Here is a 72089-nt window from a genome sequence, read left to right as displayed (position 1 = left end):
CCACCAATCAGGCCTTCATGGTAGAGTAGCCAGACTGAAGCCTCTCCTCAGTTAAAGGCACATGACAGTCCACTTGGAGTTTGCCAAAAGGCACCCAAAGGACTCTCAGACCAAGAGAAACAAGATTATCTAGTCTGATGAAAATAAGAATGAACTCTTTGGCCTGAATGCTAAGCATCACGTTTGGAGGAAACCTGGCACCATCCCTACCGTGAAGCATGATGGTGTCAGCATCATGCTGTGGGGATGTTTTTCAGTGGGAGGGACTGGGAGACTAGTCAGGATCGAGGCAAGGATGAACAGAGCAAAGTACAGAGAGATCTTTGATGAAAACCTGCTCCAGAGTGCTCAGGACCTCAGACTGGGGCGAATGTTCACCTTCCAACAGGACAACGTCCCTAAGCACACAGCCAAGACAACGCAGGAGTGGTTTTGGGACAAGTCTCTGAATGTCCTTGAGTGGTCCAGCCAGAGCCCAGACTTGAACCCGATCGAACATCTCTGAAGCGACCTGAAAATAGCTGTGCAGTGACGCTCCCCATCCAACCTGACAGAGCATGAGAGGAACTGCAGAGAAGAATGGGACAAACTCCCCAAATACAGGTGTGCCAAGCTTGTAGAGTCATACCCAAGAAGACTCAAGGCTGTAATCGTTGCCTATGGTTCTTCAACAAAGTTCTGAGTAAAGGGTCTGAATACTTATGTAAATGTGATATTAAAGTTTTTTAATTTTAACAAATTAGCAAACATTTCTGAAAACCTTTTTTTTTCTTTGTCATTATGGGGTATTGTGTGTAGATTGACGAGGGTGAAAAAAAACTATTTAATCTATTTTGGATCAAGACTAACGAAACAAAATGAGGAAAAATTCTAACGGTCTGAAAACTTTATGAGCACACTGTATTTCAAGTTGCAATACCTACTCCTCCTTATATGTGTATCATTGACCATTATAATTACTAGTATCAGTAGTAATATTACCAGTAGCAGTGTCTGTTGTAGCACCATTAAGTCATGTTAGGACACACACAGGGCAGCGGTGGTAGCCTAATGGCTGAGTTATCATTTCCTTCCCTTTCCTCTCCTCTTATCTCCTTCTTTATCTGCCAGGATCAGTTCTTATCCCTGCCAGTTTCTCCTCCTGCCTGCCTGTCTCTCCTTGGCTGCCTGTGTCCTCTGGAGAGAGGTGGCTCTCAGCTGGGGAGAGGCGCCAGGGGCTAAGCACTCTCTTCCATTGTGTGGAGAGACACACGGAAGACATGAGAGACTAGATCTTTGCAGGTGCAGAGAGAGAGAGAGAGAGAGAGAGAGAGAGAGAAAGCGAGAGTGAGGGCTAAGAGCTATTCTTTCTCTCAAAAGTCAAGGTTGTTTTTTGAGGGGGCTTTTTTGTCGGTCGGACATTTGCTTCACATGATTACAGATCTGATCTCATTTGATAGGTGAAAGCATCATAGTGAAAATCTTATTTGAACCCTATCCATATCTGTCAGATCACTAAAATCAAGTGGATCTGCAGTGCATTCGGAAAGTATTCAGACCCCTTGACTTTTTTCACATTTTGTTACGTTACAGCCTTATTCTAAAATGTATTAAATGTTTTTATTTTTTTCATCAATCTACACGCAATACCCCATATTGACAAAGCGAAAACAGGTTTTTATAAATGTTTGCAAATGTATAAACTTTAGGTGCTCAGGTGCATCCTGTTCCCATTGATCATCCAAGAGATGTTTCTACAACTTGGAGTCCACTTGTGGTAAATTCAATTGATTGGACATGATTTGGAAAGGCACACACCTGTCTATATAAGGTCCCTTAGTTGACAGTGCATGTCAGAGCAAAACCAAGCCATGAGGTCGAAAGAATTGTCCGTAGAGCTCCGAGACAGGATTGTGTCAAGGCACAGATCTAGGGAAGGGTACCTAAAACATTTCTGCAGCATTGAAGGTCCCCAAGACAGTGGCCACCATCATTCTTAAATTCTGGAAGGTTCTCTCATCTCCACAGATGACCTCTAGAGCTCTGTCAGAGTGACCATCAGTTTCTTGGTCACCTCCCTGACCAAGGCCCTTCTCCCCAGATTGCTCACTTTGGCTGGGCGGCAAGCTGTAGGTAAGAGTCTTGGTGGTTCCAAACTTCTTCCAATTAAGAATAATGGAGGCCACTGTGTTCTTGGGGACCTTCAATGCTGCAGACATTTGTTGGTACCCTTCTCCAGATCCGTGCCTCGACACAATTCTGTCTCGGAGCTCTATGGACAATTCATTCAACCTCATGGCTTCTTTTTTGCTCTGACATGCACTGTCAACTAAGGGACCTTATATAAACAGGTTGGTGCCTTTCCAAATCATGTCCAATCAATTGAATTGACCACAGGGGGACTCCAATCAAGTTGTAGAAACATCAAGGATAATCAATGGAAACAGGATGCACCTAAGCTCAATTTCGACTCTCATAGCAAAGGGTCTGAATACTTATGTAAATAACGCTTTTTTTTAAAATCCATTTTAGATTAAGGCTGTAACGTAACAAAATGTGGAAAGGTCAAGGGGTCTGAATACTTTTCGAAGGCAAGTATGTGAGTGGACATAAATAAGCAAGGCTTTTGGGGGCCTAAAGCGAGATTTGTTCTGGGGTCCCACCCACCTTGCGGGCAAAACATTTTACAGTTTACTATAGTATACAAACTGTAGTATATACTGTCATGACTGTCCTGTGAGTATCGAATGGGTCAGATCAGCTTTGCAATGGAAAACTTCAACCAGACCCCCTCTCACCTGCAGAGAGGGGGAGAAGGGAACTGGTGGGGGTTGACCACTCACATCCTTTTGTAAAGCAAGGACAAGAACATTCAGCTATCTCCCTCTCCAAATTCAGGAATGTACCTTCGTTTCAACAGACATTTTCCCACCGAAACTAACTCGTTCTTTTTTTATTTGTTTATTTTATTTCCCCTTTATTTAACCAGGTAGGTTAGTTGAGAACAAGTTCTCATTTACAACTACGACCTGGCCAAGATAAAGCAAAGCAGTGCGACACAAACAACAACACAGAGTTACACATGGAATAAACAAACATACAGTCAATAATACAATAGAAAGAGTCTATATACAGTGTGTGCAAATGAGGTAGGATAAGGGAGGTAAGGCAATAAATATGCCATAGTGGCGAAGTAATTACAATATAGCAATTAAACACTGGAGTGATAGATGTGCAGAAGATGAATGTGCAAGTAGAGATACTGGGGTGCAAAGGAGCAAAATAAATACATTAAATAAATAACAGTATGGGGATGAGGTAGTTGGATGGGCTATTTACAGATGGGCTATGTACAGGTGGAGTGATCTGAGAGCTCCTCTGACAACTGGTGCTTAAAGTTAGTGAGGGAGATATGAGTCTCCAGCTTCAGTGATTTTTGCAGTTTGTTCCAGTCATTGGTAGCAGAGAACTGGAAGGAAAGGCGGCCAAAGGAGGAATTGGCTTTGGGTGTGACCAGTGAAATATACCTGCTGGAGCGCGTGCTACGGGTGGGTGCTGCTATGGTGACCAGTGAACTGAGATAAGGCGGGGCTTTACCTAGCAAAGACTTATAGATGACCTGGAGCCAGTGGGTTTGACAACGAATATGAAGCGAGGGCCAGCCAACGAGACCATACAGGTCGCAGTGGTGGGTAGTATATGGGGCTTCGGTGACAAAACGGATGGCACTGTGATAGACTGCATCCAATTTGCTGAGTAGAGTGTTGGAGGCTATTTTGTACATGACATCGCCGAAGTCAAGGATCGGTAGGATGGTCAGTTTTACGAGGGTATGTTTGGCAGCATGAGTGAAGGATGCTTTGTTGCGAAATAGGAAGCTGATTCTAGATTTAATTTTGGATTGGAGATGCTTAATGTGAGTCTGGAAGGAGAGTTTACAGTCTAACCAGACACCTAGGTATTTGTAGTTGCCCACATATTCTAAGTCAGAACCGTCCAGAGTAGTGATGCTGGACGGGCGGGCAGGTGTGGGCAGCGATGGTTGAATAGCATGCATTTAGTTTTACTTGCATTTAAGAGCAGTTGGAGGCCACGGAAGGAGAGTTGTATGGCATTGAAGCTCATCTGGGGCTAGTTAACACAGTGTCCAAGGAAGGGCCAGAGGTATACAGAATGGTGTCGCCTGCGTAGACGTGGATCAGCGAATCACCAGCAGCAAGAGCAACATCATTGATGTAGACAGAGAAGAGAGTCGGCCGGAGAATTGAACCCTGTGGCACCCCCATAGAGACTGCCAGAGGTCTACTGTAGTGTTTTTGCGGACATTACTGTAGTATTTACTGTAGTGTTTGTGTCTGTAGTATACTGTAGTATTTACTATAGTATTCTACAACATTTTATAGTAAGTACTATACATGATTGAGGGTTACTACAGTGTGTAGTACAGTATTCTATAGTTTATGACATAATTCTATAGTAAGTACTGTAGTATTCAATAGTAAACTGTAGTGTTTTTTATGTGGGTGGCTAGACTACCTTACATAGTAATCCAAAATTGTTTTGCTGACATGGGCTAATTGAGTGACTGTCAATGACTGACATAACAAGTGGAAAACTGCTGATGCACTACCAAATTACGAAATTGCACCTTGTGAATTCTACCTTTCCAACACTCAACAGTAAGTTGAGACCCCAACTGAGTTCCTAACCCTACACACAGCACATAGTCTGTGAATAGGCAGAGGCCTAAGTAAGTAGACATTGTAAATAAGTAGACAGTGTAGTTCAAAAGGTCTTATGAACTCTGAATGAACACAATCATACAATCAGCTATTTTTGTTGGTGATAATTACTGCCAATGAAAGGCACTCTCACTAGACCTGTGATAACATTGCTGAGGACAGGAGTGAGATATGCTCATTCTGCTTGTGAGGTAACATTTGCACCATACGGCTTCAGTGGTAGAATAAATCTTCCCACATAGACAGGTATGAGTGGAGGGGTAGTGACTGAGAGGCTGGCTAATGATCTCACCACAGACTCACACTGAGGCCTCTCCTGTGAAAGTGATCCTTTCAGTGACTGTTTGTTTAAAAGCTGACAGGCTACAAGAGTCTCAGTGACAGCGCCTATTCATCTCACTGAGTGTCAGAGAGAAAAAGAGAAAGAGAGAGACAGAGAGAGAGGTAGGAAGGGAGGGATGAGTATGGCGTTAGCAAGCAATTGCATTAAAAAAAAGACACCATAGGTTAGATTGTTCATCGAAATGCATTCCAGCGGTACTGCCACAATCTATTCAATAGTTCAAAGTTTATACCTTTGGCTTTGAAACGTCTATATAAGGTCCCAGTTGTAATTGGAGAATTCACCCAATCAGACAGTGAATGAATGAATGCTGATGTTTTCATCACATCCCAGCCATATAACCCTGATATTAATTATACATCTCATTTCCTTCTATTCTGCTAATTTAGATAGGGGAAAGCCTGGAAGGATCTCAATCTTTAATTTACCTCCCTCCTTCCATCTCCTCTCTGCCTCCCATCAGCCCGCTCTCTTTGTGAGAAAAAAAAACGGAAAAAAACTACGTCTGTGACTTTCTTGCCCTCCAGCACATGAAGCCCTCTTTTATTTTGATCATCGCAGCACAATGGATTCATGCCATTCTGGCAACTTTATTCAGTATCAGACCAAATTTACATACTGCTTAACAAGTTAGTGCGCGACTGTTGATGCCTCTGATCAAAGTGCTTTTGGAAATCTTTTGCTCGTCACATGTTTTTTTATTCTTGAAATCTTTTCTTTTTTGCGATAGCATGCTGAAGACAGGCATCTTTAACTTCGGGGCAAATAAAGGTAACCTCAGTGCTGCACAAGCCCAAATGTCATCCAGCAAGGAGGGTCCATGTCCAGAGGACAAAGATAATGTAACCTAAGCAGTATACATTGTGTGTGTGTGTGTGTGTGTGTGTGTGTGTGTGTGTGTGTGTGTGTGTGTGTGTGTGTGTGTGTGTGTGTGTGTGTGTGTGTGTGTGTGTGTGTGTGTGTGTGTGTGTGTGTGTGTGTGTGCGCGTGTGTTTGCCTCAGTGTTTGTTCGAGGCTTTCTGTAGGTTGTAGTAGGGCTGGGGGCAGGGAGGAGATGACAAAAGTCAAAGCAGTCATGTGTCATTTTTGGTGCTGAAGGGCTGAGACCTGCCTTCAGGCCTGTCCTCCCTGTCAGAGGCACTCAGATATCTGCACGTACACACGCACACACACACACGCACGCACGCACGCACGCACGCGCGCACACACACACACACACACACAAGCGTGCACACACACTGACCAACATAATATTAAGCATTTTCATATGATACCTTAATGACAGAGCTCCAAAAACAACATGACAGTCAAAACGACAGACTGAAGCTATGTATTTCAACTCTCCTATTCCATTTATTAATTAAAGGCCTCAAGTATGACAAACTCTCATGACTGGGAAGGAAATAATACGTCCCACAAGTAATAGAAGGACACAGAATCTGTGGTGGTGATAATATGAGAGTGAGACAAAGGGAGAGCATTCAGAGAAGGTAGCAGGCCCTGAATCAAGCCATCTAACAGTCAGGTCAGAGGACCCTTTAAACCAATAGCCCTGAACATTTCCATTGGGAATGCCCATAGAAAAAATACTACAGTTTACTATAGAATACTACAGTACTTACTATAGAATTCTGTAGTATACTATACTACACACTGTAGTATCCCTCGATCATGTGTAGTACTTAGTATAGAATGCTGTAATATACTGTGGAATACTATAGTAAATACTACAGTATTAAGGAAAAAACACTAGTAAATACTACAGAAATGTCTGCATAAACACTCGTTTGCAAAAAAAATACACTATAGTAAATACTAGTATTTAATTTGCATATACCCTGCCCATTCCCTTCCACCATATCCCAATTTGTGCCACCCGTAAATGAGAAACCTACATGCCAAGTATAGACCAAATATTGTGTTCCCTATGTTTATAGAAAAGAGCAGAAGCTCTGAGCTCTCCGTTCAGAACCTAGTCCTACCTACCTACAGGTTATAGAACATTTGCTCTTTTATGTAATATCCCCAAAAACCCTACAGTTAATAGTACAGTATATTACAGTCCACAAAAACACAACAGTAATTACTATAGTATATACTATAATTTTTTTACTGCAGTATTTCAACTATAGTAAACTGTCAATACTACAGTAAAGTCTGCAAAAACACTACAGTGAATACTATAGTATTCCTACCATAGTATACACTATAGTATTTTTTCATGTGGGTGAGGACAGGTGGTAGAGGATACTACATACATTCGTCACTGAAATACACTAACGACACATTTACCATGTTACAATCATGAGTATGCTTGGCAACTAGAGTGCATAGTACAATTGAAACATTAAATAATGAAAAAGAGAGAGAAAAAATTGATTCAAAAATACAATAAAAAAGGGTGTGGGTGGAAAGAGAGGAATCGTGGGAATGCGAGATTGCACCCCCCTTAAGGCCATCAAATTATCATATGGGCCGATGGTTCCTTCTTATGCGTCGGCTGACATTTTGCTGTAACCCCATCCAGTGTAATGCTATGTGATGTGTGTGACTGGCTTCTGCCATGGCCCTGAGAGGCCAAGACCCCCGGGCTACTGCTTCCTGCCCTGTGGCATCATGAGAATTGTTTACTTAGCCCTGTCTGCTCCTTCTTGCCTCTATCTCCTTCCTCTCCCTTTATTTCTTACCACCTCTAGTTTTTCTTGTCGCTCCCTCTGTCCCTCCCTCTCTCTTTCTGTGTATGTGATAGTATCCTCTTTCAATTAGAAGAGGATGGACTGATATTTTATCCAGTGAGACAAAAAACTTGTCAGGTGACACGAGGTAAGAGGAAAACAGCCCTTTAGTCTGTAAACACTGAACTGTTAGTGTTCCGACACACATTCAACACTCACAAAGGCCAAGGCTATCAATGAAGTTTGTTGTATCCATTACCACCAATGTGTATGTTAGCAACTGTGGTAACAAAGATGGAGGGTGTGTTCACAAAGCAAAGATAGATACTCTGTAGGCCTATGAATTAGTGATGTGAGATAAATATGTGAATATGATTCTTTAGTCAATGCATCCCCAGAGATATAATAGGGGATCACACATGTGATTACACATATGTCTAAGGCCTACATATATACTGCCAATTTGTCCATCCTTTACTTCGTGGTATGACCATAACCCTGCAGGGAATGAGTAAAGGCCAGCGGATCAGACAGGCTATGCATGGATAATGGTGTATATATCTGTCGAAAAGTGACAAACAGAAAAGGGACAGTGTTGAGAGTGTAGCCTTTCATGACCCAACACACTTTGACAGCTTGGCCATGCCTGCAGGACATAACCCTTGTTTTTTTTCATCTGACAGTTTTCAGCAAATACAACTCTCTCTCTCTCTCTCTCTCTCTCTCTCTATCCCTTTCTCTCGATGAATTCAGTTGTTCTTCGAGCCTTTGAGGCTGTATGTTAAAGCGCAGAGAGACAAAAACATGTCAGAAGCCAGTAGATTCGGCTAGGTGACTAGACTCATTCATACTGTCAGTCTTTAGGACAAAAGTGAGATGAAAGTGTAACTGATATTATGAATGTACTGCTTCTATGCAACACTGCACCCTTCTGGTGACAAGTGGTACTGGCTCCAATGAACAGAAGCACTCCCGACAAGAGGACTGATATAACCTTAGCTCCCAAGGGTTGTGTGTCTCTGGGTGTGTGTTTTGCCCTTGAAGCAGTTATCTTATCTAGACCCGGGGACATTCCACACTGATAAATTTAAACATCCCAAGAGGGGATGAAATACAGCCACAGGGTAACACATTAGAATGACAAAATGCAGATCCCCAGCCCGCACTGCTTGCAATGTGCACTGTATGTGAATTGAAATCAACACGACAGGAAGCTACATGGATTTTGTTATTATACAAAGTACAGCAGACTCATACTAGAGGTTGTTTCTAACATGTTTTCTGTATTCAGGTAACATAAGTCTATTGACTAATGCATAAATACTCTGGGTTGAGAGTGTGTTCAGTTGAAAATGTTTACTATGCGTAATAAATGTGTGTATGCAATTGGTTTGCGATGCTTGTGCGTACACGTACATGTTATATTGTTTACTGTGTGTATGCAATTGGTTTGTGAGGTACATTAATAGTGTGTGTGAACACACTCTGTAATGCACTCTGTCTACAGCCTTGGGCACTGTGCATTCCTGCTTGGAGAGCACATGCCCCCGGGCCTCGTTCCTCCGTATATGACCTCTAGTGGAGCCATTACTTTCTGCATTAATGACGAACAGCCAGCGATGAGAGAGATGGGCTTTGTCCCAAGGCAAAGTAGCTCGCTCTGATTATGGGCAACGACAACGAGCGAAAAACAAAGGGTGTGTTCCTCTGCCCAGGCGTTGCTGAAGCATGCCACATCTTACAACGCCTAGATAGGTATTTTAAGTATCAGCTGAACACATCGTACGGTTATAGCAATCTGGTGCCCGAGAGCAAAGTCAATGACATGTCACGCAACCATTGGTTGATGCATGCAATGTCTGAGCTGGGGAACACGACCGAAGTCTTCCCATAAGCAGTTCAAAAAGAACTTTCAGCAGCAGTCACCTCTGGCATTAGAATCATAAGCTGCTGCTCTCGGTCTATTGACGAGTTGGATCTATACTGAACAAAAATAAACGTAACATGTAAAGTGTTGGTCCCATGTTTCATGAGCTGAAATAAAAGATCCCAGACATTTTTCATACACAAAGAAAATCTTATTTCTCTCAAATGTTATGCACAAATTTGTGTACATCCCTGATTAAACAGCATGATCATTTCACAGGTGCACCTTGTGCTGGGGACAATAAAAGTCCAAAACACAATGCCACAGATGTCTCAAGTTGAGGGAGATTGCAATTGGCATGCTGACTAGAGGAATGTCCACCAGAGAATTGAATGTTAATTTCTCTACCATAAGCCGCCTTGTGTAATTTTAGAGAATTTGGCAGTAGGTCTAAACCGGCCACACAAACACAGACCACGTGTAACCACACCAGCCCTGGATCTCCACATCTGGCTTCTTCACCTGCAGCATCGTCTGAGCTGTAGGTTTGCACAACCGAAGAATTTCTGCACAAACTGTCAGAAAGCGCCTCAGGGAAGCTCATCTACGTGCTCGTCGTCCTCACTAATGTCTTGACCTGAATGCAGTTTGGCATTGTAATCGACTTTAGTGGGCAAATGCTCACCTTCGATGGCCACTGGCACGCTGGAGAAGTGTGCTCTTTACAGATGAATCCCGGTATAATCTGTAACGGGCAGATGGCAAAAAGTGTGTATGGTGTCGTGTGGGCGACCAGTTTGCTGATGTCAATGTTGTCAACAGTGTCCCATGGTGGTGGTGGGGTTAAGGGCAAGCATAAGCTACAGACAATGAACACAATTGCATTTTATCGATGGCAATTTGAATGCACAGAGATACCTTGACGAGATCCTGTCTTGCCATTCATCCACCGCCATCACCTCATGTTTCAGTGTGATAATGCACGGCCCCAAGGATCTGTACATAATTCCTGGAAACTGAAAAATGTCCCAGTTCTTTCATGGCCTGCATACTCACCAAACATTTCACCCATTGAGCATGTTTGGGATGCTCTGGATCGATGAGTTTGACAGAGTGTTCAAGTTCCCACCAATATCCAGCAACTTCGCAAAGCCATTAAAGAGGAGTGGGACAACATTCCACAGGTCACAATCAACAGCTATGGGAAGGAGATGTCACACTGCATGAGGCAAATGTTGGTCACACCAGATACGGACTGGTTTTATGATCCACGCCCCTACCTATTTTTTAAGGTATCTGTGACCAACAGATGCATATCTGTATTCCCAGTCATGTGAAATCCATAGACTACGCATTAGGGCCTAATGTATGTATTTCAATTGACTGATTTCCTTATATTATCTGTAACTCAGTAAAATCTTGGTGTACAGTTGAAGTCGGAAATGTACATACACCTTAGCAAAATACATTTGAACTCAGTTTCTCACAATTCCTGACATTTAATCCTAGTAAAAATTCCCTGTCTTAGGTCAGTCAGGATCACCACTTTATTGTAAGAATGTGAAATGTCAGAATAATAGTAGAGAAAATGATTTATTTCAGCTTTTATTTATTTTATTACATTCCCAGTGGATCAGAAGTTTACATACACTCAATTAGTATCTGATAGGATTACCTTTAAATTGTAATTTGTGGAGTGGTTGAAAACAAGTTTTAATGACTCCAACCTAAGTGTATGTAAACTTCCGACTTCAACTGTATGTTGGGTTTATATTTTTGTTCAGTGCAGATAACCTCTGTCTGAGAAGATTAACCTGAGCGAACTTGGAGAAAGTTAAAGTAGTAGCTTATTTTGATGCTCCCATATAATTTGGCTTCACTTTAAAATCACTACCCCAAGTATAATTTTTTTTTTTTTTAATTTTAAACTTCTGGTCGTCTTGTCTCCATCAGCATAATCATTTTAAAAGAGCTTCTGACATACAGAGCTTCAATGTACAACTCATTGAAATACAAAATAAACGTTTAAGAACTGAGTTTGATAAATAATGTGACATTTAAAACCTATACATATATATTATGGCTATAAGAGGATACTCCTGAAATTAACTTAATTCCCACCGATTTATAACCCCCACAAACAAGAAAATTTGTAGACAAATTGTGGTTGCTCTTACCAGGGCACTCTTACCAGGGCACTCAGGAAATCCTGGCTGGGGGAGTTGACTAAATTAAGGACTTTACCATTCACTATTATGTCTTTGGTGAGAGTCACAAGGACCCCCCCGGGGCTTTTCAGCAGAACTCGGCAGCACTTTTCAAAGGCTTCAGATTAAAGTCAGTGAAGTTTCCCACTGGGGTCTGAGGCCAGAATTCCATTAAGCAGGCCTACCACACCACCGGCCATAATTGTGTCTTTAAAAATTCAGAGCAGCGGTTGCTTGATAAGCAAATTTAGGGTGAAATAAAAGGGAAGGAAGAGGCATCTCTTGGACCACCAAAATAACCTTTGCTTGGTCCAACGCAAAAATGTTAAATAACTGTCCAGTGTTTCCAGATTTCTATGAAATATTACCTATAATTACAATATGAATGAAATGTTGGTTAAAAAAAAATGGGAGTAGACTGCTGATTGGCCAGCTCAGTCGTCATGTTCTATGAGGAAATAGTCTGTTTGAGGTGGGGGGGGGGTTCTCCAATTTATGATTTGGACAATATGAGTATAACAACTCAACATTATTTGGGTATGAGTTAACAGAATATTAACTTTATTAATATTAACTAACTCACACCCAAATAATTTTTTATATTAACTAACTCATACCCAAATAATATTATTTGGGTATGAGTTAACAGAATATTAAAGTGAGATTTTCACTGGACAGTTACTTTAAATGACTGAGGGAGAGGAGAGCACTTGCTGCGGGCGATTCCCTGATCCACCTCTACGCAGACGACACCATTCTGTATACATCTGGCCCTTCTTTGGACACTGTGTTAACAAACGAGCTTCAATGCCGTAGAACACTCCTTCCGTGGCCTCCAACTGCTCTTAAACGCTAGTAAAACTAAATGCATGCTTTTCAACCGATCGCTGCCCGCACCCGCCCTCCCGACTAGCATCACTACTCTGGGCGGTTCCGACTTAGGTATTTGTAGTTGTCCACATATTCTAGGTGTCTGGCTAGACTGTGAACTCTCCTTCCAGACTCATATTAAGCATCTCCAATCCAAAATTAAAACTCTGCCTAGAAAGCCAGCATCCCAGAGTCGCCTCTTCACTGTTGACGTTGAGACTGGTGTTTTGCGGATACTATTTAATAAAGCTGCCAGTTGAGGACTTGAGGCGTCTTTCTCAAACTAGACACCCTAATGTACTTGTCCTCTTGCTCAGTTGTGCACCGGGGCCTCCAACTCCTCTTTCTATTCTGGTTCGGGCCAGTTTGCATTGTTCTGTGAAGGGAGTTGTACACAGCGTTGTATGAGATCTTCAGTTTCTTGGCAATTTCTTGCATGGAATAGCCTTCATTTCTCAGAACAAGAATAGACGAGTTTCAAGTTTCAGAAGAAAGTTATTTGTTTCTGGCCATTTTGAGCCTGTAATAGAACCCACAAATGCTGATGCTCCAGATACTCAACTAGTCTAAAGGCCAGTTTTATTGCTTCGTTAACATAATTGCAAAAGGGTTTTCTAATGAGCAATTAGCCTTTTAAAATGATCAACTTGGATTAGCTAACATAACGTGCCATTGGAACACAGGAGTGATGTTTGCTGATAATGGGCCTCTGTACACCTATGTAGATATTCCATATAAAAATTATCTGCCGTTTCCAGCTATAATAGTCATTTACAACATTAACAATGTCTACACTGTATTTCTGATCAATGATGTTCTTTTAAATGGACAAAAAAAATAAGATTTTCTTTCAAAGACAAGGACATTTCTAAGTGACCAAAACTTGTATGTTTGTGTTATATATATATATATATATTTATTTTATTTTTATTCTGTGATAAGGTGCTCGGTTTCTGCCTGCAGAAAATGATTATTTTAGCACCAGCACGGCACAAAGATAACAATGAATCTAAAGAAAATAACACTAACACCATAATGCAATAGAAGTCAGAAGATAATAGGGCATCTTGTGAATAAAAACAAAGATGGTACATAAACAAGTTGACTTTATTAAGTATTTTGATCCAATAACATTCACTTCAAAGAAGTTAAACAACATACTGTTACCTTAAGTGGGCAGACCTCATTGTAGGTCTGAATCCTAACTTGAGATCCATACATTTGACTTAGATTTCAACATAAACAATGCAATGATGGCAATGTGAGATGTGTGACTAATTCAACATACATCAAGTTAAGATTCAGCCCTTAGCGTGTGACATGAAAGCTGTTTTTGGGCTTGTAAACCTTTGGGATTGTAAACACGTGTTGATGTTTGCAGACCAAATATGCTGCCTTTAAGCAAGTGCTAAATGAAAGCCAGAGTTTCATTATGACTTCAAGTAGACTTCTTCTGTTTTTTCTTCTCTGCCTCGTCTTCCTTTTCTTTCTCCATCTCAGTCACCAGGGTCTCAATTTCTTTGGACTCCAATAACTACATGGAGTAAAAAAAATACAGCAATTAGCCCATAGACAAATACATGTGCAAAGCAGTAAATTACTAGGACATGAGACCAAGACCCTTACCTTCAGTGGCTGGTTTCTTCTAATCACAGCAAGTTCAATGTTCTTCCCACCAGACTGAACCACCTGTAGACATAGTTCAAAGGTGTACGCATAAAAATATGCATGATGGATCTCAGGTGCAAACCTATGCTGAATTGCAAATTGTCCCCCTTCCCCCTAAATGTTTGTAACATCCAGAATTCTTGTAGGTATAAATTATATGCTAATTGTGTAGCTCTATCTTGTTTTCTAATTGGCTAGGTGGCATTTTTGCCATAGTGGATACACCAATTCAATTGCCTCAGATCAAGAAGTGCCTAAGAAGTAGGGGTTAGGGGTCAGTTTGGAATTTACCAAAATAAATGAGAGCATTTGACCTCACCTCAAGCAAGGCTTTGATGGCCAGCTTTATCGACTCATTGTCAGTGGCGATGGCTTCGTCTGTGTAGTTCTTCTCCAGGAACTCCCTCACGGTCTTAGCACTACGGCCAATCGCATTTGCCTGAACAAAGGGATGGGAAACAAATCAGTACCTCAGTATTTTTAAACAAAAGTAAAACATTTTAAATTCACATCAACAGAAAAATGTTCTCTTACTAATGTTGACTTAAAAAAAAAAAAAAAAAAAAGACCTGAACATTTAGGATACGAAATTATCACATTTTTGCAACGATACACTTCATGAATACTATAGCTGTGAAGAAAGTTTAACATATTTGGCTGTGGAGAAAGGTAAGGAATCTTTGTGGATTGGCTGACCTTCCATGCGTGGTAAGTTCCAGAGGGGTCAGTCTGATAGAGCCTGGGGGTCCCATCACAGTCAAAACCCACGATCAAGGCAGAGATGCCAAACGGTCTGCGTCCATTGCTCTGAGTGTAGCGCTAGAGAATTAAAATATCAAAAACCGGTTATGAACACAACTGACCTTCAAAAGACCATTCAGTCAAGCATCATATGAACTCGCTCTTAGATAGGATTGTTGCGTATTAACTCATCACCGAAAACCTAAAGTTGAGTCACAATTGTTTTTATGATGTTATTAATTGGAAAAAATATCCAAAGGTGTTTTTCACTTCCTCCACCACATCAAAATACAAGTCCCACAAGCTACTGTTTTCTGGCACACATGGATGGCTTTCTTTGGGTTGGGGGGGTGCCATCTTGAGACTTACAGAGGGCTGTGACTTCCTGTTTAAGTGAAGTCTGTCCAATTGTTGAGTGATGTCTGTGTCTCATGGGTGGCAATAGAGCCCCACAGTGGAGGTGTTATAATACCCATAAAACCTAGCAGTCAAAAAGGGAAACGGTTTCAATCGTTTGTCCACCTTAAATGCTTCCCCAGAGAATTTTAGAAACACTTATTCAAATAAGGGCTGTGTTTCATGTAGGCTTACCCTGACGTGAGTTTTGATAAGCATGTAAATCTCGCTCAGACAAGATGACTTATCAATATATTCAGCTCTATTTACTCTCAGATTTGAAAGTGCTATTTAGCATCAAAGTAGAAGTCATGTAAGACTACACATCCCTGCAAGCTCATGTACGTCATCACTAGATGACACCTTTGCTAAACAGGTTGTGTCAATTTAAAACTTGCAGAAGACAGTTGACAGAATAGTCAATTTAAAGAAATTAGGCCAATTTATATATTAAACTACATTTTTTATTTAACTAGGTAAGTCAGTTAAGAACAAATTCAATGACGGCCTAGGAACAGTGGGTTAACTGCCTTGTTCAGGGGCAGAACAACAGATTTTTACCTTGTCAGCTCGGGGATTCATTCTTGCAACCTTTCGGTTACTAGTCCAACACTCTAACCACTAGGCTACCTGCCTAATTAGTTAATCCTGAGATTATTACCTTTGTCTCGAGTCGGCGGCGGGGGGGGAATACAGGCAAATATTGATAAAAGTCACTGTCGTAAATACATTTACACGGTTATCAAAATGTCACGCCAGGATAAGCCTACATGAAACACAGCCCTAATTCAAAGTGTTTCTAAAATTCTCTATGGAGAATGTTTTATGGTGAAAAAGCGATTGGAACCATTTCCTTGTTTGACCTCTAGATGTTGTGTGTATTATGACTCATGATGTGGTACTCTATGCCAAGCCGTTAGGGGCTGTTTGTTCTTAGTTCGAGGAACAGAGCCTACCGGTTTAAGTATGGCGATGTAGGCTATCCTACCTGTTTCAGGGTGGCGATGTGTCGTGTGATGTACTCCACGGTCACTGGGTCCTCCACAGTGAGCCGGTGACTCTGGCACTCCACACGAGCTCTGTTGATCACGATGCGGGCATCTGCTGTCAAGCCTGACAGACAGCTGGTTAAATAAGACCTAAGCTTCCAGCAGGTTTCAATTTCAAGCAAATTAATGAAGTTTATAGGTACCTGCAAATGCCATGCAGACATGGTCATCTAGGGTGCATATTTTGCAGACTGTTCTTTCCTCCTGCAGCTTGGCCACTGACTTCTTCTCAACTCCAAGAACAACAATGTCTTTGCCCCTGATGCCCACCTAATGTTAGAGGAATGAATGGGGAAAGTTATTTAAACAAACAGGACATGCACTCTGTAACAGTTTACTAAGCTATCACACTAAAATTATGCAAGCAAACATATTCCAGATAACAGCATTAAATAATATAAAATGATAATTTACTAGCAACTACTAGCTAGTTAACTGAGTTAGCAAGCTACAGCTATCAATTTGGGACCTCACTAGTTACCACAGCCAGAGTCATAAACCCCACCCATTTTGACCATCTCTTTTTTAAGGTTAGGAAGCATGAGTTTTTACTCAAAGTAACAGTGTGTCAAAGTTGTAGTCACGATCTCACTACCTATAACTACAAAACATAGTTATGTTTTAGCGTTTTTACATATTTACATAGGTAACTACCCACAATGCACTATTTCTCATCATATGGAGACCCAGTGCTAGTTCCAGCTGGCTAACGTTAGCTACTAGCCATGCTAGCATGTAATTTAATTCCAAACCAAGTGTTGGCGCTGATGAGCTACTATGTACATCCATGAAGAAATAAACTAATTCCTGTGAAAAACTGCAAGGCCTCTTCTCCTGTGCGTTTGGTAGCGGTAGTCAAGTGAGCGGTGTAGTTGTTTTTCATAATTTGTAGCCAGGGCAATAATGCCCACAGGTAAGGGATAACGACTAATTTGTTGCCAAAAAAATGACATGCAAAGTGGGCACTTTGAAGTGGGCACGGTTTGTCCGGCTGAAGCGAGTGAATTGGAGTATGAAGTATTTTGAGCACCGCATCTACTGTATGCGGTGCTCATTTCACCCCGGAGGACTGATAAGCTGAGCACTCATTGGCTGCTTTTCCATCTCAAATTGGGTTGAGGTCAGATGATTGTGGAGGCCAGTGTAACAGTGTAGGTTCTGTCCCTCTCTTCGCCCCCAACCTGGGCTCGAACCAGGGACCCTTGCACACATCAACAACTGACACCCACAAAGCATCGTTACCCATCAAAAGCCGCGGCTCTTGCAACGCAAGGGGAACAACCACTTCAGGTCTCAGAGCGAGTGACGTCACTGATTGAAACGCTATTAGCGCGCACCACCGCTAACTAACTAGCCATTTCACATCGGTTACACCAGGTCATCTGATGCAGCACACCATCGCTCTCCTTCTTAGTCAAATAGCCCTTACACAGCCTGGAGGTGTGTTGGGTCATTGTCCTGCTGAAAACTGAATGATCGTCCCACTAAGCCCAAACCAGATGGGATGGCATATCGCCGTAGAATGTTGTGGTAGCCATGCTGCTTAAGTGTGCCTTGAATTCTAAATAAAATCACTGACAGTGTCAACAGCAAAGCATCCCCACACCATCACACCACCTCCTCCATGCTTCACCGTGGGAAACACACATGCGGAGATCATCCGTTTACCTACTCTGCGTCTCACAAAGACACAGCGATTGGAACCAAAATTTTACATCTGGACTCATCAGACCAAAGGACAGATTACCACCTGGCCTAATGTCCATTGCTTGTGTATCTTGGCCCAAGCAAGTCTCATCTTATTGGTGTCCTTTAGTAGTGGTTTCTTAGTAGCGGTTTCTTTGCAGCAATTCGAAAATGAAGGCCTGACTCACGCAGTCTCCTCTGAACAGTTGATGTTGAGATGTGTTTGTTACTTGAACTCTGTGAAGCATTTATTTGGGCTGCAATCTGAGGTGCAGTTAACTCTAATGAACTTGTCCTCTGCAGCAGAGGTAACTCTGGGTCTTCCTTTCCTGTGGAAGTCCTCATGAGAGCCAGTTTCATCATAGCGCTTGAAGTTCAAATTCTTAAATTTTCCGGATTGACTGACATATCTTAAAATAATGATAAAAGGGCAACGACAGTCTCTTATTTGAGCTTTTCTTGCAATAATATGGACTCGGTATTTTACCAAATAAGGCCATCTTCTGTATACCACCCTTAACTTGTCAAAACACAACTGATTATCATTTGTAGCCACAACTGATTAGCGCAAACGCATTAAGGAAAATAAATCCACAAATGAACAAGGCACACCTGTTAATTGAAATGCATTCCAGGTGACTACCTCATGAAGCTGGTTGAGAGAATGAAAAGAGTGTCAAGGCAAAGGGAGGCTACTTCAAAGAATCTCAAATATATTTTTTGGTTACGACATGATTCCATGTGTTATTTCATAGTTTTGATATCTTCACTATTATTCTACAATGTAGAAAATAGTCAAAATAAAGAAACCTACTCATTCAAGGGGTTATGTATGCATGCATGCATGCATGCATGCACGCATGCGCACACACGCGCGCACACACACATATTTTAGTTGTATTACACAGACATTGCTCGTCCTAATATTTCTAAAATTCCATTATTTTACTTTTAGATGTTTGTATTGCTGTGTATTGTTAGCAGTGGCAACCCGTCATTCAGGGCATGTGGGGCAGAGCCTGTTATTTTAGCATTAATACACGTCACATAGTTTGCATATATATGCCGCATACAAACAGTATTTTTTTTGTTGGGTAAGGCAGCTCCAAAACGCAGGTGTTTTAGCCTAGCTCGGTGCTTTCTTCGGTGGTGGGCCAAGCCAGCAGAAAATACGGAACGTTGTGCCGTGATTGGCTCAGAGTTCTGTCACTCAAGGGGAAAATTCTAGCCCCTTGGGTGCTGCCATAGAGTTACATTAGAAGTGCCCACCCCGGATCACGTGACTCTTGAACGAGATGGCCGCATGAACTAAGAGCTCCGCACAAGTAGTTTCCAATTCCTAGTCTTACCTCCACTTCAAGTTTAAACTCCTTTAGCTTTAGTCAAAAAGTCATGGTGGCTACAGAAGGCAACATTACAGGTGACATTTGTACCCAGACTCGAGCACTTGTGGCGGAAAAAGCCTCCAAGAAGCAGCTAGCTTCAGAAAAAGCTAGCACCATAAGCCAGGAGCAAGCGGACCCGTCCCCCTCCGAGACCCAACAAATGCCAACCTCTCACTCCGTCGAAGACATCCTTTCTGAGCTGAGATCCCAACGAACAGAACTCAACATTAAATTAGTTGCCATTAACTCTCAGCTCAGTGCGATAGGGGGCAAGGTGACAATCCTTAAATGCTTTGCCTGACAACGCGGGGCGCCTGGACGAGGCAGAGGGGCGAATCCTATCCATGGAATACTTATTGACAGACGCCATGGAAACAATAGCATATGTTAAAAAGAAAATAGAGCATCTGGAAGAGAAAACAGAGGACCTGGAAAACAGGGGCAAAGGAATAATTGTGTTCTATTAAATCTGTGCGAAAAAGAAGAGGGAAACATGCCACTGATCCGCTACCTGCAAGACAAACTTCCCGAGTGGCTCCACCTGTCCACCGACAGGCCCATAGAACTCGAGAGAGCCCACCGAGCACTGAGGCCCCCACCAGCAGCCAGACAACCACCACGCCCAATCACCATACGTTTCCTGAGATTCACCGACAAGGAACGAGTCCTACAGGTGGCGAAAATCAACACCATTACAGTGAGAAATGCCAAACTCACTTTACACCAGGACCTGTCAGCTGGAATACGCTGAAAGTTTGACGAGGTGAAGAAATACTCCATTGACCGAGGCATCTTTAGGGGATTCAAATACCCAAACGAGCTCAGGATTCTTCACCAAGGAGCCCTGCGACACTTTAAAACTCCCGAAGATGCAAAACGTTTTTTGAAAGAGAATCCTGGTCAATGAGAAATGGACCAATGACTAAATGCAATTACTGTTATTACTAAAGGAGGTAAGACAACATATAGCCAACCTCCAAAGACCCACCCGCCCCGCTAAATGTCATTATAGCCGGCTAATCTATATTTATTTTCCTTTAGCTGAGAGGGATAGGCTCTATAGCCTAACCTAGGCCTACTAACGTTTCAGCCTACTTTATTTCCCTCTTTTTTGTGCTATTATTACTTGTGGTTCCCTATGTCCCTTGGGGCAGGTATATGTAGGCTGGGCTATTGATTTTATTTTCTCCCTCTTTTAATGTGGTCTGGCCGGGGGCTACGTTGTAATTTACTCAATGCAGGGCGGAGAGGATGAGGCATTTATTTGGTGGGGGGGGGAGACGTGCGTTGCTAACTGTTCCCGTTTTTTTTCGGAACGCAGAATTGAGACTCAGTCGGGGGGGGGGGGGTAATAGATCCAACGGCATATGTCGAGTTGTTTGGGAACTCGGCTGGGATGTTCAGAGATTGTTATTTTATGTACACCATTTATTTTCCTTTTATGTGAACGCAGCTGTAACTACTTCCCACCTTTAGCCAGAGATGACTTGCACTAAAGTTCGATTATTGTTCGATGATGACTAGTACCTTGAATCTATTGACATGGAACTGCCATGGTCTAGGTCATGCAATAAAACGGAAAAAGATACTATATGCTCTAAAAAAGCAGACATTGCATTATTACACTCCTCACACTTCACTGGCTTCCAGTTGAAGCTCGCATCTGCTACAAGACCATGGTGCTTGCCTACGGAGCTGTGAGGGGAATGGCACCTCCGTACCTTCAGGCTCTGAGCAGGCCCTACACCCAAACAAGGGCACTGCGTTCATCCACCTCTGGCCTGCTGGACCCTCTACCTCTGCGGAAGCACAGTTCCCGCTCAGCCCAGCCAAAACTGTTCGCTGCTCTGGCACCCCAATGGTGGAACAAGCTCCCTCACGACACCAGGACAGCGGAGTCAATCACCACCTTCCGTAGACACCTGAAACCCCACCTCTTTAAGTAATTCCTGGGATAGGATATAGTAATCCTTCTAACCCCCCCCAAAAAAAAAAAAAAAGATATAGATGTACTATTGTAAAGTGGTTGTTCCACTGGATATCTTAAGGTGAATGCACCAATTTGTAAGTCGCTCTGGATAAGAGCGTCTGCTAAATCACGTAAATGTAAATTACAAGAGACACACCTATGTGATGCTTAACATGCCAAACTCCACAGAGCTTGGGTGGGACAGGTGTATTTCTCATCTTTCAAATCAAACAGTAGAGGCACAGCCATACTTATCCATAAGCATGTTCCATTCATAATTGACAAAAACATATCTGATCCGGAGGGGAGATTTATTCTGATAACTGATCACTGTGTGGGCAACCAATTACTATCTTAAACATATACGCCCCAAACACAGATACTCCTGCTGTCATGTCAAAAATGATAACCCTGTTCAATGAGCATTGTGATTCCTTTGGAGTGCTGGCTTGAGATTTTAAATTGTACCCTCAACCCAACCCTAGACAAATCATCACAAGTCCCCACCACAAATCCTAGATATGCAAAGATGTTGAACTCTTACTAAAGAGATGGGACTGATAGATATCTGGAGAGAGACTAATAGCTCAACTATGGACTATACATACTACTCTAATGTCCATAACACCTACTCCCGTATAGATTACATTTTTATCCCAAAGAGTTTCATAAATTCAGCCACGTGTACAATCGGACCCATAGCACTTTCAGATCGCGCCTTTGTCCACCTCCGCAAAAACATTCCGAGGTCAAAGAGCTGGAAATTCAACCCCTTCATGTTATCAAACGAAGCGTTCCATACATTGGTAACTACATGGATAGACAACTACACACAAGACAACAAAGATTCTCCTGTTTCTCCGGCCACAATGTGGGACTCTGCCAAAGCCACACTAAGAGGTAATCTAATTCCATATGCTTCCTCTAAGAAAAAAGCAATGGAAGCACACAGGCTAGATCTTGAGAGGGAGCTGGAACGCTGTGAAAAAGTACATAAACAATCCCCAGACAGCACCTCCTGGAGTCAACTTAAAGCAGCCAAAGCCAAACTGAATTTGGACTATACTCGGGAGATCAACAAAAAAAATAAAAGTTATTTTTACTAAAACAGAATTACCATGAGTATAGCAATAGGCTGAGTAGATTGCTTGCTTACCAATTTTTTTTAAAAAGAGCAGTCAGAGCGTACAATGATGGCTATCCGAACGGCAGAGGAAAAGGTCACATATGACCCAAATTTTTACTGCAAACTATATACACCTCTGAGAGAAAACATACAGAGGCATAACTCCACTCCATCCTAGAGAGGGATTCTCGCTACCTAAACTATCAGAGACCGACCAAGAAGATCTCACCTCCCCCTTCACTCCTGAGGAGATCCTGGAGGCAATTACCTCCATGCCACCTAATAAGTTCCCAGGCCCAGATGGATTCCCCAGAGAGTTCTACAAAGACCCTCTATCCTGCTCGTCCTTCCGGCCCATAAACTTGTTGGATTTCAACTACAAAATAATAACCAAATTGCTCGCCAAAAGACTAAACACTCTTCTTCCCAAAATAATAAAAGCGGACCAAACTGGATTTATTGGAGACAGATACTCTTCTGATAACATTCACCGTCTTTTTGATATTATTGAACAAGTAAACGCACAGAAGACCCCTGTCCTGCTGGCTTCACTGGATGCTGAGAAGGCGTTCGACAGGATGGAGGGGAGCTTTGTTCGCATTCTTATAAAAGTTCAATATGGGCCCAAACTTTATTAAATGGATTAAGTCCCTATACTCTCATCCAAATGCCATGGTGACTACTAACGGACTGAACTCTGACAGATTCCCTTTGGGATGTGGCACAAGACAAGGGTGCTCGCTGTCCCCCCTGCTCTACTTGTTGGGGGCGGAGCCTCTGGCAGAGTTGATAAGGAGCAATCCAAGTATTATGGGTCTCTCTGCAGAATAAGATTTCACTTTAAGCGGATGTCTTGCTCTACATATCCAACCCTGAGAAATCCCTTCCTCCCATTTTAGACACAATTGCTCAGTATGGCAAGTTTTCTGGATATAAGATATATTTTAACACTGACTGTCCTCTCAATCTTACACTCACCAGCTCTATGGAGACACTATGTCCATTTCAATGGAAGACAGGGGTTTCAATACTTTGGGGATCTTCATAACACCAGATCTGAAGCGCCTTTTCAAGGAAAATTATCTTCCACTCCTGGATCGAATCAAGAATGATCTCCAAACCTGGATCTCCCTCCCAATTAGCCTAGTCAGAAGAATTAATGTCATCCGTATGAACATCCTCCCTAGACTGAACTATTTATTTCAGATGCTCCCATGCTATCTCCCAGTTTCCTTTTTCAAAACAACTAACCAAAGCGTCACCAAATTTATATGGGGCAATAAAAAAAAACCTAGGATCAAGTTCTCCACTCTATCGAAACCTGAATCTAAAGGTGGTCTTGCCCTTCCCTCCCTTCAATTGTATTACTGGTCTGCCCAAATCCGCAACATGCTAACATGGATCACAAACAGACAAGAGTCAACGTGGATTCAGATAGAAGCCCAATCCTGTGGTTCATTGCCCCTAAGCAAAATTATATTCATTAATAACTTTAGTGAAGTGAGTAACATAGCCAAAACCATTGTGATTTACAGCACCCTACTAGCGTAGAGCGACTGTAAGAAATACCTGGGCATTTCCTCCCAAATATGTTCGCACTCGCCTATAGTAGGCAACCCAGACTTGCCAAAAGCCCTGAATGATGCCAACTTTAATCTTCGGCATACTCTAGGAATCAGGACCTTTTCAGACCTATTTCATCAGAAAACCACTACACTGAAATCCTTTCAAGAGCTCTGCAGTGAATTCAATGTGCCAAGATCCCATTTGTTTAAATATCTTAAAATTAAACATGTCATACACTCATTTACTTCCAAGAGGAGGTTTAGAGCTCAGCTGAATGAGGTTGAATCCCTTCTTGCTACAGCACAATCCATTAAAGGCAAAATCTCCTATATTTATAGACTCTTTCTGAGAAAGGAGGCTCCTCCTTTACTCCTTTGAAAATAATCTGGGAAAAGGACCTTGGTCTGACTATAAGTGATGAGTTTTGGGCGAAGGTTTGCGACAGGGTATACTGCTTGCCTACTAATGTAAAAACAAAAGAAACCTAATTAAATTTTATTCCACTCCAATGAGACTCCACAGACATTTCTCCTAACTGTAAAAGATGTACCTCTGAAAGTGGAACCTATATGCATGTATTTTGGAGCTGTTTAGAGATTGCCAGATTTCAGCAATTTATACATACTGCTGCACAGAAAATACTAGATGTACAGTTTGATATGACCCCGTGTATCTTTCTTAATGACCAGCAGGACTTTGTTCTTGATCCTGACAGAGAAAATTTGCTTATGACCATTACATACTTTGCTAAGAAATATAATTATTCTAGAAGTGCCCGCCCAAGAAGGCTCAAAGACAGATAAAATGACATCAAATCCCGTTATATGTACAGCAGATTTGATTGGACTGATCATACTTTCAGAATTTTAGCTAGCAGTCATCACCATGAATCAAGTCGACAATCTACCGGCAAATCCTTTTAAATCCTTGTCATATAAAGATAAATAATGAAGAGAAATTATAGATAAGATGTATTGGTGTGCATCGGCCATTAAACGTAAACATTACAACAAGTTGGAAATCGCAAATTCAACAATGAGTGGTTTGGAAAGAATCAGTGACAGTGGCTAACTGCAAGCATTGCAAAGCAATCACTAGCCTTCTATTCAGTGGAGTGGCTGTGTAGTCCCAAATCTGGGATTAAGGGGCTCTTTTCCAAATTTAAAATGATAAAGATTCAACTTTGGCCATGCGGTCAATGAAGCATGATTTGTGCAGCGCTCAAAACAACTTAACTCGGAACTGCAAAAACTTGACTTCAGTGAGTTCAAGACAACTGGGAAGTCGGGAATAAACAAGCTCTGACAGGGAAAATACATAAATCCAACTCGGAATTGTAAATCCGGCCTCTTTCTAGAGCTACGACCTGAAGATCAATGACATCATGATTCGACCTTGTTTTTTTTCCCCCTCCCCAGAGCTCCCAGTTGTTTTGAAAGCACCATAAATCCAGAGAATGCCAGACTTTTCCCACAAAGGACCGCCACGCCACCTTCCTGTTCAAGTGAGCACAGCAAGGGGCATCCAAAAATGTGTTGTATGTTGCTGCATAAATGATGGAATACACATACTGTAGCTAAGACAGTAATACTAAGTGTATGTTGTGTAATAAAATGTTAGTAGCCCATGTGCCTCACCCTAATAATTTGGTCTATTTACCCCTCTTAATTTCACCTACTGTTCTGACTTGGTGGTGCACATGTAGCCTATAACCTGTTTTAGAGTAATGATCAAATATTGTAAGAGCTTTCATTGTCTGCTTATATATTTATTTTAGTCTTATTTCATAATTTATTTTACCTTTATTTAACTAGGCAAGTACAAATTCTTATATTAGTGATGCAGCGATATTACATTTTTGGCCGATACCAAATATTTTCCTTGCCAAAAAACCCGCTAGAAATACAGATAACCGATATAAAAAACATTTATGGCCTTTTAAGCATTCTAGTACAGTTAAATTTAAATAGTTAACACGGACGCAGCGGTCTAAGGCACTGCACGTCAGCACAAGATGAGTCACTATAGTCCCTGGTTCGAATCTAGGATGCATCACATCCGGCCGTGATTGGGAGGCCCATAGGGCGGTGCACAATTGACCCTGCGTCATCCGGGTTTGGCAATCATTGTAAATAATTTGTTCTTAACTGACATGCCTAGTTAAATAAAAGGTTACACACAATAAAATGTTTGTTGACATTTACATATGTCCCCATTAGCAGTAAAACATCAAAACCTATTTCTTTCACTTACTGTGCTGTTTCGTTGTTCATTCAGTCGTTTCATTCTCAATAAGATGGCGCCGGAGAAGAAGGCTGACGTTTTACATGTTCCTATCCAATTGTTTTTTTTGTTTATTTCTTTGCGTCGTTTGTAAATTATTTTGTACATAATGTTGCTGCTACCGTCTTATGATCGAAAATAACTCCTGGACATCAGAATTGCGATTACTCACCCCCGACGTGAATAACATATTGCTTTCCCAGGAACAGGCCCAAATCCCCGTCATTTGCGTGAAGAGAAGGCGGAGAAAAGGGGCAGGCTGCCTTCCGAGAAATTGTAGGTGATCAAATGAACCCCCACTGCCTTCCATTTCTGCTAGCAAACGTTCAATCGATGACCTACGTGGAAGATTAAACTACCAACGGGACATTCAAAATTGGAATATCTTATGCTTCACGGAGTCATGGCTGAACAATGACATTATCAAATACATTTTATTTGTCACAGATTTTAATGCGAGTGCAGCGAAATGCTTGCGCTTCTAGTTCAGACAGTGCAGTAATATCTAACAATTCCCCAACACCTACCTAATACACAAATCTAAAGGGGTGAATGAGAATATGTACATGTAAGTACATGGATGAGTGATAGCTGAACGGCATAGGCAAGGTGCAATAGATGTTATAAAATACAGTATATACATGTGATATGAGTAATGTAAGATATGTAAACATTATTAAAGTGGCATTATTTAGAGTGCTTTGTATAAAGTGACTAGTGATTCATTTATTCAAGTGGCCAGTGATTGGTCTCAATGCAGGCAGCAGCCTCTCGGAGTTAGTGATTGCTGTTTAGCAGTCTGATGGCCTTGACATACAGCTGGCTGTTTATACGCTGTATCGGCAGGATAGAACAGCGGCGTCTGGTAAGACAAAGGGTGACAGAGTATGTATTTTTGTAAATAACAGCTGGTGCACGATATCTAAGGAAGTCTCAGGGTTTTGCTCACCTAAGGTAGAGTATCTCATGATAAACTGTAGACCACACTCTGTATTTTTTCGTAGCTGTCTACATACCACCACAGACTGAGGCTGGCACTAAGACCGCACTCAATGAACAGTATTCCACCATAAGCAAACAGGAAAACGCTCACCCAGAAGCGGCACTCCTAGTGGCCGGGGACTTTAATGCAGGGAAACTTAAATCCAAATTTCTATCAGCTTGTTAAATGAGCAACCAGGGGGGGGGGAAGAACCTCTGGACCACCATTACTCCACACACACAGAGACGCATACGAAGCTCGCCCTCCATTTGGCAAATCTGACCATATTTCCATTCCCCTTATTCCTGCATACAAGCGAAAATTAAAGCAGGACGCACCAGTGACTCGATCAATAAAAAGTGGTCAGATGAAGCAGATGCTAAGCAACAAAAATAAATGGAGGAACTTATTCAAGATAGATCCAGTGTAATATATTATAAAAAATAAAGCGAACTGGATGGAATATGGGGAAAAATGCACCAAATTATTTTTCAATCTTCAATATAGAAATGCTACCAAAAATGTTTTATTAAAAAGTTGTTACAAATGGAGTCACGCATGAGTCACCAAATGATATTTTGAAAGAGGAAGTAAAGTACTTTAAGAATATGTTTTCGTTTCAGGTTCCTCCATCTCCACTAACTGAAACTAATTGCATGGATTTTTTCCCCCTAATAATAATGTAAAATTAACATCTGTACAGAAAGACTCATGTGAAGGCCAAATTATTATTACTGAAACAGGACCCAAATGGTATATATAAACATCCAGTCCATTTAAAAAATTGGAGACCTCTTACACTTCAGTGTTGTGATGCAAAATGCTTGGCGCATAGAATTAAAAAAAGTATTGTCAGATATTATTCATCCTAATCAGACAGGTTTTTTACATGGACGATACATTGGAGATAATATAAGACAAGAACTGGAAACAATAGAATACTATGAAATAGTCGGGGACACCAGGCCTGGTTTTCATAGCCAATTTTGAAAAGGCTTTTGATAAAGTACGACTGGAGTTTACATATAAATGCCTAGAATATTTCAATTTTGGGGAATCTCTTATAAAATGGGTTAAAGTTATGTATAGTAACCCTAGGTGTAAAATAGTAAATAATGGCTACATCTCAGAAAGTTTTAAACTATCTAGAGGAGTAAAACAAGGTTGTCCACTATCGGCATATTTATTTATTATTGTCATTGAAATGTTAGCTGTTAAGATTAGATCAAACAGTAACATTAAGGGATTAGAAATCCGTGGCTTAAAAACCAAGGTGTCATTGTACGCCGACGATTCATGTTTTCTTTTAAAACCACAATTAGAGTCTCTCCACGGCCTCATAGAGGATCTAGATACTTTTGCTATGCTCTCTGGATTAAAACCAAATTATGGTAAGTGTACTATATTAGGTATTGGATCACACAAAAATGCTAATTTCACATTACCATGTAGTTTACCAATTAAATGTCTGACGGAGATGTGGACATACTCTGTATACAAATCCCAAAAGAAAGAAATGATCTCACTCCAATACATTTTTATAGAAAGTTAGCAAAAATAGATAAGATCTTGCTACCATGGAAAGGAAAATACCTGTCTATTTGTGGAAAAAAATAAAAATATATATATATATATATTTTTAATCGCCCTGATTAACTCTTTAATCATATCACAGTTTACCTATTTGCTTATGGTTTTGCCTACACCTAGTGACCTGCTTTTTAAATATTATGAACAGAAAATATTCCATTTTATTTGGAACGGCAAGCCAGATAAAATTAAAAGGGCCCATTTATATAATGAATATGAATTCAGAGGGCAGAAATTACTAAATATTAAGGCATTAGACCTCTCACTAAAGGCATCAGTCATACCAAAATTATATTTAAATCCAAACTGGTTTTCTAGTAAATTGGTACAAATGTCTCATCCTATGTTCAAGAAGGGCCTTTTTCCCTTTATTCAGATTACACCTGCCCACTTTCGGTTGTTTGAAAAGGAAATAATCTCCAAAATATCTTTATTTTTTAAACAAGCCTTAGAAAGTTGGTTGCAATTTCAGTTTAATCCACCTGAAAAGACAGAACAAATAACAAATATTGTGGTTAAATTCAAATATAGTAATTTTAGTGAATGATATTATAAATAGGACTGGTGGAGTGATGTCACACATGCAGCTAACACAGACATATGGAAATGTCTGCTCTACCCAAAATTACAACCAATTAATTGCAGCATTACCACAAAAATGGAAGAAGCAAGTAGAAGGGGAAAAAAGTAAGGAACTTGTATGTCGGCCATGTATTAAAGAACATAAATGGTTAAAGAAAAGTGTGATAAATAAAAACATATGCCAATTTCATTTAAGGACCAAAAAACTGATAGCTGTGCCATATAAATTGCAAAATAGTTGGGAAGAGATTTTTCGATGTGCCCATTCCATGGCACATGGTTTATGAATTGATACGCAAAACAACGCCGGATTCAAAACTTAGAATTTTTTATTTAAATTACTATACAAAATTCTTGCAACTAATAGAATGTTATATACAGTGGGGAGAACAAGTATTTGATAACCTGCAAAATCGACAGTGTTTCCTACTTTCAAAGCATGTAGAGGTCTGTCATTTTTATCTTAGGTACACTTCAACTGTGAGAAATCTTGAAAATCACATTGTATGATTTTTAAGTCATTAATTTGCATTTTATTGCATGACATAAGTATTTGATCAACTACCAACCAGTAAGAATTCCGGCTCTCACTTACCTGTTAGTTTTTCTTTAAGAAGCCCTCCTGTTCTCCACTCATTACCTGTATTAACTGCACCTGTTTGAACTCGTTACCTGTATAAAAGACACCTGTCCACACACAATCAACCAGAGAGCTGTGTAAGGACATCAGGGATAAAATTGTAGACCTGCACAAGGCTGGGATGGGCTACAGGACAATAGGCAAGCAGCTTGGTGAGAAGGCAACATCTGTTGGCGCAATTATTCGAAACTGGAAGAAGTTCAAGATGACGGTCAATCACCCTCGGTCTGGGGCTCCATGCAAGATCTCACCTCCTGGGGCATCAATGATCATGAGGAAGGTGAGGGATCAGCCCAGAACTACATGGCAGAACCCGGTCAATGACCTGAAGAGAGCTGGGACCACAGTCTCAAAGAAAACCATTAGTAACACACTACGCCGTCATGGATTAAAATCCTGCAGCGCACGCAAGGTCCCCCTGCTCAAGCCAGCGCATGTCCAGGCCCGTCTGAAGTTTGCCAATGACCATCTGGATGATCCAGAGGAGGAATGCGAGAAGGTCATGTGGTCTGATGAGACAAAAATAGAGCTTTTTGGTCTAAACTCCACTCGCCGTGTTTGGAGGAAGAAGAAGGATGAGTACAACCCCAAGAACACCATCCCAACCGTGAAGCATGGAGATGGGAACATAATTCTTTGGGGATGCTTTTCTGCAAAGGGGACAGTACGACTGCACCGTATTGAGGGGAGGATGGATGGGGCCATGTATCGTGAGATCTTGGCCAACAACCTCCTTCCCTCAGTAAGAACATTGAAGATGGGTCGTGGCTGGGTCTTCCAGCATGACAACGACCCGAAACACACAGCCAGGGCAACTAAGGAGTGACTCCGTAAGAAGCATCTAAAGGTCCTGGAGTGGCCTAGCCAGTCTCCAGACCTGAACCCAGTAGAAAATCTTTGGAGGGAGCTGAAAGTCTGTATTGCCCAGCGACAGCCCGAAACCTGAAGGATCTGGAGAAGGTCTGTATGGAGGAGTGGGCCAAAATCCCTGCTGCAGTGTGTGCAAACCTGGTTAAGAACTACAGGAAACGTATGATCTCTGTAATTGCAAACAAAGGTTTCTGTACCAAATATAAAGTTCTGCTTTTCTGATGTATCAAATACTTATGTCATGCAATAAAATGCAAATTAATTACTTAAATCATACAATGTGATTTTCTGGATTTTTGTTTTAGATTCCGTCTCCCACAGTTGACGTGTACCTATGATAAAAATTACAGACCTCTACATGCTTTGAAAGTAGGAAAACCTATAAAGAAAATCGGCAGTGTATCAAACACTTGTTCTCCCCACTGTATATATGGGGGATACAATGTTCCCAGCTCTGCAGATTCTGCTGTGAGGAGGCAGAGTCATTAGATCATTTATTTTGGTATTGTCCATATGTAGCTCGTTTTTGGTCACAGGTCCAGGAATGGCTGAAGAATTTTAACATTTGCCTAGAACTAACGCTGCAGATAGCAATACTGGGTGATTTGAAAAGCCATAAATCAATAAATAATTATTTTAGCAAAAAAATATTTTACATTTATCTGTAGAAGCTATGAGAATAGAAAGGTTCAATTGTTTTGTGAAGCATCACAGCACAGTTAAAGTATGAAAAGAAATGAAATGTATACACTCACTACTCTCATTTAGCAGACGCTCTGGATAAGAGCGTCTGCTAAATGACTAAAATGTAAATAGAAATCCAAAATGGATGATGTTGATGGATAGATGGGAAGGGTTGAATGGAGCTGAAGGGTGGGACTAATAACAAGATAAACAATGTAAAACGTATATAGGTTCAGAATATTTGAGATATAGCACAGTTACAAAATAGAAATCAAACTGGATGGACATCAGAAATAGAGGAAGGACTAAAAACAAACAAAAAATAACTATTGTAAAATAGACTGTCTGTAAAATGTGTATAAGATGAATAAATTGAAGGTAAAAGCCGAAGTGCTTATTAGTTTACTCCAATTGGGCGATCGATGGTAGGGTTTGCGGGGAATAATAAAAGGTATATTCTTTAAAAATGTATGCATGTCTATATAAGTATGTACATATTTATGCATGCATGTATGTATGGATATATATTTACCCCAAAAATAAATGGGGGATTGGAAATGATGCAGACAATTACATTGACGGAAGCAATATTCTTTCCGCAATATTAAGCTGATCCACCCCTAAATGCATTTATTTTTTTAAATAAAAAGCTACAGGACTGTTTTGCTAGCACAGACTGGAATATGTTCAGGGTTTCCAATAGCATTGAGGAGTACACCACATCAGTCATTAGCTTCGATGCTCATCAAAAAGCTAAGGAACCTGGGACTAAACACCTCCCTCTGCAACTGGATCCTGGACTTCCTGACAGGCCGCCCCCAGGTGGTAAGGGTAAGTAAACAACACATCCGCAACGCTGATCCTCAACACAGGGACCCCTCAGGGGAGTGTGCTCAGTCCCCTCCTGTACTCCCTGTTCACTCATGACTGCACGGCCAGGGAAGACTCCAACACCATCATTGAGTTTGCCAATGACAACAGTGATGGGCCTGATCAACAACGATGACAGTCTATAGGGAGGAGGTCAGAGACCTGGCTGTGTGGTGCCAGGACAACAACCTCTCCCTCAACATGATCAAGACAAAGGAGAGGATTGTGGACAACAGGAAAAAGAGAACCGAACACCCCCCCATTCTCATCGACAGGGCTGTAGTATAGCAGGTTGAGAGCTTCAAGTTCCTTAGGGTCCACATAACCAACAAACTAACATGGTCCAAGCACACCAAGACAGTCATGAAAAGGGCATGGCAAAACCTATTCCCCCTCAGGAGACTGAAAAGATTTGGCATGGGTCCTCAAATGGTTTTACAGCTGCACCATCGAGAGCATCCTGACTGGTTGCATCACTGCCTGGTATGGCCCCTGCTTGGCCTCCAACCGCAAGGCACTAGAGGGTAGTGCGTACGGCCCAGTACATCACTGGAGCCAAGCTTCCTGCCATCTATGACCTCTATACCAGGCGGTGTCAGAGGAAGGCCCTAAAAATTGTCAAAGACTCCAGCCACCCTAGTCATAGACTGTTCTCTCAGCGACCGCGCTGCAAGCGGTGCCAAGTCGCTTCTGAAAAGCTTCTACCCCCAAGCCATAAGACTCCTGAACATCTAATCAAATGGCTTCCCTGTGGCTCAGTTGGTAGAGCATGGTGTTTGCAACGCCAGGGTTGTGGTTTCGATTCCCATGGGGGCATGAAATGAAATGTATGCATTCACTACTGTAAGTCGCTCTGGATAAGAGCGTCTGCTAAATGACTAAAATGTAAATGGCTACCCTGAGTATTTGCATTGCCTCCCCTCTTTTACACCGCTGCTACGCTCTGTTATCTATGCATACTCACCTTATTAACTTTACCCTCCATGTACATATTACCTCAAATAATCAGTGCCCCCGCACATTGACTCTGTACCGGTACCCCCCTGTTTATAGTCTCGTTATTGTACTGCTGCTCTTTAATTACTTACCTTTATTTCTTATTCATATTTGATATTTTTTAACTGCATTGTTGGTTAGGGGCTCGTAAGTAAGCATTTCAATTAAGGTCTTCACCTGTTGCATGTGACTAACAAAATTTGATTTCATCATACATGTCAAGCAGTAACGTTTCAGCTCTGTCTGTCCGTGGACGCTCTTCTTCGGGGCGCACTGTCACTGTGTTCATTCATCCAAGTTTCAAACATGTTCTCAAATGCCATTGAAATGGCAGCAGCGGTATGACATTCATGAGCATGCAATACGGCTTTCCTCAGTACAAAATCCTCGACAACCCACTGTGCTTGCTCATGGGGCTGATATTTCTAGTCCAATGTCAGTCGTGAAGCTAATAGCAGTGACACTATTCATGTGTAACTCCAGTAGGGAAACATCTGAAAAATAGTGCATACTTAGTGTACCAGTGGTTGACCAGTCGGCGAAAGCCAACATCACCCACGACAGAGAACGGTTGATTGTCAAGGGCGATGAATTCCATTATCTTGGCGTAAACGGATTTCGCCTTTGAGTGGTCTTGCTGAAATGTTCTTCCTCTTTCAAATGACTGCTCGATCCACACAGCAGACATTGTAGGCTAGGAATGCTGTGTTGCACATCTCACACTACATTTTACGTGGCGTCATTACATCATGTACCTACGTTATATAGGTATGCTAATATCGTCCGATACCGATATATCGTGCATCCCTAGTTTACAAGCCCCCTTTATTTATCCTACACTGACTTCATGTACAGGGAGAACACTAACAGCACATGTTCTGAACTCTGTTGCTGTACATTTCAAAAGTGCTAAACAAATAGATTATGTCCGTCCTAGCTCGCTTATTAATGTCTCAACCAAAATTACGGATTGCCTCTTGTCCGCTTGTCGTCCCCTTATGCCATAGCTTGTACATCTCAATTGTCATTAGAAAGCGCATTTGTTTAAGAAAGTCAGCCATATCAGCTATGATTTTTTAAAGGCAGTAAATGAGGCTGAATTAACTGTTCCACTGCCAGACAAGGCTACGCTGATAGCCAGGTGTAGCAGTGGGAAGAAGTTGGGACTGCTGTTGGGACAGGTTTATGTAGGCCCCAACAGTTTGTGGGCACCATTTGTCACCGTTATAGTGCAATTAATGTATTGTTGAGTGTTGTGTAGTGGCTTTGCTGGCATGCATCCCATTCTTTTTTGGCCCACACCAAGATTGCCATGCTAAAATCGCCACTGATTGTTAGATAATACCGTTGAATTTCAAAATCCCGATTTGGCCCTCGAGCAAAAAGTTTGCCCACCCCTGATTTAAAATCTGATTTGAAACCGAACTAACCTCAACCACACTACCAACCTTAAATTATGGTTAAAAAGCACTTTTTTGTTTTTTCGCATTTTTGTAATATAGACAATTTTGACTTTGTGGCTGTGGTTACTAGTGGAAACCATCAATTTTCTCCATCCAAGTCACAAAAAGTGATCTAGTTAGCTGCTTATCAGATTCATAAACTTACAGCGGTGGAGCCTTTCTTCACAGCCTCTTGCGCATATTCCACCTGAAAAAGGTGGCCGTCAGGAGAAAACACAGTGATCGCCCTGTCATATCTTGCTGCCATTATGTTGTTGCTAGAAACAAATGCAATGAAATGTGTGTAGCTACTCAACTAGTGAATGTTTTCTAGCCAATTTAGCGTGTGTACACTCACAGAGCGCATGCGCTTGAACTCTGAACTTGGACGAGCTAAAATTTGAGCATTTCCCTAAGAAAATACCCACCATTAAAAGTTATCTTAGTGCAACATTTTATTTCACTCTCCATAACTCGAAAATATTTCATACGTGTGGTTCGGGACCATTGTAAGGGTTGATACAGACGTTTCCAGCGCTGTTTGGTCCCTTTCCGGAGCATTGTATTTTCCAATCCCCTGGGTTGAGTTTGGATTATTCCACTACTAGAAAAGGGTTGAACATATTGTTTTGTTTCTATATGTCTTAATTGCACCCCACTAAACAATGATACAATGTATTGACATGTTGGTATTATTTCGATGTTTCAGTTATTACTTCAATTTATTTTTAAATATCTCACGAAGATAAATATGTTAATGAGATTTTCGTTCACCCCTCTAATGGACGAGCTAATACATTACAGAACAGCGTCCTATTCTATTAGTTTTCTCCTAGCAGCAGGATATTATGCTGGCAGCGCGATCGTGTGACATTATTTTTCAAAATAAGATTTGCCCTGCAAAGACATACTAAACTGGGAATATCGATTTGTTTCGCACTCTAGTGCAGTACAGAATTGCAAAGCTTTGAAAAAATGTATTGATAATTTGAGGAATTTTGTTTTTAAAATATTAGTTATTTACCCTTTATTTAATTAGGCAAGTCAGTTAAGAACAAATTCTTACTAACAATGACAGCCTACCCCTGCCAAACCCAAGCAACACTGGGCCTATGGGACACCCAATCACAGCTGGTTGTGATACAGGCTGGAATCAAACCAGGGTCTGTAGTGACACCTCTAGCACTGAGATGCAGTTCCTTAGACCGCTGCGCCACTTGGGAGCCCATTAATATGACATTTTCTTTTGAAAGTTTACAAATACTGGTATATTAAAAGCTATTGTGTATGCTATATATAAGCCTAACTTTTTTTATCAAAACAAAATCTAATGTATTTACAAGTTACATGTAATGAATATTAACCAGGCCACAGTATAATCACACTTTTTTTTACAAGTTGTAGGCTGATTTATGCTTCTTATCTGTCAAAGTTAACAGTATACAGTAAAGGCTGTTAACTAATTAAAAAAAGGATATCATAGACAAGATTATTTACAAGCAAGATTTTCATGATTATTGATCAAGGTCAGCAAAGCTACTTTTTATAGAGTTTAAAATGCATTACAAGAGACAACAAGGCTGACAGTACAAAGTATAGTAAAGCTTTCAGAACAATAACGGAGAGTTATAGGCCTCTGTGTTGCTTTTCTATCAAGGTTAGCAGTATACTGTAAAGGCCTATTAACCAAGTTTTCAAAACCAACACCAGAGAAAAGATTGAAAGATATTCATTATGTATTATCTATCAAGATCAGCAAGTTTAAAATAGTTTCAAATGTATTATGTAGTCATTTTCTCTCTGATAACTCATATAAAACATACTTTCACATGCCATTGTGACAACTTATTCACGTTGCACTCTAATACGACTGCTTTAGAGAATAAGCACACAGACATTACAACTACTACCGTCTGACTGTTTTCTAAAATGGGAGCACCTATGAGAAAATTATAGTTTAGTATCACATCCACCACCAATCCATGCATTGCCAGAAACTGTAATGCCAGGTATTTCTGAAGTGGAAGTAGTGCATCCTTTAATTCTCTTTCATCCTGGTTTAAAGAATCCATAATTTTAAGATTTAATGTAATGCAATTTCTGCAATTATTGCATTAATGTGACTTTTAAATTCAAAGGCACTATCACATGTTGAAAACACCACCATTTGCGCACTGTTCCAGGCACATTTGGCATAACCTCTTTGCTGTCACTAAACAGACTGTAATTGCTGACTCTCAAAAGACGCAGGGGACATTAACACAAATTGTTCCTTTTGATGTGACTCCAAAAGATCATAGTATCTGTCAATTATTTGGTCACTTGTTGTCATTGCTTAATATGTTATAATCCTCTTTAGTAAGTGGAGATGGAAGACTTTTGATTGATTGTCTTTGGAATTTGAAGTTTGGACTGACAAATAAAATATCCTGCATATGTAACATACAGCTTTTTGAATTATGTAGTATTATAGCATTTTCAGATAATTATCAATTTGGGAAATCGTACACACTACATGTAAAGCACTGGTATTTCGACTGCACTCAAGTATCAAAATCAAGTGTGGGCTTTACCTTAAAGAAGGTCCAATAATTCCTGAAGCAGGCTGTGTTCTATCATACGAAATGAAACACAGTGAAAAGGTACTACATTTTCTTCAGAAAGACAAAAGTAATCTGTGCTCTGACAAATCCACAAAGAATGACTAATCTGGGTCTTTGACTAATCAAAGACCCAGATTAATCAAAGACATTGATAAAAAATGCAATTTCATTTGAATTGGTTACTATTCACCTTGCAATGTTTTGAAATGCGGTATTTTATTTTGAAGGTTCCTCATTACCATACGAAAGTGACGTCAATGTTTGTGCTGCTGGCAGAATACTAGTTCATCTTCGAGACTGCCTGGTTTGATTTCTACATATTTTTTAGCTGTTTAGTTCTATGTTTTAGTTTATTTCGCTTAATAGCAGATCACCATGTCGGTGGCGTTTGCACCTCATAGACAACGTGCAAAGGGTGATATAACACCCACTGGAATTCAAAAGGTAATTCATCTTTATCACGCACGACAACAGAATGGATGCGGATAGTACCAGCTGCTGCTAGCTACCTAGCCTAGCCAGTGCACAGGTCGAACTATAGGCAGCTAACGTTAGCTAAGTAAAGGGAAATAGATTGGTAACAATGTTGCTAGGGTAAAGCGCGGTCAATATGAACTTCGCGGGAGTCAGCAAATCTAAAAATAACGATTTTTCTTTTTTGTCGATTCGATGGACTAACATTACATTTGTTTCTGATATGAATGGAGGCCTACTAGTGTTTTGTTAGCTGGATTGTTAGCTTCTTTTGTTAGCTGGCACACAGAACAGTAACGTTAGCTGACAAATGCTTTGTTACTAGGTAGAGAAAAAGGCAAAGGCAGTTTCACCAACTAGTTAGTTACAATGTTGTCATTAACCTCATGTACTACTCTACTCTCAAGTAAAATAATATGATTTTATGAGTAGTCTGGATTGGAACAACAGTTTGTCCTCTGGAGTTTTACTGTCTATGGTTCAAAAACGTTAGTACAAGTAACATTGTTTCCATGTATGCATCACAATTCCCCAACCCTTTTTACATTGTATTTACTGTATTCTCATAAATAATTTTTCACTTTAAAATGTATGCCAAACAAAAACCAATGATTGCTAAATTAGACAACCCATACAACTATGCACATAGACAAATTTTAACAATTACACATGACTAGTTTGCTAACAGACAGCAGAAACCATCATTCTGTTACCAAACTTTGTATCTGCACTGTTCTTCAAGTAAATGGGTTTTTGTGAAGTTCAGTGGAAATTAAAAGTAGTCCTTGTGCATGTTGTATGGTTTGTTTAGCATTTGAACACTTTAAGTTTTCTTCCTGTTTTGCTCTGGCATGTTTCAGTTACTGGATGAAAACAATCAGCTGATTCAATGTATAATGGACTTCCAGAGCAAAGGAAAGACAGCAGAATGTTCACAGTAAGTTATACTTTATGTACAAAATCACCATACCTGATGAGCTTTCAGGCTCCATACTATCATGTATCTGACTTTATGCAGTGTATTGATGGCTCCTCTCCCTGCCTTTTTAAATGTTAACATGTGTTGTATCTGTTTTCTGTCAACAGGTACCAGCAGATGCTCCACAGAAATTTAGTTTACCTGGCCACAATAGCAGACTCCAATCAGAACATGCAATCTCTGCTCCCTGCTGTGAGTATGGGTCCAGGGCGGAGAAGGGCAGTGATGTTACAAGAAAGGGACAATTCATTGGTGCTGAATTGGATTCACTCTGACACATTTCATAAAGTTGTACAGACACTGTACAATTAGAAATACGGTGTTGTTCTTGGCTCCCGATAGTTCAAGGATTGTGTTCAGTGATTTTAAATCTCAAACTAAGCATAGGGCTTTTTAAATTAAAAAAATAAATAAATAATATTTTACTGTTATTTAACTAGGCAAGTCAGTTAAGAACAAATTCTTATTTTCAATGACGGCCTAGGAACAGTGGGTTAACTGCCTTGTTCAGGGGCAGAACGACAGATTTTTACCTTGTCAGCTCAGGGATTCGATCTTGCAACCTTTTGGTTACTAGTCCAACGCTCTAACCACTAGGCTACCGGCTGCCCAAAACATGACTCTTTGATGAAGTGGTCTAACAATACTCCCTCCTTAACTATCATGTATTCTGTTATCATCATTTACAGATCCTGACTTGAAGTAAGGGCATAGAAATGCAATTGAAGAAGAGCCAAGCCTTTTTATATGCATTACACTGCTAGTCAGGAACTCCACCAAAATCCACCAGTACAGGAAATGAAGCCAGTGTAGGGGTTTCCCATCCTTTTTCCAGTATATCTAACCCTGTCAAGCTCTGACGATAGATTGTGCGGTGCATGTGAGATTGAATGTAATAATATATGCCTCATATGCCACCAATGGAAGCTTGCCCTGTCTCCCCTACTGTTGGTCAAAGGGGTGTATAATGTTCACCTAGATGCTCTGTACTTGATTTCAGAAGTGTGACTCCCCTACTCCCCCAGAGGTAAAGCTTGAAGTGAGTATGGGTGGAGAAGTGGGGGTTAATTTATGATAGGGTGTCTTGGTTCACACAATGTTCATACTGTGCGTTGGAGGCTATATGATTGATATTCAAACACAGGGACTTTTGTTGTGAAACTTCATATGTGATACCTCTGAGATACACTGCTGGTGATAGGCTAATATTGATGGCCTTTACAATAGTGCAATAGTATTGTACAGTGCTGTGTAAAGGTATACTCTGTGTTGATAGGTTTTGCTTTATTATATAGGCTTACTTGTTGCTGCAATCTGGTGCTGTGAAGTAGATGATAGAATAACATGTCATATCCAGAGATTATATAACATATTATATCCAAAGAAAGGCCGGAGTCTTTAAATATTGTACTTTCAATATAATTTGCTTTTATTTTGAACATGATCATTTCTGTTCTTACATTTAAGATCCCATGGTCATCCGTCCATCAGTCTTCCTCCCTCTTCCACCGCTTTTTCTCTTATACATGGCTGAGAAATGTATCTTAACACGGCTGGTGTTTCTCCTCTGTGATGTCTGTCTGCAGCCTCCTACTCAGAACATGCCCATGGGCCCTGGTGGGATGAACCAGAGCGGCGCGCCGGGCCCCCAGCCCCCCCACGGACACAACATGGCCTCTGAGGGCATGGTCAGTGGCGGACCCCCAGCCCCACACATGCAGAGCCAGATGAACGGGCAGATGCCTGGTAAGTGACCTTCCGTCCTCCCTCTATCCCTGTCTCACTCACTAGGGTTGCCTAGCAACACCACAGAGCTGGAAGAGGAGGGGAGGGTGCTCTGTTAAACAATGTCACCCGTCTGAGCTCTGGTTGTCTTGGACTCCACTTCACTGTGGTTGTGTTTGTATGCCTGTTTGTTTGTGCGTGGGGAGAGTAGGGCTGGGCAACATGGCCAAAATATAAAATCATATTTTCAAATATTTTGATAAGATGTTATGTTTTTGAATAATAAAAGTTCAAAATGTTCTTTGAGTAGTTCATGACCTTGATTGTTTTATACTGTTCAATCCAACTTTAAACCCAAAAAATTCTGCAAGGTTGCATGGTATGGGGGAAAAATGTAGACCTACTTAATTGGTGAACTGTTCGAATCATTATTGACAGGGTAGGAACCGAAGTGTTGGTCAGTGTTTCCAGGGGACCCTAATAAGGTGTTACATTAGATGTTTTATTACCTGGGTTGCGGTCCAAACACTTAAAAGACACCCTCGCCTTATGCCCTTGGGGAAAGCCCCGTCGCCATCTTGGAGTGCGGTCCAAATGATTAGCCAAGCAAGGGAAGTTTGCAACGTGAGCCCCTCAGCCCTTGTTTTTAGTCGAGTGTACAATTATGTTCACTCCGGGGCCTGAAACTCCCCATAATTCAATTTGCGAAGATTGTACATCCGCTAAGAAAAGTCAGCAAAAACTTAAACAACATCAATGGAGGAGTCAACATACAAGTGTAAGTAAAAACGAATGCAAATAAGTTAGAAATTGTGCTAGTAATGCACATGACGGCACAAACCCGTCTCGTAAATATGTTTTTGTTTGGTTATCTTTTGGAATTTGTAGAAATAAAACATTTTCCTCCTTCAGAAGTTCCAGCAAGGCAGGCTAATATTAGTTAGCTAATTAATTTGCTAGCCATCGTACAGTTGGCGTATATTAATAATTCTATATTTAATTTAAGTAGACATGCACTCATAAATGACTAGCGAATATAAAGCAATCACAAGCTACCAGTGGCTGAAAACACCATTTTATTTTTATTTATTTCACCTTTATTTAACCAGGTAGGCCAGTTGAGAACAAGTTCTCATTTACAACTGCGACCTGGCCAAGATAAAGCAAAGCAGTGCGACACAAACAACACAGAGTTACACATGGGATAAACAAACGTACAGTCAATAACACAATCATCGTGGGATGAACGAGTGACGAATTTCCAGCCAAGGGTGGTCTATTTAAAATCATTCCTTCCTACCTCAACCTGCAAGTGTATACTCGTCAGACGTCATGATACGTCATCAGAAGTGTTCACTTAATTTGAGGGCTGAGGGGATAGTGTTTGAACCGCAGCCTTGATGTAGCTAGCTAGCTAACATATTCATGCTTTGCCTATTCCTCTGATTTAGAATATACCATGCACAAACAACATGCTTATCTAGGCCTACACCAGCACTGGTACCAGGCTGTATTAGCTAGCTGCGTTTGCACTGATTCTTGGCTTGTTAAATGTACTAACTAGTGATTAGCATTAGCAGCTAATGCACATTCTTTTAGCCACAACTTGCTAAGAAAAGACAAACTAGTAGTAGTTTGCAGACGGTAAGATACACAAACTAATAGTGTAATTATAGAACATTTGTGGAAAGCAGCATCGTTGTCACCAACATCTTGTTCTATCTAACCATGCAGACTGCAGAGTGAACAGCAAGAAAGTGCTTGTGACTCCATGGTTGAGCAATTGCTCTCTCGTTGAGTAACATGGGGCAGAGTTTGGTGTGGGAAGCGGTATACCGCCCAGCCCTACGGGCTAGACTGTTAACATTTAGTCTACATTGTTCTGCCGCAGGGTAGATTGACCAGTTATTACCAGTTGTCAAGGCTCTGCAGCGCACATGCTTGTAAATATTAGAATAGGGAGAAAATACTTTCTCAGGAAAGCTTTAATAATGTTTTAATTAAATAATAAAATCTTTGATCTCTGTACTGTATGGTCTAATATCTTCCTAAAGGTTGAATGATCTGTCGTTCTTTTCCCCCCAGGGCCTAATCACATGCCCATGCAGGGCCCTGGGCCGGGTCCAAACCAGCCCCCCAACATGCCGGGCAGCGGCTCCATGAACATGCCCCCCAGCAGCCATGGCTCTATGGGCGGCTACAACCACGCTGTGCCCTCCTCTCAGGGCATGCCTGCCCAAGGCCAGATGAACATGACCCAAGGACCCATGGGTAACTACGGCCCCCGGCCCAACATGAACATGCAGCCTAACCAAGGTACAGGAAAGAGGAAAACAAATGTGTCCTTGACAGACCTTCTCTTTTACCCAATCACATCTTTTGATGATGACATCCACCCATGGATGCTTTATTGTTGAGTTTTTTTTTCAAATTGATTTCTGTAATGGCATATTGTGTGTGTTTGTGTTGTTCCCGCCCCAGGCCCCATGATGCACCAGCAGCCTCCCTCCCAGCAGTACAACATACCCCCTGGAGGTGGCGGGCAGCACTACCAGGGCCAGCAGAACCCCATGGGCATGATGGGCCAGGGGAACCACGTGATGGGGCAAAGGCCCATGCCCCCTTACAGACCCCCACAGCAAGGTACGCTCTGCTCTACAGAGTGGGCACTGGGCCAAGGCGCTTGGTTTGACTTGACACAGGGCTGAAACCTCTTCTCCTGTCCGTAACCCCCTTTCCACTTCGTCTTTTAAGTGGAACTATCTTTCACTTACTGTCGTTGCTTGTAGACACAGGTAGCCCCATTACCATAGAAGGAATACCCAGGTGTCCTGAAGGTTGTTGTCAGCCCCAGACAACTGAACTATAGTTTGAGGACCAGGAGCTCTCTAGTGAATAAGCGGCCCAAATTCCAACCTCACTCCCCTTTCCACACCGAAATTACCCCCCCTCCCCCCACTCCCGCCCCAACAACACCTTGAATCAACCTGTGTGTGTTGTGTGTGTGTATGTAGGACCCCCTCAGCAGTACCCAGGGCAGGAAGACTACTATGGGGACCAGTACAGTCACGCAGGACAGGGAGCCTCAGAAGGTAGGAGAACCAACCCTCCAACCAACCGCTCGTAGAACCAACCAAACCTCTCCGTCCGTCTAACGTTCACTTAGAGAAGCTGTGTTGAGGCATGTAGAAGGAAGGAGGATAGCGAGTACCAAAACAACATTGTATGACAGTGACACCATCCCTCAGATAAAGCCAGTGAATTGCTCAGCACCACTTTACACTCGAGACGAATCATCAATGGTTTATCTTGGTTCCACCGCAGTTATCTAGAACATTTGTGGAAATAAAGAATGGAAGATGTCAGTTGGACAGTCATGGTGCTCTGTAAGCCTGGCAAGAAGGAAGCTAATGTTTGGTTTGCCCGCCCACCATCCCACCGGTGCTATGCGTCTTCGATAAACAAATAGCTAGTTATTCTGTCGAACCGTTTTCTTGTGGAGGTGTGGCTCCAAATGCGTAGCGCGATTCAATCCAGGAAGTTGATCTAAGGTGGTGCTTTTAGCAGAAGTGGAGGTCCTACTTTAGCAGAAGCCCCACACACGAGTTGACAGATGTTGTGTTGAAGACTCCTGGTGGAAAAGGAGACTAGTTGGACTGGGATTTTTCACCACTGATTTCCCACCCCTCCATAGTGATTTTGCATCATAGCATCCCCATCATCAATTATTCTTAAATTAATAACTTTCTCTTGCATGTATCATTCACTTTTTACACCTTTCTGAGATGTCTACATTCTATTTCGAACTTTGACACAGTGCTCTCAAACTTTGACACAGTCTCATAGCTAAATTGTACTCTAATGGGAATTACAGGATTTAAATATTCTCTTGTAAAGCTGTATATTCTCAAAAGAAAGTGAAACAAATATTCCAATGTTTACTTATCACTTTTGCAAAACCTATATTTATGAACTTTGATACCCACACACACACAGAGACATTGCTTGAAGCAATATAAAATATGTACTGATATTTAACAATCTGTATATTTTTAATTACCTGACTTTCCCCCTCATTGACTTATCACCTCAAACATGGACATGAAATAACATGTCTTCCTATCTCCTTGTGAAATAATGCTTTAGGTGGTTTACTACAGCCACCGTTCCCTGATCAAGGCTTTGATCCCTCAGAACAATACTACCAAGGAGGTATCTATGTAGCTTCACAGAAATGTACTCACAGGGGAACAGGAAGAAGCTAAGCTAAAAACACATGACTTATGGAACTTTTGTGTTGCTTCTGCTTTTATAGAGACATTTCTGAGACTTCTTTCCAAATGTGACAAAGGCTATTGTGTTTGATAACTGCAGTAGCCTAAATGCTAGCTTTTTACAATTAATAACATAACTCAAATACACTTTCTATACCGGTGTTATTTCCTCTGTTTAGCCTTCCCTGGCCAGCTGAAGCTTTCTGAGTTTGTTCTAGTCTCTGTTTTCTGGCTTCATGTCCCTCACCGCTATGCACGTGACTACTTTTAATCGTTGATGATTTCTCACTCACATATATTTCATTTCTCATAAATGTTGTCGCTCCAGCTTTGTTTTATTAATGGCTCATAGCCGGTGTCAGGTAAGGATGCTAAAAAAAGAGTCTATAACAACCATGTTGCATATAAAAACAAACAAAAATAAACTTAATGTTTCAATGGGCATGCTCACAGTGTTGGTTCTTTTCTCCTGTGGTTCTTGTCTTGTCTGCCAGAGCGAGACCCAGCAGCCAACCAACAGTCCCCCTATGAAAAAGATAATGGTTTGTTAACTTTGTTTGTTAACAGCCTAAATCAGTGTTTTCAAAAAACGTTCTGATCAGGATTGGGGTCAATATCCTGTTCAATTCAGGAAGTAAAATGAAATTCCAATCATGGTGTTGGTTCTTTTCTCCTGTGGGTTATGTCTGCCAGAGCGAGACCCAGCAGCCAACCAACAGTCCCCCTATGAAAAGACCATTTTTTACTTTTTTTTAACAGCCTACAGTTTTTCAAAAACTTTATCAGATTTATCCTGTTAATTAAAATTCAGGAATTTTCCATTGTTGGTTCTTTTCTTGTTTGTCTGCCACGAGACCCAGCAGCCAACCAACAGTCCCCCTATGAAAAAGATCATGGTTTGTTAACTTTGTTTAACAGCCAAAATCAGTGTTTTCAAAGAAATTCTGATCAGGGTTGGGGTCAATAGCTTGTTCAATTCAGGAAGTAAACTGAAATTCTAATCATGCTGGAAAAATTTGGAATTGGAATTTCAGTTTACCTTTCGACTTGAAATGGACCCCAAGCCTGATTCTGGCCACTCTAAGCACTGATGTCTGCTGTGTTGTCGTCAAACCTGGTTCAGGTACAGTAATGTCATAGATACCGTAATGTCGCTCTGTTTCCCCCTGTAGGTAATGCCCAGTATGGCCAGCAGCAGGAGGCCTACCAGCAAGGTCCTCCCCAGCAGCAGGGCTACCCACCACAGCAGCAGTACCCCGGACAGCAAGGCTACCCTGGACCGCAACAGGGCTACGGTGGGTGGAACATAAGACAAAGACAGATTCAGTGATATTGCTATCTCGGTCTCTCTCTCTTACTCATCTTGTTCTCTCGCTCTATTTCTTTTCGCTCTCGTTCTTTCTTTGTCGTTTTATTTTTCCATAGCCTGTTACTTTGTACACTTTCTCTTTTACTGAAATGGGAAATAAAAAGATGTTGGTGTGTGCCACTACTCTGATGACCTCTGGCAGTCAGTCCACACTCATCCTGTAGGATTCACCATTTACTTTCCTTTTCATTATCTTGAAAAATCAGTCCAAGATTACAAATGGCATTCACCCAGAGCCTCACGTATGTTTTACTGAACCACACCACTGTTTTGCTAATTGAAATGGTGCACTTTCAATGTTGCAGCAGCGCAATCAAGGCTACACATACTGGCACGTTGATCAAAAGCGGTAGCTGGCAGACATTGGCGCTGTGTTCGGTGTTCCTCTCGTACTATGGTGGGTCACTGTACAGGCCTAGTTACTGTGTGATAGAAAGTCTCTGTTCTCTGAAAGCTAGAGATGGCGAGAGAGTGAAAGGAATAGGACACGCTTATGGGTAATAACCCTTGGCATTGTGGGTGTGGGAACCACAGCCCCCCCTCTTTCGTTTTTAAAATCCTGTCAGCTCTCCTTTCTCTCTGAACCAGAGGCCTTTCTCTCATGTCAGTAATGAGCTGGTGGAGAGAGGCAGAGGCTATGAGTTGGGCGCCATCTGGCTCACATGCGCTCACGCTTGTTCGCTCTCGCAGGCGGGCCACACAAGGTTAAGCTTTGCGGCAGCGACGAGCACCTAATGACGTTTGACTTGGCCCAGTCAGTCAGTCATCGTATCACTGATCAGCTGTTAAAATGCCTGATATGGCGCTACGCGGCGGTAAGGTAGCTGCAGTGCAGTGGTAGTATACAGAGGCTGTCTGATGGAGTGTTTTTTAATGAGGCTTCGCTTATCTAATGAGGGCCCACTGAATCTCCTTGATGTCTCCTTTCATTAGAAAACTTAACACCTAGCTCCAGCAAGTCAGACTCTCATTACACAGCAGAGTAGACCAGTGTTAATGTGGAGCCAAACTTTAGCAAATGGGCCAGGGCCCAACTAATACTACTACTACCCACCAGTCTCTTTCTGCCATGCCTCTGGCTGGCTGTCTGGTTGTCAGTGGATATGTCTATTGGGGAGATGAAGGTTAATTGACACTCAATGGTTCAAGAACAAGACGTGGCATAATGGACATCAAACAGAACAAAGTCAGTGAATCAAGCGCGCTGTTATACTCCCAGGTTGACTGTGTGCTTTTTGTTATTGAACAGACTAGTCTTCTTAACTGGTCCTATATGGTGTGAAGAACTGTAGCATCATGTTTCAGTCAGACATCATAACCTTTTTCTCTGCTCTGTCCTCCCTCCCCAGGTCCGTCCCAGGGAGCCCCAGGCCAGTACCCCCAGGGTTACCCCCAGGGCCAGGGGCAGCAGTACGGAGCCTACCGGGGCCCCCAGCCCGGCCCCCCTCAGGCCCAGCAGCAACGCCCATACCCAGGCTATGATCAGGTGAGTATGAGTCCATGAGTAGGCAGGCCTAACCTCTATCTGTGTGTGACTCTTATTGTGTCCTTTTATATGTTGGCTAGAGATGGATATTTAGTTAAAAATGTAACGTGAAGTTTGTTCAGGGCGTGTCCATAAGCAAGAGAGTGGGTGTCTTGTGCATGCTGACGTTGTATGGGGAGTTTAAGACGAGTTGAATAATATTGGATAATACAGCAAGTCAGACCAGAGCAGTGCAATGCGAGGGCAATGTAGTGTCTCCTCCCTAAACGTAACTGACTTTTGAGATTGTTGAAGGGGAGGGGAGAGCTACGTGTTGCCCTGTATTTTCTGTGGTCCTTTGCGGGGGCCACAGCAACACTTTGATTCTTTATCTTTGAATATTCAGGGACACATGAGGAAATAAAGACCCAGGGATTTGAACCCCTGACTAGTTCTGTAAGAAGCAAAGGTAATGGTAAAATCTGGACGTGTGACCGTTCGCCTAGCCTTGATTTGCATTTGTCATGTTTCTCCTCCTGTCTTCTATTTAAACATCTGATTTCCACCTTTACCTCTTTTTGTAACCAGGGGTCGAATTATATTCTTGAGGTCTTCAAACATATCAAGCATATTCTGTAGGGGAACTTAAAAATAAAATGTTGATGGTTTGGAATTGACTAAATCAATCAAAAGTACAACTCCTCATGCCTTGGGTTATTATTCATCCCATTTCATGCAATATACTGCATTTAAATGTTTTTTTATGCGTAAATGTAATTATGAACTGTGTAGAATAGTATATGATCAAAGTAAGTCAAATTTAAGCAAAATAAATCAATGTGTAACTAAACTTTTATTCCTAAAGAGCAGCCACTTTCGACCCCTGTTTAGAAATGCTCCTGCAAAATACAAAACATGGGCCTCTTATGTGAAATGTGCAAGTCGGAGAGTAGCATTTTGCCTACTGCTACAGTATAACTGACATGAAGTTACTTCCCTCCTGTTGAGCTTTTCTGAGGCCATGCTGCCACCTGCTGGTTAAATATAGCCAATGCAGCCACACACAGGAGTAGTCTGCATCTTTATCTGTAACAAAAGGTTCATAACTAGCTACTACAGATGTGCTTGTTTGCATCCTGTTTAAATATGTAAATATTAGCATTTCCCTAGTAAATGCCTGTTTGTTCAGATGTTCGGATGAAAAGTAAATAAGATGTCCATTTACAGTACTCCCTTCCTCCCTCCACAGGGTCAATATGGAAATTACCAGCAATGAAAGATGGTCATGGCAGTCAGTCAGTCACCAAGAGCCCTGCTCTGACCTCTAACCTCTGACCTCTGTACAACTGTTATCTGGACTTTTATAACGGCTGCAGACACACACACACACACACACACTTTGCCCTTTGTATCCCCTATGTCTGGGCCTTATGTAATGAGATGATTGTGTTCACTTCCATTTCTCCCCTTCTGGTCTGAGTTAATAGTCTCAAAGCAGCATTGCCTTAAAACCAAACAGAGCTGCCTTATCCAGAGCACTGCAGATTGCGAAAAGGGCAAAAAATTACACGTAAAATTGATTTTGTCTATATCACAGAGGACAGAAGTGTACAGAACTGAACTTCACACTCTTGTAGGGCAATGTTTCTCCATCCAATAGCTCCCTGTTCATAAGAAGCAATAATGCCAATGGGAAGTGGAGGGGTGGGACGAGGATGGAGTGAGGAGATTTTACACCAGAAACAAAATTCTGTAAGGCTATGTTTTTTGTCAAGGTCAACATATGTGATGATGACGTAAACATGTATGTTATGCTTTTTAGATGGAGCTAATTTTGTATAAGAATTTGGAGTACTGTTGAATATTGTTTCTTTTTTCCTCCTGAAGTGTTATGTCTCTTGATGTAAGCTGTGATTAACATTGTTTTCATCTGCTATTTTGTTTGTTCTTTGTACCCCCTGATTTCCCTTTGCTTCTTCAATGACCTGTACATTGAATATGTGCTTGGGGTGAACAAATCGGAGGCTTTGGTTTTATGAATGGATTGTACATAGAAAGCCCTCAAACAAACTGAGAACACCTATCTGTGTTGGAGCATCAGTGGTGAAACATTATTTCTTTGGGAAACAGAACATGACCTGTGAGTGGGGCTGTATTCTGACTTTGAGATCTACAGTATGTGTGTAACTAGGGTTGCAAAGCTACCGGTAATTTACCAAAGTTACCGGAATATTGCGTAATTTTAGTAATTAACAGAATTTATTGTAACTTTGGTAATACTTGAATAACTTTTAAAAACTGTATTCGTTTATAGTGTTCATTTATTATATCTGTGACCATATTGTCCATGAGTTTTATATTAGATAGTAGGGCGGCAGGTAGCGCGTTGTGCTAGTAACCGAAGGGTTGCTGGTTTGAATACCTGAGCCGACAAGGTGAAAAATCTGCCTACTTGCCCTTGAGCAAGGCACTTAACCCTAATTTGCTCCAGGAACACCATGGCTGACCATGTCAAACACCACATTTCTCTGGACTTATCTGGTGTATGACATTTTTTTATTTTACCATATTTTTCAAGAGAAAATAACCTAATTAATGACAAAAAGCATCTAATCAACAATTACATTATTTTTTCACTAATCTAATGATTTACTTTTTTCACAACTGCCACCAGTTTGATGCCCAAACATTAATCAAACATATTGACATAAAATAAATAAAAGTTCGTAAAAAGGAAATTTCATGCTGAAACCCTCATATTAAACACCAATGAATGGTATTCATTTAGTTTATCTATATTTAGAATTGTTTAACAGCTTTGTCATATGTTTTTTAACTCTACGGGATCGGTGTCCCTAAACCGGGACGGTTGTTGCTAACGTGCGCTAATGTGACTAGAATGACGTTGTAAGTAACAGCCAACTTTCCAGGACATAGACATGTCTTATATGGGCAGAAACCTTAAATTCTTGTTAATCTAACTGCAGTCCAATTTACAGTAGCTATTACAATGAAAAAATACCATGCTATTATTTGGGGAGTGCACAACAACAAAACACTTATGGCAACTGGTTTGATACATTCACCTCTGAAGGTAAATCATGTACTTACATTTAGTAAGCTTGCTCTGATTTGTCATCCTGAGGGTCTGAGAGATAAAATGTAGTATAGTTTTGTTTGATAAAATACATTTTTATATTCAAATGTGGGGACTGGGTTCTGTCTCTGGCCCCGCACACACCCCGCCCGGCCATCTAGATGTGTGAAGGTTAGTGTTTTTATTCTGTAGAGAAGCTAATTATCCATCATGTATGACATTCCTGGATGTGTGTAAACTTTAATTTTTTATTACCATAGCATTTTTGTGTGTTCTCTGTAGTTATGTACTTGAAAATGACCAATTCGGCACATTTGTGCAAACTCCTGGCAGACTTGATACAAAATATAGTGTACTAATGTAATGCTTCACCGGATCAGTCTGAAACTTTTCACACACACTGCTGCCACCCGGTGGCCAAAATCTAAATTATACCTAAACTCCTATATGAATGTATGGCCTTTTTCTTGCATTTCAAAGACGATGGAACAATTATAATTTTCTGAAAACGCATGTTTTTTTGTTTATCTTTTACCAGATCTAATGTGTCATTCTTCTACATTAATTTCACATTTTCACAAACTTCAAAGTGTTTCCTTTCAACTGGTATCAATAATATGCATATCCTTGGTTCAGGTCCTGAGCTACAGGCCGTTAGATTTGGGTATGTCATTTAAGGTGGAAATTTAAAGAAAATAGGCCGATCCTCATCTGATAAAAATATTTTACATGTTATTACCCACACAGAGGGCCAGAGATTATTAGACACTTGTCATAATCTGAATTACACAAATGGGCCACTAGATGTCTTCTGACAGATTGTTAAAAAAAAGTCTGGTCGTTTACAGGTCATCTTTGAATGTTTCAAGTAATACACCCTCCCTTTGCAAACCTATGTGTAACACAAAGCACTGAGCCCATATTCATAAAGTGTCTCAGATTAGGACAGCTGAATTGGGATCAGTTTCGCCTTTTAGATAACATGTAAGAATAAATAGATGGGGAGACCTGATCCTAGATCAGCACTCCTACTCTGAGACGGTTTATTAATAGGGCCCCTGAATGCTTACAGTACCCCCTGCTTCTCCTAAAAGTTTAATTTAGAAGCATGTATCTTATGGGCTTGGCGCTTCAGTGTGCTCTGTTATTGACAGCTGGATAAGAGGTGAATTCAGTTGGGGGATATTCCAAACATGTCTAATGTGCATCGGACACAGCTCTCTGGAGAATAGTGTCTGCTCGATACATTACATTTTTATCTGCAACTTTCTGAACATTTTGCCCGTGCTTAATATTCCCATAATGGGTCTGAGGGAGTGCATTGACCACAGACTGTCCGGTCAGACTGTCGTACATTCAGTATGTTCAGCCCCACATAAGCTTGTTTCAGACCGAATGAGTCGTCTTTACAATGTTGGAAGACATTTCTCCCCTGAATAAACTTTTATGTTTTTGTCATTTAAGAAAATGTAATGTTGTACGTTAACCACCAACAGAATAATATGAGTTATGGAGTATAACGTAAGTAACCACCAACAGAATAATACGAGTTATGTGGAGTATAACATAAAAGTGTTACGTTATACTCTAAACTGAGTGTCTTGCTGTAGTGATTTGAGATACATTTCCTATGATGTCATGCAACATTTCACTCTTGTACAGACTGTGGTTGTGTTATTTTATGAAACCTTGGGCTTGATATACATTTGTACAATATGCATACATCATGCACATATTATAGAGAAGATAGAAGTATGGTGATTGGTTTCCAGTCACCCTCAAAGATACTAACCTTGGTATGCTTTAGTACATACCTTGTAATTAATGTTTTGTTTTTCATTTACCCTGTAGCCAACATGATGTTACTGTAAGTGTCATTGTGATGTGAAACTGTACAGTATGTCACTGAAAAAACTGCAACAATAAATAGCTTGAATTTTTTTTAATACACTTGTGTTGGATTTTTATGCAATTGTCTTTCTTCAAATGTCTGTTCTTCAAATGCAACGACATAGACAATGTCGTCTGTTTGTGATTTTCTTGTTTTGAATATCTTTTCATGTATTTACTGTACACTATTAGCTCAGTAAGTTCCCACCACACCCTGCATTCCAGATGTATCAGGAGAGGTCCCAGGTACATTTGCACCAAAAATTACCTTCCCGCTCAGCTCCCCCTCCAGAGGTACTACCTGTCACGCACAGTAGGCGGGAGAGCTACAGATGGTGCACCAGATGTGTGGCCGGAGCACATGACCAGACTGGAGATGGGGTTAGAGGGCCACTGCCTGACCCTGCCCTGGTGCTGATGTGTTTGTGTGTTAGAGAGGGTGTTTATAGATGTCAGACACTAAGAGAAAGACAGTAAGAGAGAAATCTTAAATGTGTTTGCACTCCTTTATAATGATCTGCATGTAGCCTGTTTGTGTGTGTGTGTGTGTGTGTGTGTGTGTGTTGTGTGTGTACGCATGTATGTGTGCAGTGCTCAAGGTCTGGTGGCATCTCCCAGTCACCCCAGCACCATCCTGCTCCTCCACAGCTGGCCGCCCCACCCTTCCCAGCTGCCACTGGGGCTCCCCCTAGCCCCTCTACTTGGCAGACACACCGTTTTGGGCGCTCCCCCACCAGCCCTCCCTGCCAACTGCCACCCTCAGCTGCGCACTTGCAGACGGGAACGGGGTCGTACAAAGTCACTACTCCTGTGACTGTCTGGTGCCACGGGGGACAGAGAGATGATGAGGGGATGGGGTGGGAGGAATACTTTCCTTATGCCCGTCATATACCGTCGGATCTCTTTTGGGCACTTTATAAATTCAGCAAGACGGACACATCACAGTCAAATTTTCGAGCACAATAGGATAGTGGAGGAAAGTAACCCCTCAAAGTGTTTTTGATGAGTAGGCTAAACACTGTTTAGTCTGAGCCTGCTAATGTAACGGTGAATTGTTGGAAGTTTTTATTTACAGTATGGCAAGAGTGACTTACATGTAGCAGTAATGGCACTTGTTTTTGGCAAGTTAAGATATCATTTTCCGTATCATACAACCTACAACTCATACAATATTTCATGTAATAATCTAATCAGTGTTAATTCAATACCTTTTGATCCATGGAAAATAAGGAAAGAGAAATAGAAGTGTCGACGGGTGGCAAGGCAAACATTAAGGTGACAGTATCATTTCAGAGGATCATAATCTTGTTCAATATTTTGATAATTATAATTCAAGGCACCTTTCAGGCGAGGCTTGTAACCACTGAGGGGAAAATGACATTGTCATCATATAGCTAGCAGGCAAGATGTGATCTCTCCCTCCTCTCTCTCTCTCTCTCTCTCTCTCTCTCCTCAGTGTGACAGAAAGTCTATGGGGAGGAATAAGAGGTAGTTATGGGGGAAATGCACCAGCCTCCACAGTTTAATTGGAGATGTGTCACACTAAATAAATGGTGCAAAAACAAGCGCTGACTGGAGGCTTGACAGAGGGGCCCTGGGGAGGCAGCCTGCTTTATTGGGCCGGAGCTCTGCACCGCTTCAGGGTGAGATGGGGCTAGGTTCTTCTCGGCTAAGGTACCCTACCCTCCATAGAGTCCACCCACCAAACAACCACCAGCAGCCATCACAAACTAACCTGCAGGATGATGAAAGATAAAACATGGTTATGATAGTTGACTTGAACTTGAAATATTAGATGTTGGGGAACTTGGTGACCTGGAAGCACATCAATTGATTCTTCTGACCTACAATCAGGAGGAGATTGTATTCCTGATCTGCCATACATTTAAATCCCTACATTCCATCACAAAAATCCATAAACATAACAGTTTCTCCACAAACAATTTCTATCTATCAGTCTAGCTCCTCAAAACCGTCTACGTCAATCTATCTTTAGAAAAAACACAGCCAATCCAATCTGCCTGTCCAATTCATACATGACCTGGAGCACCTCAGGAGAATGTGTATTCCAATATTCTATCAATATTAATATCTGTTGTCCTCTGCAACCTGGCCTTGTTGAGTGTACGTCTGTGTGTGTGTTTGTGTGTGTGTGTGTGTGTGTGTGTGTGTGTGTGTGTGTGTGTGTGTGTGTGTGTGTGTGTGTGTGTGTGTGTGTGTGTGTGTGTGTGTTTTTGTGTGTGTGTGTGTGTGTGTGTGTAGCGAATATTGTAGACTTGACATGAGTTGTAATTTACCTCTATAGTGTAGATAATTGGACATGACAACATCCTTTCTGGTCTCTCGGGGGAACAGAAGAGGATATAGACTATTATGGTCTGTGTTATGAATATGTCACACATACAGCCCACAACAGAAATGCGTTCTGTATGAACAGATGTATTACAATGATAGATCTGTCACATTTTCTGGGAAGCATGTTAGGGTGTTTCTCAGGTGATCAGTTGGCATTGTTTGGTAAAAGGTGGGAATAAAAGTAAAAAGGTATCTAAATGCGTCATTATTGGTTGAAACATATCCAACATACAGAAAGATGGATTAACAATGATGTTCACCAGTAAATCAGCTCGTGACTTGAGGTAGAGCTAGTGGCCAACTAATGATTTTCTATGCATATGATGTGCAGCGCTTTGCTTCGTTAAAACCAACCACACCATGTTTGTTGCAGTTTAGCCATCAACTCAAATGAACAGTGTGCTGTTTTTGTTTGTGTTCCAGCCTGATAAAAGTTGTGTCTCTGGGAGAAATAGCAGGTATGTTGATATCAGTATTCCCACAGCCTGCATAATTGCAGTAATTTGCTTTCCCTTTGGGTAATCTGTAAACATGGCTGTTTTGATGTTTTTGGCATCCTCCATTGGCTGGGCTCTCTCCTCCTCCGGCGGAGCCCTCATCTCAGCCCAGGGTGACACAAATAGATCCTTCCCCAAAAGGTGCACGTACTTTCAGTGTGGTGCGATCAATACGGCCCAGTCCTCACTGGGACACACTGGGGTGCTGGCGGTATTAAAACTTCCCTGTGAGCCGCCTCTCACCACGCGGGCATTTTAGGGAAATAAAACCATTGATCCTCCAGGGCCTCTGGCCGAGCATTAACCTGGCTAATAAATTAGAATATGCTCATCTGAACACATCTGCCTGCAATGTTCCCAAAAAGGCTGGCCTGGGGAGAAGGAATGGAGTTTGAGAAGGGTAGAGAATGCCTGCTGGTTGGGAAGAAGAGTAGTGCCCTACTTGACGCCCCCATCGAGGCGGGAGGGACAGGCAGAGGCAGGGAGAGGCGTCTGGATGCCCAGGACTTCCATTAGAGGGCCAGGTTGGTGGCATGGGTCGATGTGACCAGGTCTGGTTAGGGGTACTCTGTCTGGTCGGGGGTACTCCATCTCGACACAGTGTTGTTCAGCTCCCTGTGATGAGAAGAAAGAGGAGCTGTTGACCCACTGACATCCTGTGCTCCTGAGAGGGGGGAGGCGGGAGGAGGGAGGGGGAAAGGGGGTGAGGAGGAGAAAGAACACGGTGTCCATGGCTGGGCTGGGCCCTGTAGAATTAAAGCACCTGTATACGTTGGATGTTGTTTATCGTTTTTCACCATAGTGTCTCTTTGAAATGTCATTAAATACATTGCTCTCGTCATACAGGGATGAATAGAATTGTTAACGAAGCTCCCTTATGAAGACCACCTGGAATGACGTCAAGAAAACCGTTGAAGACCTTTTCTCCACTAAAATGAATAAGTCAAATAAGTCTTCATACAGTGAGGTTCTGGTGTATGACTTTACTGGTTCCCCATGACTCTTGAACTAGAGGAGATCCAACTTTTTAAAGCCATGGAAATGCACACACTTGTAAGCACCATTGCAAACACTCATGTGTCTATGGAAGTTCTTGAATTGGGAAACCTATAGTCATGCAGAGGATAAGTAGTAGGTCAAACCGGAAGCTGTCATCTCCATTTTCAGTTGAGATTCTTCTTTGTCTGCAAAATATATGATCGGCATGTATTGCCATGAAAAGCATGAATAAACAAGATGAGACAATATGTGATAGAGATCCCAAGCTAAACCACTCCCTGGGATAAGCCTATTATTATACAACAATCAGTCATTATATTTGACTGTGAGATCAGAGCCTAGTAAAACACACACACACACACACTCACACACTCACACACACACACACACACACACACACACACACACACACACACACACACACACACACACACACACACACACACACACACACACACACACACACACACACAGAAGGGTCTCAAGAATGTTGAGAATAAGAAATGAGAAGATTTTGTATAATCTACGAGGCAAAATTATTGTCATCATCTCCACACCAGACACCACCAATGGTATAACTACTGATACAGCAGGAGACCAAGACTCTCTCTCTCTCTCTCTCTCTCTCTCTCTCTCTCTCTCTCTCTCTCTCTCTCTCTCTCTCTCTCTCTCCCTCTCGCACACCTACTGTAGCAGTGGGAAGCTAGGAAGTTCTCTGCCCCAGTTTACGATGTCCTTGAGAGTTGTGCCTTCGAGCCGGGGCTGGTGGGGTCCCGTGGTGCACAATGTGTGGTTCGTGTCCAGACTCCCGCTGTACTCCGCCGCCCCTGCGTGGCTCTGGAGAGACGCCAAGCTCCAAGGGGTTGTCCGTGTGAGCGGGGGAGCGTGCTCCTGGAAAAACAGCTCGTCTCCTTCACACATCCTCCTATCTCTCTCTCGATCTACCATCCCCCTTTTCAAAACAACACCACAAAATATAAATCACTGCATTGTGTGGCACACATAGAATAGAATGCTTATAAAAAAGTATGAATGAGTAACTAGATAGTAATAAACTGTGTTTACTGATCTGTAAAAAATGAATAAGTAGCTCCCTTTTTCCAAATTGTTATTTTTGCAAAGTGTCAAACCACAGGATAGAATGAAGGCCTACAGTATCCTATGTTGTGCAAGTCAAAAGGCTGCAACAAAAGCATTTGTCAAATTAATCTTTCACCTAGCCCATGTATCTTTTGTGTCTGTCATGGATCGTCTTAAGTTAGTCATCAAATTAACAACATAAGAGCAAAAATCTAACTTCCGGAGACCACTCTCAGTTGTAGGCCACCACTCCATGTTAAACAAAATCTCTTTATATTTTATTCAGGACATGTGATTTTTGTGTTTGTAGTAATTACTATGGATATTGGCCAAGAGCAAAAGATAAAGATCCATTTTCTAATATTTTGTCCTTGGATTTTGTACCACGGGAATTCTCTTCCCTTTTTTTCATCCTTTCTTTTCCCTGGCTTTGGCATGGGGAATTGGTAGGATGAGAGAGGCTATTCCCTAAATAGCCCATGGCAAGAGGTAGTCTGATTAGCATGCTGCCTGCTCTCTGGCAGCAGTCCTCTAGGCCACAAGCGCTATCACTTAGGCTACGTGCTGTTTGTATTTGTAGTTGATAGTGTGTGCTGTTATAATTGGAATGAGCTCGGGAACCTCGTTTGCTTTTGATCTGCTGCCAGCCACTTGGCGTGCTACTGGGCCACAGCTCTCACCTCAACACTCCCATAGGATTATGGGAAACGGCAGCGCTTATGTTCTAAAAAGCTGCCTGACAGCATCTCATTCAAGGTCGAACAATAGTGTAGGGAATGATAGATGAAAAACAAATAAAATAATGGGGAGATAATCGAATGATGTCTGGCTCGTTGTACATTTTCTCATCTGCCTTGCAATGTTCATTTCAGGCTTCTTCTTGCTTAGCTCTTTCTTCCATAGAGGACTGTCTCAGGGGAATTATGGGAGTTTGACGCACCCTTTTCTGCCAAATGTCAGTGGAGCCAATGAAAAAGAAGTTATCTTAAATTCCTAAGCTCAATATTTAATCAAACTCCTGGTTGGGTTACTTTTTCTGTTTGATTAGGTGAAGGAATTGGGCTGGCTTCCTCTCAGAAAGAGAGAGAGAGGTTTTAAATAGTAGTGAAAATATTTGACAAAAGATTCTTCATTACTCTCCTTGATATGGGGTTGAAATAAATCTAAATTGTCTCCCAAACAACAGTAGCAACTTTAGGAATGGTGGCAAAGGTCAGATGGAACTGTCGTAGGTTTGTATTAGTTACTAAACCTATTTATTCAGCTTTACAGATTCTAGGATCCCAGGCCACTCTAATACAGACACCAGAGAGTCAGAGGTAAGTACAAAATTATAGAATAAATACAAGAACACAGTTTTCACTCCGTGACAGAACCAAAGTTGTTGACTTACGAGTAGTCATGGTAGGTTAGTTATAGTTGTAGTAGTAGTTATAGTAGTCTAGAAGTAGTTGTAGTAGTAAAATGACTAATGACAGTTCCATTATCATACTCTCTCATTCCATCATCAACTCTCAAATGTGAATACCGGCTCTCTTAATGATTGTGGCCTAATATGACTGTAAATGACTGGTCCATCCTATCCCATCTTATCCATGGAGGACCACAGAACAGATTCACCTGAGACTAACCCTGATGAGCTCGTTCCACCAGGGCTTTACCGCTGGTTAAGTACAAACACCTGCTAAAATATTGGCAATTAGAACATAATTAGCTGCTAATGTATTTGTAATTCCAAAGCGAGCCATAGATTTGTATTTTTTTGCGGAGACTCCCTTTTTTTAATGTTCTCAGTTGTTATTGTCTTCCTCAGGTATTTGTATCCCGAGAACATTGACTAAGTGCCCTAGTTCATCATATGCAAATGTATTATTAATTACACATGCATTATGCCAGTATTCAAAAGACATCAAAGGGCCTGTGAGTCTTCAGATGCCCTCGGTAACAGGGCTCAGGTTACAAATGCCTGCGTGTGCACTTTCCCAGAAAGACGCCTTTTCAGGCAGAATAAATGCACGCTCAATTAAAAATGTGAACAGGAACCTCTCTCTTTGCCTCTAAATATTTGAGAAGCATCTCCAGTGGTCTGAGGATGTTTGCGTTTTGGATATCATTCGAGCCATCACACAATGTCACTAGAGCTAGATGATTTTGTAGTCAAATACTGATTAGAAATTGCACAGGAGTGGTAGCTCGACATTTCTTAAGCTACCACTCCTACCACATCATCAAATAAGAATGGAACTCTAGACTAAACTCCAAACATCTCTTATATTCCTACTGTATGACACTGCTTTTCCCCTGTCATTTCTATAGTGTACTATATTTCAGCTTTACATGCTGACATTAAAGTGCTATATGACAGTCTGGTCTGTCATCTCTCCCTGATGACTTGCATGTTAATGACCTATAGAGTAAGTGCCAGACAATGATTTATATAACCCATAATGCATTACATTGATTAGCAATAGTCCTGTACCAGGATAAAAAACACAACACACCCCACCATCATAATATACCTAATCCTGTATCCTGCGGCAACATATTTCAGCCATGTATCTAGGATAACGCTTCATCATACTGTACATCCAACAAGATGTTGAAGAAGGAGATGTGTAATGTGTGCAATCATTTTAACCCTGGGAAGTCCTGGGTTATCAGTCTCTGGTGGCCTGGTCTGACTCGGTGCTGCTAACATAATTAGCACAAGCTAATGCTTTGATGATAAACTGGGAAATGGAGACTGGAGAGTTGGTTTCCTTCCCTGCCTCCCTGCCTACCTACCTGATTTTACATATTGTTTATTGATCTAATTAAACATGATTTAGCTTTTAATTAAGTCTTAATGTAGGGTATTGGGGGATTAAAAGGCATACAAAGATGGCCACATGTAGATCCGGTGTTAAAGATCAAATTAATTGTTAGTGCTCTGGCCTCATCAGTTACGGTGTTACTGTATGTTCTGCATTGATACAGATACTGTACAGTATTCCACAGCACAGAAACAAACCATACACAATATATCTCAAGGCTAAAGCCACCAGGTGGGGCTCATACTTTCAATAGAAAGACCCATACAGTAGGGTTGTGGGGGACAATATTACTGTGGTTGTGCTGCTGGGGCTGTGTGTCCTATCCTAAATGCTTTAGTTTGTCGTTCTTCTACGGTCGTTTTGTGTATCAAACACAGATCAATCATTCCCCATTAGTAGACCAAAGTGTTTCAGGTTTGTCCTCATTACTAAAACGGTAAGCTCTACCCCTGAGGTAAACAATAGAGACAGCTCTACCTTAGGTATTGCTCTATTTATCTTTCTGTTCTAACTCTGTTCTAACTCTCTGCCACAAAGATTTATTCTGTGTTGCTGTCAATCCATCTCTAATGGGCAATTGCATCTTTTTTAGTGTGTCTGTCTGTGTGTGTGCGTGCGTGCGTGCATGCATGCCTGCGTGCCTGTGAATGTAAAATAATCAAACACACACAAACTCACACACACACACACACACACAGGGAGAGACTCATAGAGGTTGCCGGAGACAGTCAGACTCAGAGACCCAGTTATCTCAGATTCCGGAGAACTAGGAGTCTCTCCCCAGCCAGGAAACCCGTGATACAAGTCAGTATTCAACGTATATCCATGCATGTCTGAGGACGTCGGGAGATGACGTGGAAATTGTCCACTAGGAGCAACAGTGAGCACTATTACCTTCAAGTAGGTTTTGGTTTGCTAGGTCATTGTGGACAGGGATGGTGGATGGGTGTAAGCATCTGATTCTAAATGTTGCATGTTCAAATCCAGTGATAGAAAGTTGCCTTTGAGATTTTGTTTAAGCCTATCCCAAACCTTAACCCTTACCTTAACCATTCGGAGTTAATGCCTAACCTTAAGATTTCAGAATAAATGCCTAAACATAATCCTAACCTTAAAAATGCAGAGTTAATGCCTAAACTTAACCTTAAACACTTTTAAATTTCACATTTACAACAACTTCAAAATGTTACGTTTGAGAAAGATGGATGATTCTAATTCTGAGGTGAGACTGTGAGAGCTAGTTGCTCTCTCTGTATGTGGGAGACACACACACACAGACAGACAGACAGACAGACAGACAGACAGACAGACAGACAGACAGACAGACAGACAGACAGACAGACAGACAGACAGACAGACAGACAGACAGACAGACAGACAGACAGACAGACACACACACACACACACACACACACACACACACAGAGAGAATCCTAGAAGTCACCTTAGCCAAATACATTTAAACTCAGTTTTTCACAATTCCTGACATTTAATCCTAGTAAACATTCTCTGTTTTAGGTCAGTTAGGATCACCACTTTATTTTAAGAATGTGAAATGTCAGAATAATAGTAGAGAGAATTATTTATTTCAGCTTTTATTTCTTTCATCACATTCTCAGTGGGTCAGAAGTTTACATACACTCAATTAGTATTTGGTAGCATTGCCTTAAAAATGTTCAACTTGGGTGAAAAGTTTTGGGTAGCCTTCCACAAGTTTCACACAATAAGTTGGGTGAATTTTGGTCCATTCCTCCTGACAGAGCTGGTGTGACTGAGTCAGGTTTGTAGGCCTCCTTGCTCGCACATGCTTTTTCAGTTCTGCCCACACATTTTCTATAGGACTGAGCTCAGGGCTTTGTGATGGCCACTCCAATACCTTGAATTTCTTGGCCTTAAGCCATTTTGCCACAACTTTGGAAGTATGCTTGGGGTAATTTGGAAGACCCATTTGCGACCAAGCTTTAACTTCCTGACTGATGTCTTGAGATGTTGCTTCAATATATACACATAATTTTCCATCCTCATGATGCCATCGATTTTGTAAAGTGCACCAGTCCCTCCTGCAGCAAAGCACCCCCACAACATGATGCTGCCACCCCCGTGCTTCACGTTTGGGATGGTGTTCTTCAGCTTGCAAGCCTCCCCCTTTTTCCTCCAAACATAACAATAGGCATTATGACCAAACAGTTCTATTTTTGTTTCATCAGACCAGAGGACATTTCTCCAAAAAGCATGATCTTTGTCACCATGTGCAGTTGCAAACCGTAGTCTGGCTTTTTTATGGCGGTTTTGGAGCAGTGGCTTCTTCCTTGCTGAGCGGCCTTTCAGGTTATGTCGATATAGGACTCATTTTACTGTGGATATAGATACTTTTGTACCTGTTTCCTCCAGCATCTTCACAAGGTCCTTTACTGTTGTTCTGGGATTGATTTGCACTTTTTGCACCAAAGTACGTTCATCTCTAGGAGACAGAACGCGTCTCCTTTCTGATGGGTATGACGGCTGCGTGGTCCCATTTTGTTTATACTTGCGTACTATTGTTTGTACAGATGAACGTGGTACTTTCAGATGTTTGGAAATTGCTCCCAAGGATGAACCAGATTTGTGGAGGTCTACAATTTTTTCTGAGGTCTTGGCTGTTTTCTTTTGATTTCCCCATGATTTCAAGCAAAGAGGCACTGAGTTTGAAGGTAGCCTTGAAATACATCCACAGGTACATCTCCAATTGACTCAAATGATGTCAATTAGCCTATCAGAAGCTTCTAAAGTCATGACATCATTTTCTGGAATTTTCCAAGCTGTTCAAAGGCACAATCAACTTAGTGTATGTAAACTTCTGACCAACAAGTGCTCAGCATATGTGGGAACTCCTTCAAGACTGTTGCAAAAGCATTGCAGGTAAATACCTCATGGATCTGGTTGAGAGAACGCCAAGAGTGTGCAAAGGGTGGCTACTTTGAACAATTTAAAATCTAAAATAACCCTTTTTTGGTTACTATATGATTCCATATGTGTTATTTCATAGTTTTGATATCTTCACTATCATTCTACAATGAATGAGTAGGTGTGTCCAAATGTTTTCTTTGTACTGTATATACACTGCTCAAAAAATTAAAGGGAACACTTAAACAACACAATGTAACTCCAAGTCAATCACACATCTGTGAAATCAAACTGTCCACTTAGGAAGCAACACTGATTGACAATACATTTCACATGCTGTGCAAATGGAATAGACAACAGGTGGAAATTATAGGCAATTAGCAAGACACCCCCAATAAAGGAGTGGTTCTGCAGGTGGGGACCACAGACCACTTCTCAGTTCCTATGCTTCCTGGCTGATGTTTTGGTCACTTTTGAATGCTGGTGGTGCTTTCACTCTAGTGGTAGCATGAGACGGAGTCTACAACCCACACAAGTGGCTCAGGTAGTGCAGCTCATCCAGGATGGCACATCAATGCGAGCTGTGGCAAGAAGCTTTGCTGTGTCTGTCAGCGTAGTGTCCAGAGCATGGAGGCGCTACCAGGAGACAGGCCAGTACATCAGGAGACGTGGAGGAGGCCGTAGGAGGGCAACAACCCAGCAGCAGGACCGCTACCTCCGCCTTTGTGCAAGGAGGAGCAGGAGGAGCACTGCCAGAGCCCTGCAAAATGACCTCCAGCAGGCCACAAATGTGCATGTGTCTGCTCAAACGGTCAGAAACAGACTCCATGAGGGTGGTATGAGGGCCCGACGTCCACAGGTGGGGGTTGTGCTTACAGCCCAACACCGTGCAGGACGTTTGGCATTTGCCAGAGAACACCAAGATTGGCAAATTCGCCACTGGCGCCCTGTGCTCTTCACAGATGAAAGCAGGTTCACACTGAGCACGTGACAGACGTAACAGAGTCTGGAGATGCCATGGAGAACGTTCTGCTGCCTGCAACATCCTCCAGCATGACCGGTTTGGCGGTGGGTCAGTCATGGTGTGGGGTGGCATTTCTTTGGGGGGCCGCACAGCCCTCCATGTGCTCGCCAGAGGTAGCCTGACTGCCATTAGGTACCGAGATGAGATCCTCAGACCCCTTGTGAGACCATATGCTGGTGCGGTTGGCTCTGGGTTCCTCCTAATGCAAGACAATGCTAGACCTCATGTGGCTGGAGTGTGTCAGCAGTTCCTGCAAGAGGAAGGCATTGATGCGATGGACTGGCCCGCCCGTTCCCCAGACCTGAATCCAATTGAGCACATCTGGGACATCATGTCTCGCTCCATCCACCAACGCCACGTTGCACCACAGACTGTCCAGGAGTTGGCGGATGCTTTAGTCCAGGTCTGGGAGGAGATCCCTCAGGAGACCGTCCGCCACCTCATCAGGAGCATGCCCAGGCGTTGTAGAGAGGTCATACAGGCACGTGGAGGCCACACACACTACTGAGCCTCATTTTGACTTGTTTTAAGGACATTACATCAAAGTTGGATCAGCCTGTAGTGTGGTTTTCCACTTTAATTTTGAGTGTGACTCCAAATCCAGACCTCCATGGGTTGATAAATTGGATTTCCATTGATTATTTTTGTGTGATTTTGTTGTCAGCACATTCAACTATGTAAAGAAAAAAGTATTTAATAAGATTATTTCTTTCATTCAGATCTAGGATGTGTTGTTTAAGTGTTCCCTTTATTTTTTTGAGCAGTATATTTACAAAAACAAATATAATGTATCGGGGATTGGAAATTATGAGGAAAATTACATTGATGGAAGCCGCAGTCTAGCAGCAATATATATATATTTTTTTACAATCGCCTAGGACCCATTTCTCAATACTTAGGTCACTTTTTCCAAACTCTTCACACAGTTCTCCTAACCAACTTTCAGCTTGGCACAGCAGTTAATTTCACATCCAAAATGCACTAAAACTACCAAAACACTTCATATATGTCTCAAATCAACTCATTCTTCCATAACACTATCTAAGGTTGTCACACAACAAGCACACTTTGTCACTCATAAAACAATGACCTAAAAAACACTATCAACAGGTATCATTACACAATGTTTTCTTTTGTAAAATGTCTTTACAAAACAAGAATGACACCTCTCTACTGTTTAGAATTCACTGCAGTATATGTTACAGGAATGAATCAGACATGATGCAATATGCTTCAATATGTTTTGTCATTTTTTGGCATTGAGTGATTCCAAAAGACAATCATTTGTATATACACCATCTACCGATACAGATACAGTAGCAATGCTAGTCAACCCTGTCTTCTGCATTTGGCCACAAGTTCTCATCCACATCACATCTTATGTCATCTTGGGCAATACATGGGAGGCATGCCTGGTCCGTCCCTGGCAATCTTCTGCAGATATGTCCAGGCATCCAGCATTCATTGCGTTCAGGAGGGACATTTGATCATGTGGATGGTGGTCATAAACCTTCCACCTACATGAGGAAAATAAATCCTCTATGGGGTTGAGGAATGGAGAGTAAGGTGGGAGGAAAAGTGACACCATCCTGGGATGGGCTGCAAACCACTCTGTGACCGCACGGTAGTGGTGAAATGCCACATTGTCCCATACAATTACAAACGGTGGCCGATTTCGCCTCACTGCAACCCTTTCCTCACCTGGCACAACCCTTCCATAGAGGTCATCTAGGAATGAAATGAGATGCTCAGTGTTGTATGGCCCAATTAGCGGTTTGTGTAACAGCAATCCATCAGAGGATACTGCTGCACACATTGTGATGTTGGCACCCCTCTGGCCCAGGACATCCACTGTGGCTCTTTTCCCAATCACATTCCTTCCTCGCCGCTGTGTTTTGGCAAAGTTGAAACCAGCCTCACCCACAAAGATGAATATGTGGGGTGTTTGCCTGGCTTCAATCTCCATGACTCTCTAAAATAAATCCACAAGGCAACATAAGAGTTTGGCTATTACGGTAGTTTACATTATAGCTTAAAACATGCCATTGTGTGCCTCTGCCCTGTTTGGTTTAGTTCAAAACCAGTTCTGTATTTTATAGTCATCTGACCTGGACATATTGGATCCTGAGTTGCTTGACTCGTTCAGAGTTCCTCTCAAAGGGGACAGTATACAACTGCTTCATCCTGACTTGATGTTGTTTCAGGACTCTAGAAATAGTTGTTATGCTTACATTGTGAATATTTCCAAATGTAATGTTGTCTGCCATCACTCTGTCCCAAATCTCTGTGAGTTTTATGCCATTGTTTCTGATGACCATATCAATGATTGCAGTTTCCTGCACAGCAGTGAGAATCCTACCTCTCCCGCCTGTGGGAGGTAACCGTTGGGTCCTAAGCAGAAATACAAAAACAATTACACATAAGTGGGTTTGGGGGCTTTGCTCAATTTACTTCTGTAATGAGCAGCTCAGTCAGATGCCCTTGCAGAATGCACATCTTACCTGTTGTTTTGCCGGATATTTCTCACAATAGATGCCACTGTTGAGCGTTGCAGATTTGGCTGCACTCTCAGACCAGCCTCTCTCATTGATAGACCATGATTTATTACATGATCAATTATAGTGGCCCTAATCTCATCTGAGGCTACAGCTCTTGATCTTCCTCTCAGTCTTCTTCCACCACGCATACCTACTCCTCTCCCTCTCCCAGCCACTCTTCTTCCTCTGTCAGCCACTTCTCTATCTCTGGCTGGGTCCATGTTTACATTACAGTACAGCATTATTCCTAAGATGTCCCCTTATGTATAGATAGTAATGAAATTGGAAGACTAACACCTGGGTAGGTGTTCAGCTGCAATGGGAATCAGCTGTGCTTGGTCTAATTGTTTTGATAATATTTCATTTTTTAGATGTGGAATATATTTCAATATGGTATTACTGTAGAAATGTAGCAAATTGCTGTCTTATTCAACATTGTGTTATGTTAGGTTTTGAATTTAAGTTTAGCAGTTTTGAAAAGAGTATGTAAACATGTACAAATTGGCCTGTAGGTACATAAAGTTCTGGTGGTGGTTGTGTCTGAAATTTGAAAGATGTAGTCATTGAATGCATTTTGTGCCAAAGCAATGAAAAATGACCCACCGTTTAGCCCACATAGACTGCTGTTGTGCTCACTGTGTGAATAGTTTTGAAAAAGTGACCTAAGTATTGAGAAATGGGTCCTAGCGATTGTAAAAAACTGTAAAGCTGATCTACCCCCCAATTTTTATATACTGTATATATATATATATATATATCAAAACGTTTGCCAATCATTTGTCATGAATGTTTCTAACTAATGCTAAATCTTTTTTCTAAATATATATATACAGAATATATTTGGAAAAAAAGTTTTGCATTAGTTAGAAACATTCATGACAAATGATTGGCAAACGTTTTGATTTCCCCACAATTGATTTCTAAATACAGTGCCTTCGGATAAGTATTCAGACCCCTTGACTTTTTCCACATTTTGATATGGTTAGGCCTTATTCTAAATAAATAAAAATCCTCAGCAATCTACCCACAATACCCCATAATGACAAAACAAAAACCTTATGTACATAAGTATTCAGACCCTTTGCTATGAGACTTGAAATTGAGCTCAGGTACATCCTGGTTCTATTGATCATCCTTGAGACGTTTCTACAACTTGATTGGAGTCCGCCTGTGGTTAATTCAATTGACTGGATATGATTTGGAAAAGCACACACCTGCCTATATAAGGTCCCACAGTTGACAGTGCATGTCAAAGCAAAAACCAAGCCATGAGGTTGAAGGAATTGTCCGTAGAGCTCCGAGACAGGATTGTGTCGAGTCACAGATCTGGGGAAGGGTACCAAAAAATATCTGCAGCATTGAAGGTCCCCAAGAACACAGTGGCCTCCATCATTCTTAAATGGAACCACCGAGACTCTTCCTAGAGCTGGCCGCCCAGCCAAACTGAGTAATTGAAGAGAAGGGTTAGGGAGGTGACCAAAAACCCAATGGTCACTCTGACAGAGCTCTGGAGTTCCTCTGTGGAGATGGGAGAACCTTCCAGACAACCATCTCTGCAGCACTCTACTAATCAAGCATTTATGCTAGAGTGGCCAGACGGAAGCCACTCCTCTGTAAAAAACACATGACAACCCGCTTGGAGTTTGCCAAAAGGCACCTAAAGGACTCTCAGATCATGAGAAATTAGATTCTCTGGTCTGATGAAACCAAGATTGAACTCTTTGGCCTGAATGCCAAGCGTTACGTCTGGAGAAAACATGGTACCATACCCACACCATACCTACAGTGAAGCATGGTGGTGGCAGCATCATGCTGTGGGGATGTTTATCAGCAGCAGGGACTGGGAGACTAGTCAGGATCAGGGGAAAGATGAATGGAGCAAAGTACAGAGAGATCCTTGATGAAAACCTGGTCCAGAGCGCTCAGGACCTCAGACTGGGGCGAAGGTTCACCTTCCAACAGGACAACAACCCTAAGCGCACAGCCAATACAATGCAGGAGTGGCTTCGGGACAAGTCTCTGAATGTCCTTGAGTGGCCCAGCCAGAGCCCGGACTGGTACCCGATCGAACATCTCTGGAGAGACCTGAAAATAGCTTTTCACCGACGCTACCCATCCAACCTGACAGAGCTTGATAGGATCTGCAGATAAGAATGGGAGAAACTCCCCAAATACATGTGTGACAAGCTTGTAGTGTCATACCCATTAAGACTCAAGGCAGTAATCACTGCCAAAGGTGCTTCAACAAAGTACTGAGTACAGGGTCTGAATACTTACGTAAATGTGATATTTCAGTTTTATAAATTTGCTAAAAATTATAAAAACTGTTTTTGCTTTGTCATTATGGGGTATTGTGTGTAGATTTATGAGGAAAAACAACTATTTAATACATTTTAGAATAAGGCTGTAACGTAACAAAATGTGGAAAAAGTCAAGGGGTCTGAATACTTTCCGAATGCACTGTAAAACCCTGATTTCATTGATATACGTTAAACAGCTCCCATCATATAGAATACATAAGTGTCACACCTTCTGACGACTTCATCATAAAGAAGGGTCTCTGAGTTCTGATCATTAGGATGTCATTAGTTAGCGGACATGGTTTCACATCATTAATGCACACAAACAATCCTCCTAACACCAGCAGCAGATAATGTTGTCTGGTGGTTCAGTCTAATGAGGGGATACATTTGCATACTGCCCCCCACCCACACCCCAAGCCCCAACACCCACACCCACCCTAATTTATTAAAATAAAATTGCATTAGACCATCATGGGGTAATAAAGTGTCTAGCCCATATCACAGGGATGTCAACGTTTCAGAGCAGGAAATCCATGTTAGCCACATAGGATTAGTGTAGACTCATTAGGGGAAATATTCATGTGGAGATCGTTATTACCACGCTAATCTCTAATTGTGCTATTTCTGTATGACTTTAATAATATGTGTAACTATATGTAGTATCTAGCCAAATATCTCCAAAGCAACTACAATGCATAGAAGTTAAAAGTCAAACGAGGTAACATAACATTGCATCCACTTAATAAAGTTTAATTGATTCCCCTCAGTGAATTATTTTCTTGATTAAAAACAAGAAACTGTTTAATTTAAAGTAGTCTGTAATCTTGATTGCACTTAATTGTATAGGATACCACCTGAGGTGGGTAATTTTCCATGCCATTTCTTCATTATCGAAAAGCTGTGGTTTTCTCCAAGAATAGTTCCAGGCATTATTTAAGCTGTTGGTTACAAAATATGTGAGTGTGTTACTTACAACAAGGTCATGTAAATGCATGCTGTCAATATTGCAAGTCAGACGTTCTCCTCTCCTCACACTAACAACAATACTTTTACTAGAAGAGGGCAGAGCTCATCCCGGTGCTTTGTCTCTGTCAGTGTGTCCATCCTTGTGTGTTTGTGTGCGCAAGCGTGAGTGTGTCCGTCTGTGTGTGTGCGTTTGTGCTCCCATGTCGGAGGCTCCTCCTAAATAAACAGTGTGTTTCTCGATGCCTAACGGTGTGCGCGGCCCATGCACCACTGTTGTTGATCCACAGAGGACTATCAGGGGCCCCTTCTCGCTCATTCACTCACTCACTCACTCACTCACTCACTCACTCACTCACTCACTCACTCACTCACTCACTCACTCACTCACTCACTCACTCACTCACTCACTCACTCACTCACTCATTCACTCACTCCCTCCCTCCATTCCTCTCTTTGCCTGCTCCCCGCTCTTTCCTTCATGCCCAAATTGACACTTGGTTCAGCGGCAGAAAGACAGGGGATCTCTCCACCCGGCGTCTCCAGAGATGTGGCCCAGCTGTCAGCTGTCTAATCCAGCCCAACCTCCCCCGGAGCCAGGCATGGGGAGCTCCAGGCAAGCAGGGGCTCCAGGCTGCTCTGCCTCCATGTGCCCAAAGGCTCCAACAAACAAAACCGACCTGCAGCATAACACAAGAACACAACACAGCAAGTGAGGATATCACTAAGTGAAATCCACCCTGACCATTCGAGATAAATCAATAAGCTGACCGTTTGGATTTTAATCCTGGAAAACAAGTGTCTGTATCAGAACAGAAGAGGGTTCGTCTTACCACAAGACAGTGTCTCTGATGTCAAAACAGGAGGAATCTAATCAATTGCGAAAGGAAAAATAATTATATTTTCTTTGGTGGACAGTGCCACACATTATTTAGATTTCTCAGGCCATCCCTGAGACTGTGGTCTACTGTAGCCAACTAGCTGTGATACTAGCAACCTATTTCATCTCTCTTCTTTCTAATCAGTTTTCACAGGCCTGATACAGACATCGCTTGGCCTCATAACCATGTCATGCCCTAATCTGTTTCACCTGTCTTGTGCTTGTCTCCACCCCCTTACTAAGTGTCTCCCATTTGTCCCCATTATCCCCTGTGTATTTATACTAGTGTTTTCTGTTTGTCTGTTGCCAGTTCGTCTTGTCCCATCAAGTCTTACCGGTGTGTTTTCCCGTCTTCGAGTCTTTCTAGTTGCTGTTTTCTAGTCTTCCTGGTTCTGACCATTCTGCCTGCCCTCGACCTGCCCTGGCCCATTGTATAATAAATATTATGAGAACTGTACTATCTGCCTCCTGTGTCTGCATCTGGGTCATATCCTGAGTTGTGATAAACCATCTCTCTGATTACTAGTGTCGGTCATGTTACTATGGAAATAATGATACAGATTAAATTACACAGGAATCCTTTGACAACCCTGAACAGCTGACATGAGTAAGACATGATTCACTATGTATTTTTACTAGTGTATTCTTCCCAACCAGGAGTATTGGAGTCA

General features: G+C 41.7%; 2 protein-coding genes across 11 annotated transcripts; one reads left to right on the top strand and one right to left on the bottom strand.

Annotated features, from left to right (window-relative positions):
• Positions 1 to 13772: 13772 nt before the first annotated feature.
• On the bottom strand, positions 13773 to 35596 carry LOC106569175 (proteasome subunit alpha type-7). Its single transcript, XM_014140233.2, has 7 exons — positions 35375 to 35596; positions 16681 to 16807; positions 16477 to 16601; positions 15048 to 15170; positions 14671 to 14790; positions 14310 to 14372; positions 13773 to 14217 (listed from the first exon to the last, which is right to left on the bottom strand). The coding sequence occupies exons 1-7, from the start codon at positions 35474 to 35476 to the stop codon at positions 14122 to 14124; spliced, it is 756 nt and encodes a 251-aa protein (XP_013995708.1). The 5' UTR covers positions 35477 to 35596; the 3' UTR covers positions 13773 to 14121.
• Positions 35597 to 38054: 2458 nt separating this feature from the next.
• Positions 38055 to 53140, top strand: LOC106569176 (protein SSXT). Of its 10 annotated transcripts, XM_045694159.1 has the most exons (14): positions 38066 to 38255; positions 39146 to 39222; positions 39372 to 39456; positions 40265 to 40303; positions 40851 to 41010; positions 43075 to 43305; positions 43471 to 43632; positions 44004 to 44081; positions 45136 to 45201; positions 45758 to 45805; positions 46436 to 46558; positions 47982 to 48118; positions 48504 to 48566; positions 49347 to 49586. In XM_045694159.1, the coding sequence occupies exons 1-13, from the start codon at positions 38187 to 38189 to the stop codon at positions 48519 to 48521; spliced, it is 1293 nt and encodes a 430-aa protein (XP_045550115.1). In that variant the 5' UTR covers positions 38066 to 38186; the 3' UTR covers positions 48522 to 48566; positions 49347 to 49586. The 10 variants fall into 10 exon arrangements, with proteins under 10 accessions (XP_013995713.1, XP_045550115.1, XP_045550113.1 ...); XM_014140238.2 differs by lacking the exon at positions 48504 to 48566 and having other exon boundaries at positions 38055 to 38255; positions 49347 to 53140; XM_045694157.1 differs by lacking the exon at positions 48504 to 48566 and having other exon boundaries at positions 40268 to 40303; positions 49347 to 53140.
• Positions 53141 to 72089: the final 18949 nt, after the last annotated feature.

This window comes from Salmo salar, chromosome ssa14, assembly GCF_905237065.1.
Source record: "Salmo salar chromosome ssa14, Ssal_v3.1, whole genome shotgun sequence".
Taxonomy (NCBI): domain Eukaryota; kingdom Metazoa; phylum Chordata; class Actinopteri; order Salmoniformes; family Salmonidae; genus Salmo; species Salmo salar.
This window is presented reverse-complemented; position numbering and strand designations above follow the sequence as displayed.

Coding starts and splice junctions, on each gene's coding strand:
- LOC106569175 (XM_014140233.2), bottom strand. CDS start 35,476: ATGGCAGCAAGATATGACAGGGCGATCACTGTGTTTTCTCCTGACGGC. Junction 15,171..16,476: donor ACATCGCCACCCTGAAACAG/GTAGGATAGCCT, acceptor TTAATTCTCTAG/CGCTACACTCAGAGCAATGG. Junction 14,373..14,670: donor CCATCAAAGCCTTGCTTGAG/GTGAGGTCAAAT, acceptor CTATGTCTACAG/GTGGTTCAGTCTGGTGGGAA.
- LOC106569176 (XM_014140238.2), top strand. CDS start 38,187: ATGTCGGTGGCGTTTGCACCTCATAGACAACGTGCAAAGGGTGATATA. Junction 39,223..39,371: donor AAGACAGCAGAATGTTCACA/GTAAGTTATACT, acceptor TTCTGTCAACAG/GTACCAGCAGATGCTCCACA. Junction 45,806..46,435: donor CCCCTATGAAAAAGATAATG/GTTTGTTAACTT, acceptor TTCCCCCTGTAG/GTAATGCCCAGTATGGCCAG.